General features: G+C 44.1%; 1 protein-coding gene and 1 long non-coding RNA gene across 3 annotated transcripts; one reads left to right on the top strand and one right to left on the bottom strand.

Moving 5' to 3' along the window:
• Positions 1–3138: 3138 nt before the first annotated feature.
• Positions 3139–16163, bottom strand: UBL7 (ubiquitin like 7). 2 transcript variants are annotated; one of them, XR_005529493.1, is made up of 12 exons: positions 16076–16163; positions 14303–14515; positions 13386–13505; positions 9684–9766; positions 8802–8886; positions 8205–8262; positions 7131–7264; positions 6821–6870; positions 6412–6579; positions 5749–5871; positions 5342–5454; positions 3303–3386 (listed from the first exon to the last, which is right to left on the bottom strand). XR_005529493.1 is itself a non-coding variant. In XM_039238211.1 (11 exons), exons 1-11 carry the CDS (start codon positions 16161–16163, stop codon positions 3249–3251), a joined length of 1260 nt encoding a protein of 419 aa, XP_039094142.1. In that variant the 3' UTR covers positions 3139–3248. The 2 variants fall into 2 exon arrangements, 1 of the variants encoding a protein (XP_039094142.1); XM_039238211.1 differs by lacking the exon at positions 5342–5454 and having other exon boundaries at positions 3139–3386.
• Positions 16164–16283: 120 nt separating this feature from the next.
• On the top strand, positions 16284–16709 carry LOC120235711. The gene is made up of 2 exons (XR_005529488.1): positions 16284–16364; positions 16595–16709. It is a non-coding gene; the product is annotated as an uncharacterized LOC120235711 (long non-coding RNA).
• Positions 16710–57889: the final 41180 nt, after the last annotated feature.

The raw sequence follows: 57889 nt of genomic DNA, 5'->3' as shown, positions 1-57889 counted from the left end.
CTGTCTCTCTCTCTCTCTCTCCTAGAAATAAATAAAACATTAAAAAACATTAAAAAAAAAAAAAAAAAAAAAAAGAAACACCCACTGTTCTACAAGACACCCCCACCTGGCTGTCCCATGGCACTGTGAGCCGGACGTGTCCCAAACCGGCCCTGCATTCCAAATCCAACCCCCAATCGCTTATTCTGGCCACCCCACCACTCACTGCCGCACTACCCACTCACGCCCCACCACCTCCTCTGTCTCCCTCGTCCCCACATCTAGTCTGTCTTTCACATCTCACGTCCCTCCACCCAGCCCCCCTACTGTGGGTGGCTCTAGTCCCCACGTGCATCCCATCTGCAGGCAGCGAGCCGCCTAGCTGGTCTCCCACTGCCAATCTCACTTCCCACAAATCCAGCCTCCACACAGCTGTCAGGTTACCACACACGAATCCGGCCCCCTCACTGCCCTGCCTAAACCCATCCAAGGGGGGCTCTCTGCCTTCAAGCTCCTCCACCTGGCCAGACCCCACACCACCTCCCACCCCTCCGCACCCACAAGCCGGGAGAAGCAGTGGGAAGTGCACCAGCTTTGGAAATAGATAGACCTGAGCTCCTAAGGCCGACTTGTCCAATGCCTAACTGGCTTGTGGACGGATGACCTCACCTCACAACCCGTGTCCTCACCTGAAAAACAGAGATGATTAAGTAACGCTCACCTTTCCCAAGAGGCCAGAGGGACACTAATTCCTCCAATGGATCTCCACCCGCCCTCCTCCCACACCACCACACTGCCAGGTGGACCCAGAGTCAGTGCTAAGTGGGTCACTGCTTCCTCACTGGCCTCCCTGCCTCAAGCCTGCCCCACTCCCGGCCTGTTCCCACAGAGCAGTCAGTGGTCTATCTAAAATGCAGACCTCGCTCTCCCTGGATTCAGAATCTCCTGTGACTCCCAGTGTTCTTAGGGGTAGTCCAAACTCTTGATGTGGCTTAAAACGATCCAGCCTCTGCCTATCTCAAAAATCCATCCTGCCACACAGGGCTATGAGAGCCGTATTCTCCCCACTCCTAGCTCGCTCGGCACATACACCTTCCTGCCCAACTCCTTCCCTCCCTCAGCTCTCCGTCAGACACCACTCTCTCCGAGAAGCTCTCCCTCACCCACACACCTCCACCCTAACCCAAGTGGGCTCCCCTTTCTATGGGACCTGCCTTGTCCGGCTCTCATCAGGCTTTCACGTAAACATTTGTTTTTCTGCCTTCCCAGTGACGTGGCTCCGTGACAGCAAGGACTCCATGAGGTTTACCTGGCACAGAGCAGGGGCTGAACGAATGTTTGTTGGAAGGGTGAAGCAAACAATGGTGAGGAAGGCGTCCTTGGCCGCTGGAAAGCCCCAGGCTCCGTGGGGGCACTTATCAGACTCAACATATATTATTTAAAACATGGCCACAGGAAGTAAAGCCAAATTGCCAAGACCTTGGAGGAAAGAGCTGACAAAGAAGGGAAGGGGAAATCGTGGAAACGGTTCAATTCTGGGAAGCAGTACAACTGGTATTTGGGGGTCAGTTCCAGGGACAGGGCAGGGTTACCCAAATGTCCCCCAGCGTAATGGAGTGGGAGAGTTACGGAGCCCCAGTGCTTGTGATGGCAGTCCCCAGGGGCAGGGTATGAGTGGCCAAAGAATGGAAACTAGCTCTAGGCAGTGTCGTGGGGAGAAGGGCTGTGTCAGCCCCATGTGACCAAGTGGTCCCATGTGGCTGGAACTGGCCTCTGTTCCTACCACAAACAAGCCAGAGTGGTTGTTGGGTGAAAAGACAGAGCTTCCTTCCCGGTCTGTGCTCCCACCCACAAGGAGGCAGCTGGGCTGCAGGTGGACCACTGAGGCACAAAAGAGACTCAGCACCAAGAAGCCCTTTCAGCCAATGCAAACCCTTCTCCACATTAATTCTAGGATGGAGAGGGAAATGTGGCAAGGCTTCACACTTTCTGGAGGAGGGACAGGACAATGTGCTACTCAGGCCAGATCTAGAACAAGGGGCCCTCCTGAGTGCCTCCCTTTAAGAGCATCACCGATAAACTGGAAGTCGTTCGTGGAGAACAGGATGTGTGAGGCACCAACACCAGCACAGGCCAAAGGGGGAAGTGCATTGTCACCCCTCTCCCTAACTAGAGCCAAGCTAACAGAGCAGAGTGGGCAGCAGGCTTGGCTGTGTGCTCCCTTGGGGCAGAAACGGGACCGAAGGACAGAACAGGCCATCCTTATAAGCAGTAGACCTCTCGTCCCAGGAAGTGACAAGCGGAGGCTGAATGACCAGGACCGTGGCTGCGGCAGAAGGGACAACTGCCTAAGGCACAGGGCAGGGGCAGACCTGAGCTCCTTTCCACTGAAACACCTTCTGAGGGGAAGGATCTCTTCCTGACAAAGTATTCCAAGCACACAAAACCCACTCGCTCAACTTGGACGTGTGCGCGACGCAGGAGGGAACACTGTGCCAAGGGGAACGAGAGCTCGGGCAGATGGAGCAGCAGCTTGGGGGTTGGTGCCCTCTCATCGAGAGGAAAGCTGAGCCCTGTTCGTGTTGGTGTTGTTGTTTAGTATTGTTATTTAACTGCTCTTGTATTTACGCCTTCAGGACAGAGAAGAGGGCCCTGCCTCCTGGCACAGTTCTGAGGCCCACAGTCTGGCAGCTTTACGGGATAGGCATCGAACACTCCCTGGCAAGAGGAGGCCAGGGGGGGAATAGGGAAGCTTGTGGAAGCCTGTGGAAAGGCGAGCCACCCTACCAGCTCACTATAAACGTGCATCTGGTCACTCCTCAGACCCGGGGTCCTTCCAGAGGCACAAGCCTCTTCTGGCCACAGCCACCACGTAGCAGCCACCCTGACACCAGTGGCGGCTCTGCTCCAGCCTTAGGCATGTCCCGAGGCTACCACACCCCAAAGTACCAAAAGGTCTGAGGCTATCACTGGAAACTTCTCCAAAAAAGAGAACGTGGGCATCACACAGCATCCCATGACGGGGTCTACAGTTCTCTACCCAGGGCTCGGAAGGAGGGCCAGGCCACAGTCCCCGACCCCACAGCACCAAGCCCCACGCTCGCCCCACTGCCTCCACCAGCTCAGATCGGCCAGGACGGCCAAGCAATGGACAAGGCAGAAGGTGGACCATCAGATGTATTGGGGAGAGGGGAGATGGGGCACCTTCAGGAGTGCCTCCCACGGGCAGCCGCCTTGGCAGTTTGCTGGGGGGTCAGGAGGAGTAGGAGTTACGGAGCTCCTCCAGCAAAGATGAGCTCCAGGGCCGCTTGGATGTCGCCGCCAGTGGCCTGCAGGGCCCGCAGGCTCAGCTCATCGTCCTGGATGCCCATGTCGCGCAGCTGCTGCAGCTGGGGCTGCCACTGGCTCTGCAGAGAGACAGGAGAAGGGAGGCCATTAGCTGGGGTCCCCAGGAGACCTGGTCGCGTCTGCTCTTTCACGGGGAGCAGAGGAGGCCGGGTCCTATGTCAAAGCCGCTGATGGTAGGTTCCGCAGAACACAGGGCCTCTAGGAAGCCTACCAGAGGGCCTTGAGAGTTTAGAGAACAACGAGAAGTTTTCCCAATTAAAAAAAGGAAAAATTTAACATAAGGATCAAAAAAGAAGGCACAGATTACTCACTATCTAAATTTTAAAAAATTAAATTACTTTCTTTCTCCTGCTCTATGTATAGACAGACACACACATACACACAGATGGGGGCAGGGGGTACGTTTTTAAATTAGTTTTGTTTTCGAGCGTGATGCAGAGTGAAAAGTCTCCCTCTATCCACTCCCTTTCCCACCCCAGATAACCTATTCTACTTATCTTTGAGAAAATGCAAATATATATTCCCATATCTACCCTTTTCTTAGTTAGACCTTTGTTCTACCCTCAGCACCTGCCTTTTTTCCAACATAACTAACGTATCCTGATGGTCTCTCTATGCCACTAGAGGACTTTTTAATAACTGTACGATATTCCAACTCATACATGTCCTGAAATGTACCGTAACTGAGCTGTTTCCAACCTTTTGCCACTATAAACAATGCCGTGGTGACTGCCTCTGTACAATGGCATTTTCTATGTGCACGCACACCTATCTCTAGGAGAAATTCCAGGAAATGGGCTGCATGGAATCACACGGCTTTAAGGCCATCAGCGCTTCCTTTCCATGAAGAGCCTGTTCCTGTCCTTTGCCCACTTTTCTATGGAGTGGTAGGTCCTAAATTACTAGAATTCTACACACCAGGAAGTTTTGCCTGGTATGTGTTACAGATTTTTCCACCTGTTTGTTGTTGGCCTTTGGCCTTTGCTTGTTTTTTTGTTTGGCTTGGTTTGTTCTTCAGAAATCTTCACTTTTACAAACTCAAAATGTATCACTTTTTATGTAATAGCTCCTGATTTTGACCCTCAGCTACAAAAGGCCCTCTTTACTAAGGGCTTAAAGAGATTAACCCACATTTTCTTTTAGTACTTTCAAAGCTTTATTAATATCTCTACTTCATGAAGGAGGAAAGGCACAACTCAGGGAAGATCACAGGCTCACTCATGGGGAGAAGGCAGTGGGGATAAAAAGCAAATTCAGAGAGGCAGGCAGGCAGGCAAGGGTGAAGTGTGGCGGGTTTTTCAAAAACCACACAAACCCAACTTGGCAGCTCAGGTGGAGCCAGCAAAAGCTCTTGAACTGGAGAGCAGTGTGAACAGGCTTCTAGCTGGGAAGACGGAGTGAAAAGATGAGCTGTCCATGGGTCCTGTTCCTGTTCCCCTCACCGTCCACCAAGGCCACACAGGTTTAGAGGAAGCCACATGAGCCTGAACCCTGTCCTTCCCACTTGATGGTGTTATGACCCTGGACAAATCCAGAAATGACACTCACCCCCAGGCTCAAGTGAGGAGCAAAGGAAACAGAATGAGGCAGATAGCTCATGCGCAGAGATACACAATACAACGTCGGCTCCTACGGTCTTCCACTTAGCTGGAGTGATCTTTCCATAAAGATAAAGAGTGATGGTGTAAAACCTTCCTTGGCTCCCTGGTGACTGCACAATCAAGTCTGAAATCCTTACTCAAGCACTCGAGGCTGTCACACTCAGGGTCCTGCTCCCCTGTTCTCTGGCTCCATCTGAGATCTTCTCAATGAGGACACTGCCTTCTGACCTTGCAGGCTTGGGGATGTCACATGTACCTCCATACATTTGCTCCAACGGGAGGCTGCCTCTGCCTGGACACCATCCTCCTGCCTGAATACCCCCTTCCCTGTCTGGCTAATCTCTACCCAATTCTCTGATAATCAGTTCAAACACCCTTTCCTCAGAAAAGTTCTGCCTGACCCAGGCCCTCACCTCAAGCCCAGGCTGGGCTTCTCACTCTACTGCTCCACTGCTTCAGTCTCCTGGTACCCCTCCACGGCAGAGATGGTGATGGCTCACCCCTGTCCCAGCAGCTGGACCGGGACCTGGTACATCAGTGCTCAACACTCAGTCAGTGCTCACGGAATGAATGAATGACTCCTTGACTAAAACTGCCATTAAGTGTCCCAGCCACACAGTCAGTGGAGTCAGGTCATGGCCACAGGGTGTAGGAATGGAAGCCACGGGGACAACTGCCCTTGCTGAAAGCACCCTCTCCTGTCACACTGCCATGCCCCAGCTATTCCCCGGAGCAAATAAGGCCCTCTAGAGAGCAGAAAGAAGCACAGGATTCACAGTACTAAGGAAGCTGCACGGATCCCGGAGTGGGGAAAACCGACCTGAAGGCTGGGCTGCCCAGAAGCCTGCAGGGCGTGCTGTAGGGCCTGGCTGAAGAGATCGTTGGTGATGGGTGTCCCTGACTGGACACCGGATGACATTGGTGAGGTCCCTGAGGAATGACCCTAGAGACAAATCAGTGGTCAGTCCCACCCTCAGAGAAACCCCAATCTTCCAGCATATACACGAGGCTGTCACAGCACCCCCTCGTGGGTCCCTGGGGTACCCAACTACTACCTCCCAATAGAGACCTATGTGGGACAACCACACAGGGGTGCCTGAAAGCTCACTGAGGCCAGGAAAGGTTCCATCCTCTTCCATTCCAGGGAAATGGAACTGAGCCTCGGACATAGCCTAGGACCCCAGCGCTGGGAGAGACGGCCTTGGCAGCTACAGTGATCATTACCAGGAATGCTCAAGCCAGTGACAGCTGAGCCCTGTCGGGGATGAAGGGCACAGCACACGAGGGGAGGGGTTCTGGACTCTACTGCAGCCCGGACGCTGAGCCCTAAAGGCAAGTCAAGGGGATGGGGACTGAGCTGCAGTGACAACCCCACCAGCAATCCAGGAAGACTTCAGCTCAAACCAGATCTCGCAGCAGGGTCAGCAAAGGTAAACCCACTGTACGACTGAGGAGCTTCTCCCCTGGGGCCCTGCCCCCATACCTGGGTGCCAGGAGTTGGCGTGTGAGAGCTGCTCTCCGGGGTGCTGGCCAGGGCCAGGGCGGTAGCCAGCTCGCTCTGGGTGATAGGCCGAGGACCAGCAGCTCCACTGTACCCCAGGGAGGCTGGGCGGGAGCTGGGAGTGCTACTAGAGGGCGTGGACCTGGAGGTCTGGAGAAGAGAGGCACCCAGGATCAGGGAAGTGGCACTGTGACATTCCCAGACGAACCCCGCCCCCGCGGCAGGAACAGAAGGAGCCTCTCCAAGCTGCCAGGCCCAGAAAGGAATAGTATGACATAGATTGGCCACCAGAGGGGTTAAGACCACCCCCCAGTTTGGGTGTGCCAAGTCCCAGGGAGAGGCGCATCCCTGGCACCATCTCCTCTAACTGGCAGGCAGCCAGGCCACTTACTGGGTGAAAGTCGTCCTCGTCGTCAGAGAGCCCTTCAAACAGGAAGCCACCTGGAGGAGGGGAGAACAGATTTCGGGAGGAAGAACAGAGAGGCACAGGCGGAGCTCCAGAATCTCGGCTCAGATACTCTCCAAATTCACATTTTCATCTCTCCCCTTGGAAAATTACAGGACAGATGCACTCCCTGACTCAAACTGAGAGTTCCCAAGGAACGCCCTCTGCCAGCGCTATACATAGCTGCTGAGTAAAGCGAATCCCTGGGCCACTGCCGGCTCCCGAGGGGGCCTCTGTTACACTCTCGGGAGCCTACCTGGCATGTCCCGGTACGAGCTGGAGGGCATGCTCCTTGAAGACGAGTCCGCTCCCGGCAGTGGGGTGCTACCCGCCACCGAGTGCAGAACCAGGACGATGGCGTTGACCAGGGCTGGGTGAGCAGGCACCAACCTGGGACAGAGGCAGGAAGAAATACAAGGGTAACTGAAGTCCTGGGTGTGCCTCAAAACAGCTGCACTCCCCTGCCGGACTTGAAATTCCTCACCACGTGCCACCAGTGGGCTCTGGTCTCCTGCTATGCCCTCAGTAGCAGCAGCAAGGCCCCCAGCCCTAGGGTCCACTGCCAATGCTTCACCTTGCCCTCTGGCAAGGCATGATGGGACATGCACAGCCCAGGAGGCTCAGGGGTCCCTGTCTGGTCTCATCTCCGTCACTACTTTCCCAGACTCTGTCAGGTCCCTTCTGTTCCCAGGATAGAGCTGTTTTCTTCACTTGCAAAATAAGGTCTATAACTTTTATTGTCCCTTCCAGCTCTAAAATTTTAGGGACCAATGCACCTGTAACCTTCCACATCTTAAAATATTTTAAAGGCTCAGGGCACCTGGGTGGCTCCGCTGGTTAAGTGTCCAACTTCGGCTCAGGTCATGATCTCATGGCTTGTGAGTTCGAGCCCCTCATTGGGCTCTCTGCTGTCAGCATGGAGCCTGCCTTGGATCCTCTCTCTCTCTCTCTCTCTCTCTCTGCCCCTCCCCTGCTCACGCATGTGCATGCTCGCTCTCTCACTCTCTCTCAAAAAAAAAAAAAAATGTATATATATGTATATATTTCAAAGGCTCTCCAATATCCACCAAATGAGATCTGAATGGAGCCCAGCCACAAAGCCACCTCCCTCAGAACCCTGCTTCAACTCCGCATCTCTAAGTGTCCCTGCCCTTGGGCTTTGTCAGTCTACTGGAAGCCCCTGCTCTTTCTCAACTCCTGACATACTTAAAAGGTGGACTTGGGGAGAGATGGGGTAAGGCTCTAAGAGCAGAATCTAGGGTGACGATTAGGTTTCTGGTCCAACCATGAGGAGAGATAGGGTCCCCTTTAATAAGATGGGTAGACTTACGTATCAAGCATGCTGGGGTCGGCGAAGACAGAGAAGAGGTCCTTGTCCTGGAGAACGCCTAAAGGAGAACGGGGTCACCTCAGACACTGGGAATCTAGCCAGATCCAGGAGGGTGTGGAGAGGCTTCAGGCCTCAGAGCAATCGGCTCAATAGGGACACAGGACCACAGAGTGGCTCTCGTGACAAGGGGAGGAAACAAAGCACCAAGAAGCACAACCCAAGTGTCCTCCATCGTGTTCCCCACTCACCACCTCCCTCGGCACTTAGGTCACATGCTCCATATCGACACATCAGCCTCTCTTCCCCATATGTCTAGGTTCCTCCCTTGGTCACCAACGTGTGTAGGAAGTCTTCCCTCCTGGGGGCTAAATGCTGCCCCCATCTGGCATCCTGCAGTCTGGGCCATGATGTCAGGTAGGCCATGATTTCTCGGTGGCACTGACCGCACTTGGAGGGGTGGGTATATGTAACACATCTTGGTTACCCCTCTTCCCCCAACAAGACTAGTGATTCTTCACAAGATGGTAATTGAATTGCCTCTCTCTGTTTCTCCTTCTCCAACAACTCTCGTTTCCTCAAGCTCAGTCCCGTGCTTACCAAGAGCAATGGGGTCACTGCTGAGACCTGGGGTGGCCACAATGATCTGATCCAGAGATTCCTTATTGCTGAGCATCTTAAAGACCTGCAGGAGAAATGGGGGGGGGGGGGGCAGGGGGTGCTGAGCACTCAACCAGCTCAATCCACTCAGCACGCCGCTGAAGTCCTTCCCCCCTCTGTGTGCTTGTCCACAATGCAAGAACAGCCCCAGGAAACAGATGAACTTCTTTTTTCTCTAAGATTGTAGCTTACTGGAGGGGAAACAAACAATTTAAAAAAAAAAGAAAAAGCAAGACCCGGGTAAACCTTCCATCTCTAGTGCTTTCCCTCATCTGTGGTTCTAATGCTTCCAAAATAAAAGCTCTCTTTCAAGCCCAATAGCAAACGTTCTTCTAGGTCCCCAAAGTCCTTTCCAATCTCTCTAAAATTATCATTTCATATGCATATAGGTCAGGAAGTTTGCAGTTCTATTAATTTTGCTTATCAACTCTCCCACAGAAAGACATCAGCGTGTTTGCCCAGCAAGGAAGCCCGGGTTAAGGAGCAGTGGGCAGGCAGTTTAGCAAGTCAAAGAATGACGCCCAGCGGAAACAGCATGTGGATCCATTGGCTGTAACTATATTCATTCCTTGAGGCCGACCCAGGATCAGGAGAGGTGGTATCATTATCACGAGAGGAAATCAACAAGACCAAGCTAAGAGGCCGTTTGGGGGATGATAGGGCTCTACTGAGACCCACAGACTTGACAAAAACTCCCCAAGGAACTCTTAGTAGCCATGGCAACGGGTTTCCAGCTCCCACTCGACACCACTCACCAGCGTTCACACCCTCTCCTGCCATCCTGCCAAGAGTCTCGGGCAAGGGGCCTTGGCACACACTCACCGCCTCCCTGTAGGAGGAGCTGCTGTGCAGGGCAGTGTGCAGCACCCGGAACTCCCTCAGGGCAGCCACTCTGTCCACAGGTTCTGGGGACAAGACACTCAGTTACCTACAACCCGGCCCTGACCCTGTGCCAGATGCAGAGCACCATTCCGGCATGTTCCCTCAGCACCTCGCAAAGATCACGAGCGCCCATTCAGAAAAACCCACTGATGCCACCGGTGATGTGAGAGCTGCACCCTCTTTCGAGCATCTGCAGTACACAAGGCAGACAAATGCAAGTGCCGGCCGAGGTGGATCTCAGCACCTGAAAGAGACCACTCTGATCAATATCCCACCGCGGGACTTCTAGACATCGTACATTTGAGGAATGTAGAGCCAACTCAGTAGACTTTTGGACGGTGATTTAAAATAAGCACCAAAAGCCATCTGAACAATATGGAGCGATGCTGACACAATATGTTAAGAGAAAGAAATAGAACGCAGAGTTGTACATATGTTCTCTAGTAAAACTCCGTAAAATGTGTCAGCGTGCACGTGGTCCGAGGCTGGAAGGGGACAGAGGGGAGAAGAGAACTTAGGCAGGGTGACAGGCTCAAGGCTAATTGTTTTCTCTGTGATATATTCTGAGGCTTCTGTAAAATTATTTTTAATCTTAAGTATATGTATACATACACACACATATATATACAAGGGCCAAGAAAACACACTGTACCTCTAAGGTTCTTAACCTTGTATCACATGTGTCCAACAGCAAGCGTTTCACCGGGACTCAAAGCTCCTTTCTGGTCTTTGGACACTATGATTTGTGTATATGGGAAAGTTTAGCAGTTGGCTTAGTTTTAATTGGTTACTTCACCATTTAGGAGATCAGCCCATTTCACAGGTGAAGAAATTTGGGTAAAAGGAGGGGGAATAGGTAGAAGGTCACACTTTTAAGTGTGCTTACCCTCACCAAGGACAGCTGCTTGTGACTGTACAGACACAGTGTGCTGCCTAACTCCAGGGGCACCAGTCCCAAAACAAGGTGACTGGCACCCCGCAGAGGTCAGGGCACCAACTACGTCCTATACTTCTAATCAGGGGGATGATAGCTTTCAAAAATTATTCCTCTTAAGTAAACTACCTGATTTACTCATTCAGCAAACATGTACCAAGCATCTCCTCCAGGCCTGGTTTTGGGAAAAGCACAGGAAGGCAAAAAATAAGAGTCCTTGCCACCAAGGAACTCACGGGACAGTAGAAGAAACAAGACTGGATCAAACACACAATCACAATTACACTGCCGTGGACCTCAGCAGAGGTGTGGCCCCCAGTTAGGGCACTAGGGACTGGAGGCAGACAGCCATCACGGAGAGGGAAGGGTAGAGCATAGAGCTATCTCCCAGGGGAGACCATCCGAGAGGACATTTAAGGTAAAGCGGATGCTTTCTAGGAGGAGAAGGCATTCTAAGCTTAAGGGAGAACACAGGCAAAGACACGGATGAATAAAAGAATGAAGTGCTTTGATGGAATAGCAAGTCGTTTTTTTGTGGCTAGAGCTCAGGGAACACATCCCTGCTCAAAGAGCAGGCTAAGTAGATCCTGAAGAGATGTGTAACTTGCCACAGAGAACCATCAAAGGGATCCAGGTGGGAAGGGAGGGACTGACAGTTCTCCTAAAGGCCCTTATCCAGTGGGAGACCCAGAACTGTGCTTCCTTTTATAAGAGCATTAAAATATATCCAAAATGCCACCGTGAAACCATTTCTTTTCAGATCTAAGTTTGTTTTCACCCCCAATAAAACATGCACGTGTTCCAAAGATAAATCTGCAGGCCAAAGGGAGGAGGAAAAGGACTCTACCTATCTCAAGCCAGTAATCAGCTAAGAGCTATGGCTGTCTCTAACATATCTGAGCTAATCTCCATCTCTCTTTGGAAGTAAGCAGCAGCCAGCCCAGTGGAAAGAATGTGGGCTCCAGAGCCAGGAAAACCTGATTCACATCCCAGCTCTTGCATTAATTTTCTAAGTAGGTGACCTTGAATAAATAGCTTTTCTAACGTTCCTTTTCTTCATCTATCAAATGCTAATGCTGTTACCTGGCCTGCAGGTCTAATGAGTAAATGGGGTATCAAAGAGAAACAATCTGGCTTGAAGAAGGAACAAATGTTACTTTCCTTCTGTCAGTGCCCTCCAGCCAAAGACCAGAGGGGCACACCTGCAGTGGACCAAGTTGGGTTCACGGCTCTGTACCGAGAGGATGCACAGCACGAGAAGTAGGGGGGTGGGGTGGGGATTTCAAAAAGATGATGTTAGAGAAGATTTATAAGATTTGGGCTTTGGCTGGGGGATTTGGGGTTGGGGGGGCTGGTTTCAAGAAGTAGGGTGTTGCTGTGAATTGAATGTTGTCAGGAAGTGGGGGTGATTCTATTATTGGATAGCTAGTAATTCTCACCTAGCAGGAAAGGAAACTAGAGCGAGGCCAAAGCTTAACTAGTAAAGAAGCAACAGCTGCTCATAATAGCCAGGATGGAGGGCTATTTGGTCACTTGTGTGATGTGAACCATGTTCAGGGTTTTGTCTTTGTTCCGAAATGAGAGGGATCTTTTTTTTTTCTCTCGGTCTGTGATAGCCTCAGAGTGAGTGGCCTTATAGGTATTGGCGATCTGTTGAAATTGTTCATGTTTCAAGGGGTAGCCAAGGGCCAGGCCAACCCCTGAATGTCAGAATCTGCCTTTCTCTTTCTCACTTCCCATCAGTGGACAAAAGATCTTTTTGTCCTTTATGTGTAGAATTGAAAAAAGGGGATATTTCACACTGATAACCAATCACAAGCAGTCATGAACATTTCAAAAATATGTCAGAGGGGCAGTTTAACAAATCTCTTTTCACAGCTTAGCTTTATCCCCAGGGAAGCTTTTAAAACACAGACGTAAAACTGAAATTGTGAATTCCAAGCAGCACTTTTTATTAAGAAGTGAAAACGGCATTAGAGGTTTTGTATATTTTCTCCAAGAGCTACTTTAGTACTGATCAAATATTTTCAAGCTTCGGGAGAATAAACTACCAGTACAGCACAAGTGAGCTGTCTGGGGCTGCTTGTGGGGAGATTTGCTACAGCATTAGGAGAACATACAGAGTTTCAGCTTTTTTCTAGCAAGAACAAAGAGACCCAAAGTTCACGAAGAAATAAACTGTTAACCTAAAGTTTAAATAGACACACACTCCCTACCCACTAGAATACAATGGGTAATGAACTTAAAAAGTAGAGAAACAAGCCCCCTTCTGTTAGTAATGTTGGCAGCAAGTAAATCAAAATTGCACTCTATTGAGGTGCCTGGGCAGCTCAGTCGGTTAAGCATCTGACTTCGGCTCAGGGCATGATCTCACAGTCCGTGGGTTCGAGCCCCGCGTCAGGCTCTGTGCTGACAGCTCCGACACTGGACCCTGCTTCGGATTCTGTCTCTCTCTCTCTCTGCCCTTCCCCGCTCGTACTCTCTCTCTCTCTCAAAAATAAAGAAACATTTAAAAAAAAATCAAAATTGCACTCTATTATCAATAGGACTAATCCAATACATAATATAGATTTCCTCTATCACCATCTCAGTAAATCACTGCTTTGTTCCACCCAGGCCAGCCCTCAAGAGCACACAGACCCTTTCCTTGTCAGAAAGCTCTTGTCAGAGCTTACAGAAGCTCTGCTTGTCTAAGGGCCCTTCCTCACCTGGTTTCTGATCAGGCTCGGGCCAGGACTTGCGCAGAACATGCACTGTGGACCCAGGTTGGATGCCGTAGAAGTCAAGGGTCTGGTCATCTTTAAGCTTCCGGCCACAGTAGATCAGATCTAAGAAGAGAACTGTCCATTTATATTCTGCTCTTCAAAACAGTGTAGACAGTTTCTGCCCCTAACTTACCGTGATTGGACGGATAGCTGAAAAAGGATACATGCTTTAAAAAGTACTCTTAATGAATAAACACATTTTAGTAAATTATTAGCAAGTACAAACTCCTACAACACAGAATCTTTGCACAGGTAAGCTCTAGAGCTTAATATCATGCTGACTGATTGATTTAATGAATGGAAAAATGCAACAACAAAAAGGATGAAGCCAGTGTTTTTATAACTAAGAACATACTTTTTGCCAGCTGGACACCTCAGCTGTTAAAAATTATGCTTATAATATAATTTCATGTTATATTTTAATTCCTTCTTTCTCCACCTAGAATACCCTTGCCATCTTCCTTTCCTTTTTTTACTGCCTTCCCGCTACCCAAGCAACCAAGCAAACAAAACTTCTAATCATCCCTTAAAACCCATCTCAAATGCCAAATACTGAGGGCCTCCCCCAACGAGCTCCTCCTTCCCTAGCCTATCCCAAATTCTTGCTCTTTCAGAGAAAGAATTTAACAATGTCATGGTTAAGGAACCCTGTGACAAAGGAGTTCAGTATAATGCACACTGAAATGGCAACCGATAGTTTAATTTCATGGTTTGTGTTTCTATTCACGCAACCACACTCACTTCCCTGGAACATTAACATCATGAGGCAACGTATCCCAAACTCTTAATTTACCCCTGTAATTCCAGTGTCCTCCCCAGAAAGAGAGCAGAGCAGCAGCCCAGCCTGTTCGGAGACTCACCAATCAGCTCAGGGTCTGGAACAGACTCCTGGAGTTTTCCAGCAATGAGCTGCTTCAGAAATGAAATACTATAGCCCCCCAGTGAGTATTCACCCAGTTCTGACTCCGGCAGTTGAAGAATAGACTTTGGGGCAAGTGGCTGGTCAGCCAGCTTCACCGCCAGGTGCCAATCTGAGAGAGACATCCTCTCTCTTTCGCGCTCTCTCTTTCTCCCTGGAAAGGAACAAAGCCTTAGTGGTTAAAGGAGAGCCCACCACCCTACACCACACCCACCCCACCAAGGGGTTGAAGGAAAGATAATTCAGGGGGACCCGTTGGAAAAACACAGGGTGCAACATCAGGAAGCCAGAACTAGAATCTGGGGTCCTCTCTTTACTCATCCTATGATAAACAGCAAAAACACTTGAGCTCGCTAGACCTCAGTTTCCTCTTCTTTAAAGCGGACATAAAAATGGAACGTTGTGAGGTTCAAATGAGATCATTCAACCTTCTCCCTTACGTATACTCCTTATTTCCAATTTTCTTCATCAACTCTTGCTTGAACTGCCACAGCTTTATAACAAGCCCCTGCCTCTTGCCTCTCTCCCTATCAAACATCCATGCTGCCACCCAACACATCGCTTTATTTTTTTCAATTCAGTATAGTTAACAGTGTCACATAATTTTCAGGTGTACAGTATAGTGATTCAGTAATTCTGTACATTACTCAGTGCTCACCATGATAAGGGTACTCTTAATTTCCTTCACCTATTTCACCCATCCCCCCAGACACCTCACTGCTGGTAACCATCTATTTGTTCTCCAGAGTTAATCATCGCTTTAAAACACAGATCTTATTGAAACATGCCTCTGCTTAGGACACCTCCAACGACTACAAAAACCACTTCTATGAATAAGTCTATAACTCCACAGACTGGCTTAAGACATTTGTTTTGTTGATGACAACATTCTTTCTGTTCCCTCTGCCTGCCTTCCGCCCCAACAGAGCCCTGCCCTGCCCTAACCCTGCCAGCACTTAAGTCCACCCCTAGGAAGCCTCCTGGCTTAAAAAGATCTTGCACTTTATATCTCTGTTCATCTGCTAACTCTGCATGTAATTCCTCCTCCCTTTGGCCTCTTGGCAAACTACCAAGATCAACTCAAATACAACCTTCTCTGTCCCGTTCCTCCTTTGTTCCCACATTCCCTCAGGGCAAGGGTTACAACTATCTATTTACTTCTCCAACCTCAATCCCCAACCCATTCCCGAAGGCCCTTGATAGCAAAGACTAGAGTTTTTGCCTTTATTGTTCTCCAAGCTTGGCAGATGTGGGTCCCCAGAAAAATCAGAAACTCTGAGGGTGGAAAAAAACCCTAAGGACAAGCCTTCGTTATCATCATTATTGCTTCCAAAGAGGCCTCCAGTAAGGAAGCTTAGAAGAAAAAAAAAAAAAAAAGCTGTGTGGCTTTGAACCTGCACAGCGGACCCCAAGGCATCCTCAAGGTACCGATCTCCAGGCTTATGAGAAGGAAGGAAATAAATAGGTATCTTTATATACCATATCTCATTTAATCCTCACAACTGTTCCTTGAGGCAGGTATTACCAACTAAACATTAAACACGAGGGAACCGTGACTCAGAAAGGTGAAGTCACTGGCCCAAGGTTACAGACAGCTAGTAAAGGGGCAGGGACGCCATCTCTTAAGTGACGACCGCCCCCCCAATCCCACGGAACCAGCTAACTAATGGCCACATGTCGAGTCCCCGCGCGACCCGGGGTCCAGAGCCCTCACCCGTCCCGCGGAAGGAACCCGGCCGCCGAGCCGCCGGTGTAAACACACTCCGGTCCTCTCGCCGGAAACCGGAAACCCTGCGCTGCATTCTGGGAGTTGCAGTTTCTGCGGCGGCCCTGTCCCTTCTAAATCGCCGGCCTGCGGGCGGCGCTACTTGCAAAGCTTCCGGTTCTGGGGAGGGCGTGGCCTCTGAGCCCCTTGAAATTTCCCGCGCAAGAGCTTCGCGGCGGCTTTCGCCTGCGAGAGATTCGGCGCCCGTCGGCGTTCCGGGGCGCGCGGCTCGTGGCAGGTGGGTGGCTTGGTCCCCGAAAGCAGCAGAAGCCGCCGACAACGCCGGGTTGTTGCGACGCCGCAGGAGGGAAGGCCCACCCGGGTCCCCTCCTGCTCCGACCCTCGTTTTCCCCCTCCCCCCCGCTTTCCCTAGCGGTCACTTCAGGCAAGCCCAGCTGTACCTTGCGGTCCTCCCGTGGAAAACCGAGTGCTCTCCCTTGAAGGCATCCTCCTTTGTGCTTCCCGCAGCCCGTCTACCAATGGAGGCAAACCAGGAGCGGAAGGATGACTCCCTGTAAACGTGGGCTCGTGGATGGGGTGCTGTTAAGTCGGGATCCCGATACGCTTGCTTCAACCGGCTGCGGTGAGGTTTATAGAACAGTCTCGTGGCATCGATTTGGGGAAGGGAATTCCCACTGAACTGTAATAGAGAAACTGCGTGTTTTAGATGCATGGTTAGAAATGATTTGCGTTTGCACAGAAGTTAGAATTAGCGCTGAAATCTTAAAGAAGGCTATCTTTTTTTTTTTTTAATCTTAGAGCGAGACAGAGCAAGGGAGAGAGAGAGAATCTTGGGCTCAGCTCAGATCCTGTGGCCCTGGGATCACGACCTGCGCCGAAATCAAAGACTCGGACGCTCAATCGGCGTAGCCACCCGGGCGCTACAAGAGGGGCTACTTTTAATCTGAGTCTATTTAAGAATTCAGGGAGGAAGGAAAGCAAAAGAACCGGCGAATATAAGTGAATGAGGTTGATCATGGCAGCTGGAGGCTACTCTGGTGTGCGCAAACGTAAAAGCCTAATTCCAGAACGTCCCAATGCAGTTCTGGTACTGGGGCAGGAAGTGAGCAGGATGGCGTGGCTGAGGACAGCAGACAAACCGCAGGGTCTGGAAGGGCCTAACACTGCAGGCAAGGACTCCTCTGCTGTTCTGATATGTTATGTGGGAGATTTCCGAAAGTCCGTCCGTCTTAAGGCTGAAGGCCACATCCCTTATGTCTGTTGTCCCCAAAGTCCCCCTACCCATCTTTAGGTATAACGTCTCAGAAATCCTAACTCTCCAGCTCTCATTAGGCTCCCACCTCTCCTGTCTACTAACGTATTTGCGCCTGAATCACATAATTTAGTGTTTTATTAAATTTTGTTCGATACTGTGTTATAACTGCCTGCAGAAGACGGGAACTGTGTCTTCATTTTGTTTTCCTCAAAGTGGAGCTGCATATACTAGGTGCTCATGAATTTGTTTTGACTGATTTCATTATCATCTCCATAGAGAAAGGAGCAATGACTCTCCTACCCTACACTTCATCTTCAGCAGTTGACCAGGGCCTGGCACGTAGTAGGTGATAATAAATAGATATCAAATGAATAATTCAGGCCAAAGCTCTTTACCAAAGGTGGTCACCTTGCTGTGGTTTTGTTGCTCCCAGGAAAGGAGATAATCCTGAGTTCTGAATCGTTAACAATGTTCAGAAACACTGTAATGTTAAAAAAAATTTTTTTTTAGTTTTTTAACGTTTATTCATTTTTGAGAGACAGAATGTGAGTGGGGGAGGAGCAGAGACAGAGGGAGACAACAGACTCCCAAGCAGGCTCCAGGCTTGGAGCTGGCAGGCAGCACAGAGCCCGACGCAGGGCTCGAACTCAAGAACTGTGAGATCATGACCTGAGCCGAAGTCAGACACTTAACCAACTGAGCCACCTAGGCGCCCCTGTAATAAATTATTAAATGAACAAATGAAGGAAGGAATAACCTAGGACCAAACAGGTTCTTTCAGAACCGGTTTAGCAAGTAGGTGCTGTGCTCAGAAGTGAGGGTCAGATTCTAGATAAAATTAGAAGCCTGGACACAAGATAAAGATGGAAGACCAGACATATAGTAAAACGGAAGTGTCCTGACCCAGTCCTTCAGCCAATTGATATTTGAAGACATTAATACCCTCACTAGTTTTCTGTAGGTAATTGATGAACAAGTGTTCATTTAAACCTTCAAGGAATTGTTTGGCCCAAATATTAACTATTGGAAAACAAATTATCAGTATGCACATTTGCATTTTTTAAAACTAATTATTAACTTATTTTTTAAGAAAGGGAGAAAGAATCTTTAAATTTCTTTTTAATGTCTATTTATTCTCAAGGGAGAGAGAGAGTACGCGTGAAAGGGATAGGAGCAGACAGAGAGGGAGACACAGAATCCGAAGCAGGCTCTGGGCTCTGAGCTGTCGCCACAGAGCCTGATGCAGGGCTTGAACTCAATGAACAGTGAGATTGTGACTTGAGCCAAAAGTCAAATGCTTAACCGACTGAGCCACTCAGGCACCCCATAGGGAGAGAGACTCTTAAGCGAGCTCAAGGTCCACACCTAGCACAGAGCCTGATGTGGGGCTGTCTCATAACTGTGAGATCATGACCTGGATTGAAGTCAAGAGTCGGACTTGACTGACTCAGCCACCCAGGCACCTCAGCGTTTGAATTATTTTGTATTTATTTATTTTGAGAGAGAGAATGAGAGCTGAGGAGGGACAGAGGGAGAGAGAGAGAATCCCAAGCAGGCTCCATGCATTTTTAAATGGGGCTGCATTTTTAAAACAACTTTTTTGTTTCTAAAATTCATATGAGGATTTCCAGCAAGATAGCAAGAGAAAATCGTCTGTAGATACTCCCACTACAAACAAATGTGTAAAATAATACACTTCTTAAAAATCACATAGCTGTGGTCACAGGAGAAATGGGAAATCCTCAGACACCAGGAATGAAGGGGCAACTGGAAAGAAGGCAATGGTCCTGGAAACCTTGCTTGGAGGGTTTTAACATCAAAAGGCTGAGCCCCTCAGACATAGAAACTGACATCACTACATGAAATTGAAGCCTTTAAAAATTTTGCACCCTGTGTCAAAGAGCAAACGAAAAAACCAAAACAAAAAACCATGCGTCAGCCCTAAGAGAAGACCGGAAAAGTTCTCTCTGCTTGGCTTGGAGGGCAGGATAGTAAAAGGAGAGCTGATGTGTGAAAGAATAGTCTTACCTTAGAATTTGAAACCCCAGGTCTATAATTTGTGAGAGTTCATGGTCAACCTTTCCCAGAAACATCAAAAATGGGTCATAGGATCTTCATTTTAACATACAGTAATAGTAGTATATGATGTCCAGTGAATATATAATTTAAGAGACTCAAGATTCTGGTGTCAAAGAGAAACTTTGTAGCTGGGTGGCTGACTTAAGTTGATGAGGCTGAACTCTGCTATGTAATGAGGAGGGGAAAGGCAAATAACAGGTTATTTGAGTGTCTTCAATTAAAACATTTTCATCTAGTTTATTCTTTTACAAAAAGTAGTATGGGGCGCCTGGGTGGCTCAGTTGGTCAAGTGTCCAACTTCAGCTCAGGTCATGGTCTCACAGTTTGTGAGTTCGCGCTGATAGCTCAGAGGCTGGAGCCTGCTTCAGATTCTGTGGCTCCCTCTCTCTCTGTCCTTCCCCCACTCACTCTCTGTCTCTCAAAAATAAACATTAAATTTTTTTTAAAAAGCAAAGCCCAGATCTATTGCATTAAAAAATGTAGACTACAGAAATGAAAATAAAATCAGGTTGCTCAGAGTGTTCTCTTGATTAAGTATTACCTCAAGTTTTGTTAAGTCCACTTTATTTAGAAAGAATTTATATACAATGGTTCTGGGGCTCTTGGTAGAGCAAATACGAATCCTCTTCAGAGCAACATTACCAAAACCCATGCCATCCAACAAGAAAGAAGAAAGCTAAGCTGAAGATTTCACAGAAAGAATTAGCAAATATTCATGGAAATAAGCTGTTGTAAGAAAGAGCAGAAGAACGAAAAAGAGTCACACCACCAAAAATTTCAGGTATTAGGAAGTCAATTTTTTTTTTTAATATTTTTTTATTTTTATTTCAAGGAGAGAGAGAGACAGCGCGAGCAGGGGAGGGTCAGAGAGAGAGGGAGTGACAGACTCTGAAATAGGGTCCAGGCTCTGAGCTGGCAGTCAGCACAGAGCCCGACGCGGGGCTCAAACTCACGAACCACGAGATCATGACCTAAGCAAAAGTCGGACGCTCAACTGACTAAGCCACCCAGGCGCCCCAGGAAGTCAATTTTTTTTAATTTTTAAAAATATTTTATTTATTTCTGAGAGAGAAACAGCATGAGCGGGGGAGGGTCAGAGAGAGAGGGAGACACAGAGTCTGAAGCAGGCTTCAGGCTCCAAGCTGTCAGTACAGAGCCTGATGCAGGGCTCGAACCCACAAACCGTGAGATCATGACCTGAGCCAAAGTTGGACGCTTAACCGACTGAGCCACCAGGCTTCCCAGGAAGTCAATTCTAAAAAGGGAAATAAGGAGCGCCTGGATGGCTCAGTTGGTTGAGTGTCCGACTGTTAGTCTTGGCTCAAGTCATGATCCTGGAGTTATGGGATCAAGCCCCACATCGAGCTCTGCACTGAGCATGGAGTCTGCTTGGGATTCTCTCTCTCTCTCTCTCTCTCTCTCTCTCTCTCTCTCTGTCTTTCTTTCTCTCTCTCTCTCTCTCCCCCCCGCCCCCTCCCCTGCTTGCTCTTTCTCTCTAAAATAAATTTTAAAAAATAAAAATAAAAAGGGAAATAAAATGAGCAAGATAACCCACAACTATATTGTCAACTAACTTTTGACAAAGGGAAAGACTATCCAATGGAAAAAAAGACAGTCTCTTCAAGAAATAGTGTTGGGAAGGGGCGCCTGGGTGGCTTAGTCGGTTAAGCGTCCGACTTTCGCTTAGGTCATGATCTCGCGGTTCGTGGGTTCGAGCCCCTCGTCGGGCTCTGTGCTGACTGCCAGCTCAGAGCCTGGAGCCTGTTTCAGTCTGTGACTCCCTCTCTCTCTGACCCTCCCCTGCTCACGCTGTCTCTCTCTCTCCTAGAAATAAAATAAAACATAAAAAAAAAAAAAAGAAATAGTGTTGGGAAAACGAGGCAGCAACCTGCAAAAGAATGAAACTGGACCACTTTCTTACACCATACACAAAAATAAGTTCAAAACAGATGAAAGACCTAAATGTAAGAAGGAAATCATCAAAATCATAGAGGAGAACATAGGCAACAACATCTTTGACTTCAGCTGTACCAACACTGTCAGAAGGAAATGAGCAGAAATGAACTATTGGGACTTCAAGGTAAAAAGCTTCTGCACAGCAAAGGAAACAACCAACAAAACTAAAGGGCAGCCTACAGAATGGGAGAAGATAATTGCAAATGATGTATGAGATAAAAGGTTAGTATCTAAAATCTATAAAGAACTTATTGATGCCCAAAAAACAAACAATCCATTTAAGAAATGGACAGAAGACACAAAATAAGCAAGATACAATTTATTAAAGATATTAAGGCTTTAGGAAAGAGTAAGATGTGATGAAAAAAGAACAGCCATATTTGGGAAGAACCAAAAACTTTTAAAAATATCTTTCACATTAAGTCTGATTAATTTCAAATTCATTTTTATGTGGGAAGTGAGCTAAGAATCAAGGTTTTTATTTTCCATGTGAGTATCAATTGATCCAGCACTACTTTTTTTTTTTTTTTTTAATCCTGTCCCCACTGAATTTCAGTGGCAGCTTTGTCATAAATAAGGTGACTGTTTTCTGTGGGCCAATTTCTGACTATTCTGTCTCAGTGGTGTATTTTCCTATCCCTATGCCAATAGCATATGACTTGATTTCTTCAGTTTCTGAGTAAGTCTTGATATCTGGTAGCATATACCCTCCAAATTTGTTGTGTTTTAAGATGAACCTATCATTAATAGATGACAACTGTAAACTTGTTTTATGCTTCTAAAAATGTGATCATATTGAATAAATACGCATATTCAACAAAATTTGGATTATTCTACACGCATTTAGTAAGCTGTATATTTCACTGAATTTGAATATTTCCCTGTATGCTCAACTTGTCTTTGAGAACATAGCTTTTTCTTTTCTTTTCTTTTTTTTTTCTTTGAGAGAGATTGGCAGGGGTAGAAGGAAGGGAAATAAAGAATCTTAAGTAGGCTTTGTGCCCGGCATGAAGCCCAGCGCAGGACTTGATCTCTCACAACCATGTTAAGATCATGACCTAAGCTGAAATCAAGAATCAGACACTTAACTGACTGAGCCACCCAGGTGCCCCAGGAGGGTATATGTTTCTAAGAATGTATTTATTCTAGGTTACCCAGTTTGTCATATAATTTTTCATAATAGTCTCCTATAATCCTTCGTGGTTTTGTGGTGCCTGTTGTTATATCTCCTCTTTTACTTCTGATTTTGTTTGCACCCTCTCTTTGGGGTGTGTGTATGTGTGTGTATCTAAAAGCTTATAAATTTTGTTGATCCTGGTTTCATTGATCTGTTCAATTTGGGGTTGTTTTTAGTTTGTATTTATTTCTGTTCTAATTTTTATCATCTCCTTCCTTCTGCTGGATTTGGGTTCTGTTTGTTCTTCTTTTTCTACTTCTTTTAGGTGAAAGGTAAGGTGGTTTACTTAAGAATTTTCTTGCTTCTTGAGGTAGGCCTATATTGCTATAAACTTCCCTTTTATAACAGCTTTTGCTGCTTCCCAAAGATTTTGGACCATTCTGTTTTCATTTTCATTTGTCTCCATGTATTTTTTTAATTTCATCTTTGATTTCTTGGTATTTGTTCATTGTTTAGTAGCACGTTATTTAATCTCCATGTATTGTGTTCTTTTCAGATTTTTTTCTTGTGGTCAATGCCTAGCTTCATAGCATAATGGCCCAAAAAGATGCATGGAATGGCTTCAGTCTTTTTGAATTTGTTGAGACTTGTTTTGTGGCCTAACATGTAATCTATTCTAGAGAGTGTTACATGTACACTTGAAAAGAATGTGTATTCCCCTGTATTCAGAACAATAGAATGTTCTAAATATATCTGTTAGATCCATCTGGTCCAGTGTGTCATTCACTGTTCCCTTGTTGAATTTTGTTTGGATGATCTATCCATTGATCTAAGTAAGGTGTTAAAAGTCCCTTACTATTATTGTATTGCTATCGATTACTTCCTTTATGTCCGTTATTAGCTGCTTTATGTATTCACGTGTTTCCACGTTGGGTGCATAAATATTTATAATTGTTATGTCTTGTTGGATTGTTCCCTTTATGATTATGTAGTGTTCTTCTTTGTCTCTTATTACAATCCCTGTTTTAAAGTTTATTTTGTCTAAGTATTGCTACCCTGGCTTTCACTTCCACTTGCATGATAAATGCTTTTCCATCCCTTCACTTTCAGTCTGTGTGTGTCTTTAGGTGCGAAATGAGTCTCTTGTAGGCAGCATACTGATGGGTCTTGCTTTTTTATACATTCCACCACCTATATCTTTTGATTGGAGCATTTGGTCCATTTACATTCAAATTATTGATGGGTATATACTTACTGCCATTTTGGTACTTGTATATGGTTGTTTTTGTAGTTCTCTGTTCCTTTCTTCTCATGCTCTCTTCTCATGGTTTGCTGGCTTTCTTCAGTGATATAGTTGGATTCCTTTCTCTTTATTTTTTGCATATTTGTTACCAGTTTCTGATTTGTGGTTACCATTAGGTTTATATATAGCATCTTATGCATATAGCTGTCTATATTAAGTTGATGGTTGCTTAAGTATGAACCCATTCTGAAAGCACTAAAATTGTACTCCTGTTCTCACCATGTTTTAGGTATATAGTGTCATACTTTACATCTTTTTATTTTGTGAATTACTTGACCGATTTTTATGGATACTTAATTTTTACTGCTTTTGTGCTTCCTACTTTTCATACTCCTGCTTCTTGTCTCTCCTTTCCAGTCAAAGAACCTTCTTTAACATGTCTTGCAAGGGTGGCTTAATGGTAATTAATTCTTTTAACTTTTGTTTGTCTGGGAAATTCTCTATCTCCCCTTCTATTCTGAATGATAGTCTTGCTGGGTAGAGTATTCTTGGTTGCAGGTTTTTTCTTTTAGCACTTTGAATATATCTGCCACTCCCTTCTGACCTACAGTTTCTGTTGAAATACCAGCTGATAGCCTTATGGAAGTTTCCTTCTATGTAACTGTCTTCTTTTTTCCTTGCTGCTTTTAAAATTCTCTTTATCAGTGCTTTTGCTATTTTAATTACTATGTGTCTTGGTATGGACCTCCTTGTGTTGATTTTGTTGGGGACTCTCTGTGCCTCCTAGATCTGGATTTCTGCTTCCTTCCCCAGATTCCGGAAGTTTTCAGCTATAATTTCTTCACATACATTTTCTGTCACCTTTTCTGTCTTTAATCCTTCTGGGATCTCTACAATGCAAATGTCATTGTGCTTGATGGTATCACTGTGTTCCCTTAATCTGTTTTCATTTTTTATTATACTTTTTTCTCTCTCCCCTTCAGCTTGATTCCTTTCCATTACTCTCCTCCAGATTGCTGATCTGTTCTTCTGCTTCCTCTAGTCTACTATTTATTCCATCTTGTATACTTTTAATATCAGTTATTCAATTCTTCATCTCTGATTGGTTCTTTTTTATGTTTGTTTTCTCTCTCTTTGTTGAGGGTCTCACTGAGGTCCTCCATTCTTTTCTCAAGTCCACTGAGTGTGTTTATGACTACTACTTTAAATTTTATATCAGGCATATTACTTAACTCTGTTTCATTTAGTTCTCTTATTGTGATTTTGTCCTGTTCTTTCATTCGGGACATATTCATCTACTCATTCTGTCTAACTCTCTGTGTCTGTTTCTAAGTGTTGGGAAAGTCATCTAAATCTCCTCTTGCAAGTAGTGACCTTATGAAGAAGAGGTTCTGTGGTACCCCATAGTGCAGTGGCCCCTATTTACCAGAACCTGGCACTTCTAAGATGTCTCCTACATGTGTTGCATACGCCCTACTGTTGTGGCTGAGCCATCTTTGCCTTTAGTCCAGTTGCCTGCAATTGCTCTCTTTGCTTGTTGTGAACAGGTTTTGGTCCCTGTATTGTTAGTGGGCAAATCTGGGGTTACCTTCTTGGGCTTGAGTGAGTCAGACCAAGTGTTTGCCAGAAATGCAGTAGCACCAAACTTCAGGGCATTTTCCCTGTATTGTCCCCTGAAAAATCTTTCATTAATGGGTAGGGCCTGCAGTCAGACCAGATGTCTGCCCCACCCCACTGCTATGTGTGGTGTGTGGTTATCATTCCCCCACCCCTGCTGTGGTGCTGACCTATTGAGGCTGCTTGCACACTGCCCAGCTTATGGTTCTGCTTTGGATGGACTCCTGTTGAGGGCATGGTGGTTGGGGCCGGTCTACAGGAGAACATGGGGACAGGGCATGCTGTTAGCAAGCTAGTTATAGAGTGTTTACACAGTGCTGGTTCCCATACCTAGGTAGAAGTTGTAAAAGGAGCACATCACTTTATAATAGCCAAAAGGTAAACCCAAGTGTTCATCAACAGGTGAATGGCTAAACAAAATGTAGTATGTATATACAATGGAATATTATTCAGCCTTAAAAAGGAAGGAAATTCTGACATATACTACAACATGGATGATTCTTGAGGACATTATGCTATTGAAATAATTCAGTCACAAAGAGACTGTCTCACTATTTCAGGTACCTGAAATAGTCACATGCATAAAGACAGAAAGTACACTCTGTACAGTGTGGAGGTTCCTCAAAAAATTAAAAATAGAGCTACCCTAGGACCCAGCAATAGCAATAGCAATACTAGGAATTTGCCCAAGGGATACAGAAGTGCTGATGCATAGGGTCACATGTACCGCAATGTTCATAGCAGTGCTTTCCACAATAACCAAATTATGGAAAGCCTAAATGTCCATCAACTGATGAATGGATAAAGAAGATGTGATTTATATATTCAATGGAATACTACTTAGCAATGAGAAGAATGAAATCATGCTATTTGCAGCAATGTGCATGGAACTGGAAGGTATTATCTGAGTGAAATAAGTCAGTCAGAGAAGGACAGATATCATATGTTTTCACTCATATGTGGATCTTGAGAAACTAAACAGAAAACCAGAGGGGAAGGGAAGGGGGAAAAATAGATACAAACAGAGGGAGGCAAACCACAAATACAGAGAACCAACTAAGGGTGGATGAGGAGTGGGGGAGAGGGAAAATGGGTGATGGACATTGAGGAGGGCACTTGTTGAGATGAGCACTGGGTGTTGTATATAAGCCACTTTGATGATAAATTATATTCATAAAAAAATTTTTTTAATAAAAGAGAAAGTAAAATGGTGGCTTCCAGGGTGTGGGGGGCAGGGAGAGTGGAGAGTTATTGTTTAATGTGTAGAGTTTCAGTTTGGGAATGTTACTTTCTAGAGATGAATGGTGGTGGTAGTTGTGCAGTAATATGAATGTACTTAATGCACTGACTGCACCCTTAAAAAAAGTTAAGATGGTAAATTTCATGTTACATCTATTTTACCACAATTTAAAAAAAGAAGAAGACCCCCATCACCATGAACCCGCCCAAAAAAGGAACACATCAAAATTTGAATGATCCCAGCCATCAGTCATTGGGCTGGAACTTCTCCAACCCTTCACTTAACAGGAGACTATTCTATGAATGGAGATTATGAGCTCACTGAAAAGACTATAAATTATAAAGACAGGTATTACCGGATATGTGGGGTTCTTTTTTCCTCTGGAGCTTGAAATAAATAGGACTACCTTTATGGCTGAACATTAATTTCACAAATGTTCAAGTGCCTATTTTATGCAAGGCATTATGCCAGGAGCTGTGGAAAATGTGAAAATGAAGCATATTCAAGAAGTTCATAGTCTGGAAAGGATATATCCATGCATAAATTTTTTCATGAATAATATGAATATGAGATAAAACATGACACATTCCCTTTTCTGTGCCCTTAAAGCACCCTGTACTTCTCTCAATTATTGTTTGTGTTTCACTGTATTGTCATTAACTTCAAGCTTCTTTTTCTTGCACCGTGGAAGATTGTGTTCATGGCCCAATTCTTCATCCCTGTATCCGTGCCCTTTACCATGTAACTGTGCAATGCCTGCCCACCATCAGTAGAGTAAGCTGCCTGCCCCTTGATTCCAGTTTCCACCATTGACTTGCTTTGGCCAGTGGAATGCTAACAGCTCTGATGGAAGCAGAGGCTTTATATGGACTTGAAATTGGGAGCTACCCTTTTTGCACCTTGCCATCACCATGAGAACATGCCTGGACTGTCCTGAGGAGGATGACAGGCACATGTTGCAGAGCTGATTTTCCTGAACTGCCCTAGGAGAGGCCTAGCAGACAGACTAGGTAGCTGTCTGTCAGATGAACCTCCAGATACCAACCAAGAAAAGGGTACAGATTAGAGTTGTACAACTTGATAAATTTTCACTAAGTGAACATATCCATATAACCACCACCCAGATCAAAAACCAGAACACTGGAAGCATCTTGCCTGCTTCTTTCTAGTCATTACTCACCTCTTCCCCCAAAGATAACCATTTTCTTGATTTTTAACACCGTAGATTAGTTTTTGCTTACTCTTGAACTTCTACTAAATGGAAACATACCATATATGGTCTTTTGTGTCTGACTTCTTTCATTTAACCACGTGTTGGGGCGCCTGGGTGGCTTAGTTGGTTAAGTGTCCGACTTTCGCTTAGGTCATGATCTCGCGGTTCGTGGGTTCGGGCCCCGCGTCGGGCTCTGTGCTGTCTGCCTGCTCGGAGCCTGGAGCCTGTTTCAGTCTGTGACTCCCTCTCTCTCTGACCCTCCCCTGCTCACGCTGTCTCTCTCTCTCTCCTAGAAATAAATAAAACATTTAAAAAAAAATAAATAAATAACCACGTGTTAACAAGATTTTCTCCTGTTGCTATGAATAGAAGTAGTTTCTTGATTTGCAGTTCTTAATTGTATAGATGATATGAATCTCATACAATGTATTTACTAATTCAACTATTTGGGGTATTTCCCAGTCAGAACTATTAAGAATGGTACTGCAGTGAATATTCCTATGCATCATTCTTTGGATGAACATACGTATGCATTTCTCTCATACACATAGTTATGGTAAGTGTGTATAAGATATATAGGATACATAGGAAAAGTGGATATAGATATAGGATAAGTTTATGTTCAGCTTCATACGTGTTGCCAAACAGACTTCCCAAGTAGATATACCAATTTACACTCCCAGGAGAAATGTATGAATCCCACTTTCTCTACTTTCTTGTAAACACTTGGTATTGTCAGACTTTTTAATTTTAGTCATTCCAGTGGGTAGGTAGTAGTATCTCATTTTGGTTTTTTAAATATTTTAATGTTTATTTTTGAGAGAGGCAGACAGATTATTAGTGAAGGGAAAGAGAAAGGGAGACTCAGAAGCAGGCTCCAGGCTCTGAGCTCTCAGCACAGATCCCGATGCAGGGCTCAAACTCGAACTGCGAGATCATGACCTGAGCTGCGGCTAAATGCTTAACCGACTGAGCCACCCAGGCACCCCACATTTTGGCTTTAATTTATATATCCCTCATGACTAATGAACGTGAATACGTTTTCCTATGAATATTTGAATATCCTCTTTTCTGAACTGTCTGTTCATGTAAGATTTAAGTTTGTGCCTCATAGGGTTCTTCTGTTGGATCAGACGGGCAGCTAGGCAGGTCATGAAGCTCCCAGCAAGAGATCCTGAAAATAAAAAAGAATTTTGCATCAGCTCAAACCCAGCCTTAGTAACATCAGGAATAATACAGTAGGATTCCAGCATAAGACACTGAATCCAATGAAGCCTCAAATAAATACCCTGAGCAGGTGAAGGACTAGACACATGACAGTGACTGGTTGCTGATAGACTCCCACGTTTTCAGATATCTTGGAAACACCAGGACTTCGGGGTCGGATTCTCAGCCACATAGGCTCAGAAAGGAGCTTTTGCAGGTACAGTGAGTGAGAAATTACTATAAAACCCAGAATGCTGATGTGTTAGTTCACGCTGTGAACCAGAATTCCCATGCATTCCAGTCTCTGATTAGGGTATCTCCCTCTAAGAATAGAGTTTGGGAAGTCAAACACAATCAGAAGGCTGCATGGTGAGCTGGAATTAGAGCACCAGAGTGAGAGATGGGGACTGGGAATAACAAGAGTGTGCTTTCAAGACCTTCACAGTAAAAACAGATCTGCCATTGGAACTGGACAAGATATGACCTTGGGCCAAGCCTCCCTCTTCTCCACCAGTGCTTAGACAAATGAATGCTGTCATTGTTACTTCAGAGACTTGCCTTTTCTCCCCCCATACAGCTCCTGGGATGATTCCACCCCAAATCTAGGTTCGGAGCTTTCCACCCAGGCAGAGCAATCAGCACACTCCGTCCCCTGAGCCCAGTGATGGGTTGAGCATGTTAGTTGCAAGTGCTGGGATCCTGATACTCTCCATTTCCTAGTGGGCATGAATGAGAAAGCCTGTAGCCCTGGGAGCCATCTGAGGACCACAAGAGGAGTCAACCTCAGATTATTCTGAGACGGAAGAAGACAGACTGGAAAGCTAAAGAGAAACTGGATTCTTGGTGATTTCTCTAAGGTATTGGATCAAGCAAGCACAACCTGTGGACTTTTCAGTTACTTGAGCCAAGGTATTCCTTTTCTTGTACATTTTGCATTGGTCCAGCAGACTCCGTTGACTATCCAATATCTATTCTCCTTCCTTACTTACAGAACCTCCAGTTTACTCATAGTTTAAGAATATTCATCTCCCCATTTTCCCCTGGACCTAAGGGTGGCATGTGGCCACTAAGATGCAAATGAAACTCACTAAGAATATTGATTCTGGAAAAGTGATCAATTTCCTGATTAAAAAAAAAGAAGGCAGACTCAACTGGCACATACATTCTGCCTTCCTCTACCCCTCTCTTCCTGCCTGCAGAGCAGATACAATATCCAGAAGAATGACCGCCAATTTGTGATTATAAAGCCAAAAGATACTAAGGATAGCAAAAGAAGCAGCAGCAGCCTGGGGCACCTGGGTGCCTCAATCAGTTAAGAGTCTGACTTTGATTTCAGCTCAGGTCATGATCCCATAGTCATGGGATTGAGCCCCACATCGAGCTCTGTGCTAAGTGTGGAGCCTGCTTTAGATTCTCTCTCTCTCTCTCTCTCTCTCTCTCTCTCTCTCTCTCCCCCCCCCTCCCCCTCCTCCTCTCTCTCCCTCCCCCTTCTCCTCCCCCCCCACTCTCTCAGTCTCTAAAATTAAAAAATAATAAATAAAAAGATAGGGGCACCTGGGTGGCTCAGTCGGTTAAGCATCTGACTTCAGCTCAGGTCATGATCTCGTGGTCCGTGGGTTCAAGCCCCCACATCAGGCTCTGTGCTGACAGCTCAGAGCCTGGAGCCTGTTTCAGATTCTGAGTCTTCCTCTCTCTCTGCCCCTCCTCAGCTTATGCTCTGTCTCGAAAATAAATAAACGTTAAAAAAAAAAAAATAAGAAGATAGAATGAGCCTGATTCTTTGAGCAGCTGTACCAGCTCTGGACTACATACCCCAGACTCTTCATAACTTGAAAAAAGCGAACCCCTTATTGAGTTAGCCACTGTGTTAGGTTTCTGTAAAATGCAGCCAAATGCAGTCACTTAGAGAATTCTGTCCATGAAATATGGACTCAGTAGTGTGGTAGAGATAGGGCCTTGGGCTGTGAGAATACAGATATTGCAGATTGGAATGCTCATGACCTCATGATGCAGTGGTGAAACATTTGGTCAATTTGCTTTTCTGTGGAAGATACCCCACATGCCAACCAAGTCTGTTGTGTTAGGGGAAATAGCTGGAATAATTCAGAATGTTAGCACTTGAAGGTGATTTCATTCCACTTTCAACAAAGTCCTGAAAGAGACCAATGTACTAGTTTTCCAGGCTAAAGGAAAAAGGGAAGGAAATTCTTGTTTACAGAGCTCCTCCACTAAGGAAAAACACTATGCCTAAGGCCTGCAAATCTTTGAAGGAGCCTCTCATAATTTGGAGATTTGCAGGGCTGAACGAGCTTGTTCTTTCTGTTCTCTAAATAGGTGGGCTGCCAAGCAATAGCTTAGAAGAAGATGAGATTGGTATTCTGGATCTTTCCTAAGTACCGTCCTTTAAGAAAAACCATTCAACAGAAGAAGTGAGGGCTGTGAAGTGTCTCTTCCCACTAGAGCCTTTTGTTTTCAGTGGTCTCAAATTAGTACACATTAAGTTGAAGGTTAGAGGGATAGGACAGAACACAGAGGCCAGATGGTCATAGAGGAGGCCTTTCAGATTTAAAGACCATGGCTATAATGGATAAAGAAGATGTAGTATGTATATACAATGGAATATTACTTGGTGATCAAAAAGAATGAAATCTTGCCATTTGCAGCAACATGGAACTAAAAGGTATTATGCTAAGTGAAATTTGTCAGTCAGAGGAAGACAAATAACCTATGGCTTCACTGATGTGGAATTTGAGATACAAAACAGATGAACATAACAGAAGGGAAGCAAAAATAAAAACGGAAGAGGACAAAACATAAGAGACTCTTTTTTTTTTTTTTTTTTTTAACAAATAGTTTATTGTCAAGTTAGTTAAGAGACTCTTAAATACAGAGAAAAAACTGAGGGTTGCCGGAGGGTTTGGGGTGGGAAGGATGGGATAAATGGGCAAGGGGCATTAAGGAGGACACTTGTTGGGATGAGCACTGGATTCTTCTCCTGAAATCATTATTGTACTATATGCTAACTAACTTGGATGTAACTAGATAGATAGATGATAGATGATAGATAGATAGATAGATAGATAGATAGATAGATAGATAGATGGATGTGATGGCTGTATAGGTGTTTTGGCTGTGGCTACTCTCACACATAGAACTGAATAAGAGATAAATAGAAAGCTTACAACATTTTTGAGGGAAGCATATCACCAAAAATGAGACTCTAAGAATCTGGCCAGCAACACCTTATCGTTTTACGGCCCACACCCCTGAACACACATAATAGAACAGGGCTCCTCCCCAAAGTTCACCTCACATACGATTGAGAGAGGATAATGAGCAAGAAGTCATCTGCAAAGAAGATGGAACTTAGACCATAGACCACAAGCAAAGGAGGATATCCTCTCAGAGAGTCAGTTGGTTGAGTAAGGAAATTACTGTCTGGGAGGGAGTCCTGGCCACTCCTCTCTAGTAGCATCTGGTATTTGCTGTAGATGTACTTCCCATCCTTCCCTTTCCTGTGTGGGAGTTGTATTTCATTCCTTCTCCACTATTATATATGGAATATGTTGGGGAAAGATAACTTGCCTTTTAGTTTGTAGATTATTGGACTCAGGATCCACATCAGGGTTACATGGAGAAAACTATTGACTGGCTACAGATCTGGGCTTTTGAGATGGATGCAATGTCTGGATGAGACGTTGGCACCATCCCCATTAGGGCGGGTGTATATTCTACCTATAGGAGGATGGATAGCCAGCAGGGTGGACCTTAGCAGTGACTGCTTTTTCCTGCCTAAGGACTATTCTCCTTTTCTTCTTTATTAACCTTGAATTTGTTTGGGAAGGCAACATGCCCAGCTAAAAACAACACCAAAGTTTTCTGGCCAGTGAGACATAGGAAAATTCTGCCAAAGATATCTAGAAAAAGCTTTGCTTTCTCTCCTTTTCATTTCCTCTTTTCTTGCCTGGAACCAGATGGAAACTTGAATCTTCAGAGCATCGGAAATGATAAATATGTCAATAAATGTCACAGACTGTTTATTCCTCTTGGTTTCTTTACATGCATGTGACTACTTAAATACAATGTGGGAGTTTCCCTTTTCCACACTCTGGAACATTCTAAGTAACTTGGAAGGTTTAGGAAATCCTCCTATGAATCCATCTGGGTCTTGTGTCTTTTGAGCAGTAATCCTTTCATTTGTTTAAAATTTTATGTTTACCAGGGTCAATTTTGGTGAATGATATTCTCCTAGGAAATCATCTTTGGTTTTCAAGGGTGTTGGTCTAGACTTAGGAAAAGTAGTAGCTTAAGATTTTTAATTTTTCTTCTGTTTCAGTGGCTATTTCCTCTCTGTCAGTTCTTATCTTCTCTATTTATGCCTTTTCTTTTTTGTTCCTGATTCAAGGTTAGCTGATGGTTTGACTTTTTGATTGTTTGGATTGATTAGATTTTTTTAAGAACATATGGTTGAATTTATTTATTCTTTTTACATATTTTTCTGTTCATATTTTTCTAACTCATTAATTTCTGCTTCTATCTGTATCTTTGTTCTGCTTTCTTTTGGCTTTCGTATTTTTAGCTTCTTTTAATGTTTGTTTTTGAATGGAGAGGAGGGAGGGGCAGAGAGAAAGGGAGACAGAGGAAGCAAAGCGGGCTCTGTGCTGAGGGCAGAGCCCAAAGCAGGGCTCCATGCAGGGCTTAATATAAGGCTCCATGTGGGGCTCAAACTCACCAATCATGAGATCATGAACTGAGCCAAAGTCAGATGCTAAACTGACTGAGGCACTCAGGTGCCCCTTTAATTGATGTGTAATTTTACTGATACAGGTATTTCATGTAATATATTTCCTTCTAACAACTTCTTTTGCAGTATCTTATAGCTTCAGATAAGCTGCTTTCATTATTACTATTTCATAAAATTCTGCAATTTTAGCTTATATTGCCTTATTGGCCCATGAGTTGCTTAATACACAGTTCTTTAAATTGGCAGGGGTTTTTGCCATTTAAAAATAATTGTTTTTAGCAGTGCCTAGGTGGCTTAGTCAATTAAGTGTCTGACTTCAGCTCAGGTCATGCATGATCTTACAGTCTGTGAGTTCGAGCCCTGCATCAGGCTCTGTGCTGACAGCTCAGAGCCTGGAGCCTGCTTCAGATTCTGAGTCTCCCTCTTTCTGCCCCTCCCTGGTTAGCATTCAGTCTCTCTCTCTTAAAAATAAATAAACATTAAAAAAAAAAAAAAAGAGGTGCTTGGGTAGCTAAGTTGGTTAAGCATCTGACTTTGGCTCAGGTCAAGATCTCATGGCTCAGGGATTGAAGCCCCACGTCAGGCTCTGTGCTGACAGCTCAGAGCCTGGAGCCTGTGTTGGATTCTGTGTCTCCCTGTCTCTCTCCCCCTCCCCTACTCAAGCGCTCGCTCGCGCGCTCTCTCTCTCTCTCTCTCTCTCTCCCTCTCTCTGCCCCTCTCTCAAAACTAAATAAACATTAAAAAAAAAAAAAGTCGGATGCTTGACTGACTGAGCCACCCAGGAGCCCCCTTTTTGCTTTTGATTTGCTATTAATTTATAATTTTATTGATTTGTGATCAGAGAATGTTGCTCGTGCTATTGCTGTTTTTAAAGTTACTGAAATTCTTTTGTGTGACCCAATGAATCATCCGTTTTCATGAATATTCCTTTCAATTACCCAGTAGCCCGTGTTCTGATCCACCAGGTCTCAGATCTGTCCTCAGTATCTCCTTTCACAGGATCGAAGCCTCTCCTAGCTGATATTGTTGGTATTGGCCTCCTCTAGGACAAGCTGGACTCCTCTCTTCCACATACTATCCCTGCCCCCCACGCCTCATTTCTGATGTGAGCTCTGGAGCTGACTCTGTGAGTTCTAGATATTTATCTGCCCATTTACATGTAAATTGAAAGTTGAGATATTCTCTGTCTGCTAGAATGCTATGGGTGAGAGCTGGGGTGATTTAATTTGCTCTCATTGTTGATCTGTGTGGTTTCCAGAGGATTGCGAAAGGATTTAGGCATCTACCATTATTGTACAGGAATCAGGGAGCTCTGTGCTTTCCTTTTCTCATATTGACTTTGCTGGGTTTTTTTTTTCTCCCAATCTTGCCTTCCATTGGTTTAAATATTCTCTTTTGCCCATCCCTTTTCCCTCAACATTGAAGTCACTTTTTTTTTAAGATTTATTTATTTTTGGGAGAGAGCATAAGTGGGGGAGGAAGGGGACAGAGGATCCGAAGCAGGCTCCACACTAACAGTAACCAGCCAATGCAGGACTCAAACCCACAAACCATGAAATCATGACCTGGGCTGAAGTTGGACACTCAACCAATTGAGCCACTCAACCTCCCCCTTGAAGTCACGGTTCTACTTCCATTCTCTCTCTCTTCTTTTTTTTTTTTTTTAATGTTTATTCATTTTTGAGAGACAGAGAGAAAGAGCATGAGTGGGGGAGGGGTAGAGAGAGAGGGAAACACATAATGTGAGTCAGGCTCCAGGCTCTAAACTCCAATGCAGAGCCCGATGCGTAGCTCGAACTCACGAACCGCGAGGTAACGACCTGAGCCAAAGTCAGGGGCTTAACCAACTGAGCCACCCAGGCGCCCCTCTACTTCCATTCTCTTAATGGTAACTGTGAAAAGTGTAGCATGCACATAGCAAAGTCTAACGATAACATCACTGCCTTCCTTCCAAACAAGGTAAGGACCTTAGGATGTATGAACTCATGTCATCTCTCTCTCATATTGCAGTTCATTTACCAAACAATTTTAAGTGCTTACTGTGTGCCAGGTTGATACAATAATGAACAAAAGTTTGGTGAGGGAGGGGTAGAATCCCTATTCTAAAGGATTTACATTTTAGTAGGGGAGAGAAACAAGACACAAATTTAAAATATGTAATATGTTACATAATAGTAAGTACTGAGGAGCAAAAAAAAAAGTTAAGCAAGGTAGGGGACTGTGAAATCTCCCCTGTGCATGTGTGCCTGTGTGTCTAGCTAGCCATGCAGGTATCTTGGGAAAGAACATTCTAGCCAAAGAGAACGTCAGGTGCAAAAAAACCTTAAAGGACTTTTTTTTTAAATTTTAATGTTTATTTATTTTTTGAGAGACAGACAAAGTGTGAGTAGGGGAGGGGCAGAGAGAGAGAGGGAGACACAGAATCCAAAGCAGGCTCCAGGCTCTGAGCTGTCAGCACAGAGCCCAATACGAGGCTCAAACTCACAAATGGTGAGATCATGATTTGAGCCGAAGCCAGATGCTTAACTGACTTAGCCACGCAGGTGCCCCAAAACCTTCAAGGACTTCTTGACAAGGAGGCCTGGGAAGCTCAGTGGAGTGAAAGGGAGAAGAATGGTAGGGTTTGAGGTCATGGAGCGAACAAGGAGACCAGAGTGGGACCTCATGAGGATTACAGTCTAGATTACATTGCACATTAGGGATTTTGGCTTTTATTCCAAGATGGACAGAGGAATGACATGGTCTGGCATATGTCGTAGCAGGACCACTCTGGTTATTGAGGCCAACCTAGTTAGGAGGTTACCACTGCACATGAGAGATGATGATGGCTGGCCCAAGACAGGACACCAGGAAGTGATGTGGAATTGTTTTTTTGAAAACATATTCTGTTTATTTTGAAAGTTGAGCTGACAGAATTTGATAACTGACCAGTGTTAAAAATAAGGCAACAGGCTGAAAATGGAGTCACTTATGCTAAGCCCCAAGTCACCAAACTGAGACTTAATTATAGTTTTGGCCTTTCCCATGAGTAGACTCTTAAGTCAATTGATCAGGAATCACCTGGTCAGCACTAGCAAGGTAATCTGCCTGCTAGACCCCTGCCATCCCCTAAAGTGACCTTGTCACAGCACTCCACTTTTTGCTTGTATTAGCTTCCTTGTTCCCTTCTGCCTGTAACAGTCTTTCATTTTGTAGGAAAGCAATTTGGAGCTCCTTTCTCCCTGCTAGATGGGATGCTGCCTGGTTCATGAATAAAGCCAATAAGATCTATAAGATTTACTCAACTGAGTTTTGTTTTTTAACTGCAGTGAGGTACAAGGAAAAGCAAGAGGACAAGGATGACACCAAAAACATTGCCCCGAGCAACTGAAGGGTAGAGTTGTCATTAGCTTCCTATTGCCTGGCATTTAGTCACTGTAGGAGGCTGAATTCTAGGAATGTCAGCCCTCAATGTCCTGTGAAGTCCCTCCCCTTTGAGTGTGGGTGTGATCTCATCCTGGGATCATGTTTTGTTACATGGCTCTCCAAGTGGGCCTACTTTAATCCCAGGCCCTTTAAAAGCACAGCTTTTTCCTGCTGGTGGGCAGAAAGGGAAGTCAGAGATTCAAAGCCAGAGAAGACTTGCTCAGTTTTAGAGATGGAGAAGGCCACATGAGGAGGGGTCAGAGGAGCAGGAAATGGGACCTCAGATCTATGGCCACAAGGATCTGGCTTCTGCCAACAGCCTGAGTGAGTTTGGAAGCAGGTTCTTCTCCAGAGCCTCCGGACAAGAGCCTCACCCAGCTGACACCTTGATTTTGGCCTTGTGGGACCCCAAGCAGAAAATAGCCAAGCCCAGACTTCTGACCTACAGAACTCTGAGACAGTAAGTCATGTTGGTGTAAGCTACTAAGTTTGTGGCAGAGCTTAGTACACTGCAATAGAAAATGAATTCTCAAGGCCACACACAACTCTTAGAGGGGCTGGGAGATGGTGTCCCCAGCTGGGCATTCATGTGCACTGTTAAATTTGAGGGTGGGAGGATGTGCGTATAATAAAAGAAATTGAAGAATGAGCACTAGTGGGATGATACGATGTTCTGGCGTGGAATGTAACCCTGCAGGATCCAATACAGCGGACACTAGCCACATGTGGACATTGAGCACTTGAAATGTGGCCGGTCCAAACTGAGATGGGCCATAAGTGTAAAATATCCACTAGATTTTGAAGACTTCATATGAAAAAAAAGGAATGTAAACTATCTCATTAAGTATATTTTGTATCGTTTATATTTTGAAATATTTTTCATATATTTGCTTAAATAAAATACATTGTTAAACTTAATTTCAACCTGTTTCTTTTTACTTTAAAAAAATTTGGAGGGGGGCACCTGAGTGGGGGCAACTGAGGCACCTCTGTTAAGCCTCAGACCCTTGGTTTCAGCTCAGGTCATGGTCTCAGTTTCGTGAATTCGATCCCCACATTGGGCTCTGCGCTGATAGTGCAAAGCCTGCTTGGGATTTCTCTCTCTCTCTCTCTCTTTCTCTTTCTCCCCCCCCCCCCACTCTCTGCCCCTTCCCTACTCACTCTGTCTCTGTCTCTCAAAATAAATAAGCTCTAAATATTTTTATTTTATATTTTATTTTATTTTGTAATGTTTTTATTATTTATTTTTATTATTTTGAGAGAGAGAGAGTACAAACAGGGGAGGGGCAGAGAGAGAGAGGGAGACACACAATCCAAAGCAGGCTCCAGACTCTGAGCTGTCAGCACAGAGCACAACACGGGGCTCGAACTCCTGAAAAGTGAGATCATGACCTGAGCCGATGTGGGCCACTTAACCGACTGAACCACCCAGGTGCCCCTAAAAACAATTTTTAAAAATTTGGTCACATGTGTAACTGAAAATTTTAAATTATATCTGTGGCTCCCATTATAGCTTATTGGGCAGTAAACATCTTACATTTTCTTCACATGCCCATGAATTTAATTTTTTAAACATTGTTTTTTTTTCTTTTCAACATTAAAGATTTAAAAAGGCAATGCTCCCAGAAGAAATAATGGCAACGAAAAGAGTTCCTAGTCACACTCAGCAAACTTGTTTTCCCAGACTACACAAATACACTAGTTGATGCTGGTACATGTGTAGGAGGTGAGGTTGATGAAGGTTATGATATTCAGTGACTGCCATCTTGGTGATGGAAATATTGCTTATACCATCATGATTCATCCCTTAAGGCTGGGCACACACACCACAGCCCCAAATAAAATGTAAGTTCTAGCAGCAAAAGGGGAGGGGTGACTGTTACATAGGCAGGTAATCACAACCTATCATGATGGGAGGAAGAAAGGATCGTCTCTTCAAGATACATGTGTACTGCCCCCTGGTGGACTATGGTGGCACTTCAGACCAATCAGAATCCCTTCTTAACCACCTCCACCCTTGTCCAAACCATCACCTTAGGCAAGCATTATCCTGAGAGATTCCTAATGGGTCTCCTTCCTTCCCCTCCTGTCCTCCAGAACGATTCTTTAAGACCTCATCAGATCATGTTACTCTCCTGCTCAAAACTGAGGAGCAACTTTCTTTCTCAGAGTTAAAGCTAATGTCTTCACTTCCCCCTCCTACCCAGCCACCCCCAACATGCTAGCCGTGTGGGCTGCTTGCTCTTCCTCTGTTAGTGTAACACAGCGCATGCACCTGCCCTGGCAGTTGCTATCTCTTCTACCAGGAATCCACGGGTTACTCTTTCACACCTGTGCTCAAACATCACCCTATCACCTTATTGCCCTAAAAAACAAAAACAAAAACAAAAAAAAGTTACTCCACCGTTCTATATCCCTCCCCTCAGCCCCACCACTGGATTTTTTTTTCTGTAGCATGTAACACCATGTGACATATTGCATATTTTTTTGTTTTGTATTCTATGTATTTGTTTGTTACCCGTCTCCCCTGCTGGAATGTAAACTTGAAAAAGGCAGGAAATTTATATGTTTTGTTCACAGTTGCATCTCCAGCATTTAGGATTGGGCTTAGCAGGTAGTAGGTGCTCAAAAATATTTGTTAGATGGGCACCTGGGTGGCTCAGTTGGTTAAGCGTTTGGCTTCGGCTCAGGTCATGATCTCGCGGTTTGTGGGTTCAAGCCCCACGTCGAGCTCTGTGCTGATAGCTAGGTCAGAGCCTGGAGCCTGTCTTCGGATTCTGTGTCTCCCTCTCTTTCTGTCCCTTTCCTGCTCATGCTGTCTCTCTCTCAAAAATAAATAAAAACATTAAAAAACCTTTTTAATATATTTGTTAGATAAATAAGTGAAACAAGATCTAAACAATGAATAGGCATTGTATGGCCTTCATTGTTTTATCCTAGGATATGAAGACTTCATGTCACAAAAAAGGCAACTCCATACATTTACATAAAATTAATAAAATTCCAGGGGCACCTGACTGGCTCAGTCAGAAGAGCATGTGACTCTTGATCTTGGGGTCATGAGTTCAAGCCCCATGTTGAGTGCAGAAATTACTTAAATAAAAAACTTAAAAATTTTTTTAAATAAAAATAAATTGATAAAATTCCAATTACAATCCCCACAGATTTCTTTTTAATTGGATTAGATTATCTTAAAATTCATTTGGAAAGAATAAATGACCATGAATAGCCAATAATGCAAGAAGAAGTACACTAAGGGTAACTTGGCTCGGCAGATATTGGAAGACCCTGTAAACCTACCATAAGAAAACCCATATGATATTGGCATAAGAATAGACAAATGAGCCAGTGTAACGAACTGGAAAAATCCAGGAATGGATATCTGTTTATAAGAACAGGACATATTAAGGTGAAATTCAGTAATAAAAGAGGACTATATAGTAAATGGTGTTGATGTTATATACCAGGGAAAAAAACTAGACCCCCATTTTATACATTTACAAAGAACAAGTGCCAAGTAGATTAAATGCTGAAATGTAACTGGGACTTTAAGAACTCTAACATAAATACAGAATTTTTTAAATTTTGTCCTCATGCCAAATGAAGACATATGGCTGATTTCATCACAGTCAGAATTTATAGTGCACATTTTTTTACTTTTTTAAATGTTTTTTTTATTTATTTCTGAGAGAGAGAGACAACGTGAGCAGAGGAGGGTCAGAGAGAGAGGGAGACACAGAATCCGAAGCAGGCTCTAAGCTCTGAGCTAGCTGTCAGCACAGAGCCCGATGCAGGGCTCAAACCCACAAACCATGAGATCATGACCTAAGCCGAAGTCAGACGCTTAACCGACTGAGCCACCCAGGCGCCCCTATAATGCACATTTTTAACCCCTTTGCTTTAACAAAAAATTCTGTTTCATGACTGGGCACAGAGTATCAAAGCCCAAGCAGAATGAGGAGGGAGTCTGGTGGGGAGAGGTGGGTTGGTGATGGCCAAGAATGAGGTGCTGGAACTCAAGGACAAGAAGAGGGACATGGTAGTAGCCACCCAGCTGGGATGTCAGCATCTAAGCCAGGTAAGGAGAGGGTTTGCAGAGGGACAGGAAAGTGGTGACACGATACAAAGGGATTGATCAAATAACTAAATATTTCAAGGATAATTGGATAAGATGAACCACGTTTCTCACTATCAAAAATGAAAGGATGGGTCACCTATGTGGCTCAGTCAATTAAGCATCCGACTCTTGGTTTCAGCTCGGGTCATGATCTCATGGTTTCGTGAATTTGAGCCCCTCCCCAACTCATGCAGTCTCTCTCAAAATAAATAAATAAAACTTTAAAAAAAAATGACAGGACAAATATAATAATGGAGAAACTAGAAAAACACTGTGGTGTTGGATTAGAATTGGAATGGTTTTCATTTTATATAAATAGGTAATAATAATGTGTGTATAAGTGTATTTGTCTATATCTAAAACATATGTTTCCTTGATCTGTCCACTGAGAAAGACTGAGAACAACAACATCCTGAAGCAAGGAGCCTTCTTAGCACTGAGATCTTAGATTCTGAGTGCTGAGAAGCCTGGAAGAGGGCATCTTAACCAAGTAAATCAGAGAGTCAAAGCTAGCATCACAATTAATGCAGTTAATACTCCAGGTATCCAGTGTCAATGTCAACATAGACCCTGTCTCAAACCTTGATATGTCAGGGTATTCTCCCAGTGCAGTTGCCCAAGTAAATGGCTATAGATCTCTTTGGGAAAGGGCTGGGGGAATCATTAGCATATATTCTTGCTAGTGTTTAGGGTCCTTCCTCCTACAGACCCAGCCACTTCTTCAGTCATGGTTTGAAAACTGCCTCAAGTCTGGACTCTGGGAAGGGATTGTGACTTTTGAGGAGAGCTAGTGCCTTCCGTCTTCCAGTCACCTACACAATTTTTTTCTGCTGGCACAAGCTAAGTAGTACCCTTGACAGTCGCCCATCTATTTTGCCTCTCGGGATATTTTGCTCTATTAACCATCTCCATAACTCCCTGTGCACCAGGTCCCCCTCACTGCCACTCCAGCCTTACCAGCCATTATGATAATTGTCATTCCCTTGCTTCTGGAAGTTAGGCACTGCCACTTGGCCTTTGTTGTTTCAGGGTCCAGTTGTCTCCATTACTATCAGTGAGCCAAATTCTGTAACAGTCTCTTCCATTGTCAGTCCTGGTCTTTGGAGGAGAGCCACCATTTAACCTTTTTAGAGATGCTGGTGGTCTGTCACCAGCAGATTCTCATGGTCTTGGTAAATAGTGTGTCGTTTGGTTCTTTCCATGGAACATAATTATCCATTGGGTTTTCTGGTTATCCTTAGTCTATTATCATTATCTTGTGGGTCTTCTGGTTATCCATAGTCTATTCTGGCATACCCACTTCCCTGAGTCTTGTAATCACACTGCATCATCTTCCAGAGCAATTCTAACACTTAAGCTCTTTAGCGTGGGTCATCACTTTTTCCAGGCTTTTTCTACCCTAGTAGTGAGTTTGCACCATCTCCTTGTCCTTGCCAGGATATTGATCGCATAACTCAAGAGATGGATCTCAAATTTATTCCTGGGTTGCAAGTGTGGTTCAATATTTTCAAATCAATCAGTGTGTTACATCACATTAATAAAAAATGTTAAGAACCATACGATCATTTCAATAGATGCAGAAAAAGCATTCGACAAAGTACAACATCCATTCATGGTAAAAACTCTCAACAACATAGGTTTAGAGGGAACATACTCAACATAATAAAGTCCATATATGAAAAACCCACAGTTAATTTCACCCTAAATGTGGAAAAACTGAGAGCTTTTCCTCTATGGTCAGGAGCAAGACAGAGATGTCCACTCTCACCAATTTTATTCAACATAGCACACAGCAATCAGCCAATGACAAAAATAAATAAATAAAAGGCATCCAAATTGGCAAGGAAGAAGTAAAACTTGTACTATTTGCAGATGACATGATACTATATATATAAACCCAAAAGGCTCCACTGAAAAACTGCTAGAACTGATAAATGAATTCAGTAAAGTTGCAGGAAACAAAATCAACATACAGAAATCTGTTCCATTTTATACACCAATAATGAAGCAGTAAAAACAGAAATTAAGGAATCAATCCCATTTATAACTACACCAAATGTAATAAGATACCTAGGAATAAACCTAAGAGGTGAAAGACCTATTCTTTGAAAACTATAAAACACTGATGAAAGAAATTGAAAATGACACAAATGGAAAGGTATTCCATGCTCATTGATTGCAAGAACAAATATTGTTAAAATGTCTATACTACCCAAAGCAATCTACACATTTAATGCCATCCCTATCAAAATAGCAACAGCATTTTTCACAGAGCTAAAACAAACAATCCTAAAATTTGTATGGTACCACAGAAGACCCAATATAGCCAAATAATCTTGAAAAGAGAAGCAAAGCTGGAGGTATCACAATTCCAGACTTCGGGTTATATTACAAAGCTGTAGCAATCAAAACAGTATGGCACTGGCACAAAAATAGACATAAAGATCAATGGAACAAATAGAAAACCCAGAAATGAACCCACAACTATATGATCAATTAATCTTCAACAAAGGAGGCAAGAAAATCAAATGGGAAAGAGACAGTCTCTTCAACAAATGGTGCTGGGAGAACTGGACAGCAACATGCAAAAGAATGAAACTGGACCACTTTATTAATGATACACAAAAATAAACTCGAAATGGATTAAAGACCTAAGTGTGAGACCTGAAACCATGAAAATCCTAGAAGAGAACACATGCAATAACTTCTTTGATATTGGCCATAGCAACTTCTTTCTAGATATGTCTCCTGAAGTAAGAGAAACAAAAGCAAAAAATAAACTATTGGGACTACATCGAAATAAAAAACTCCTATACAGTGAAGGAAACAATCAACAAAACTAAAAGACAACTACAGAATGGGAGAAGATATTTGCAAATGACATATCTGATAAACAGTACCTGAAATACATAAAGAACTTATAAAACTCAACACCCAAAATATGAATAATCCAATTTAAAATTAGGTAGAAGACATGAATAGATAGTTTTCCAAAGAAGACATCCAGATGACCAAAGACACATGAAAAGATGCTCAGTATCACTCATCATCAGAGAAATGCATGTCAAAACTAAAATGAGTTATCACCTCACACGTGTCAGAATGGCTAAAATCAACAACGCAAGAAACAACAGGTGTAGAGAAAAAGGAACCCTCTTGTACAGTTGGTGGGAATGCAAACTGGTGCAGCCACTGTGGGAGACAGTATGGAGGTTCCTCAGAAAGTTAAAAATAGGAGAACCTGGGTGGCTCAGTTGTTAAGCGTATGACCCTGGATCTCAGCCCAGGTTTTGCTTTCAGGGTTGTGTAAGCCCTATGTTGGCCTCCATGCTGGGTGTGGAGCCTACTTTAAAAAAAAAAAAAAAAAAAAAAGAAAGAAAGTTAAAAATAGAACTACCCTTTTATCCAGCAATCGCACTACTAGGTATTTAATCGAAGAACATAAAAATACTAATTCAAAGGAATACATGCATCCCAATATTTATAGCAGCATTATCTACAATAGTCTAATTATAAAAACAATCCATGTGTCCCTCTATTAATGAAGGAATAAAAAAAGTAATATATATACGTATATATAGATATTCATTCAATTGTGTGTATATATATACATACATACATAATGGAATATCACTCAGCCATAAAAAAGAAGGAAATCTTGCCATTTGCAATGACTTGGATGGAGCTAGAGAGTATAATGCTAAGCAAAGTAAGTCAGTCAGAGAACGACAGATACCATATGATTTCACTCATGTGGAATTTAAGAAAGAAATGAGCAAAGGGAAAGAGAGAGAGAAACCAAGAAACAGACTCTTAACTATGGAGAACAAACTGATGGTTACCAGAAGGGAGGTGGGTGGAGGGATGGGTTCAATGAGTGATGGGGACTAAGGAGGGCACTTGTGATGAGCACCAGGTGATGTACGGAAGTGTTGAATCACTACATTGTACACCTGAAACTAATATTACACTGTATGTTAACTAACCAGACTTTTAAATAAAAACTTCTCCCCCAAAATAAGTAGTTGGTCCAAAATTGGGTACATGTAAAAAAAGGGGGGGTGAGGGTAAGAAAAAGAGAGATCCCAAGTCAATAAACTCTTCCTTTCTTGATTTTATGTTCCTTCCCCCTCCAGCAAGCACTCTCAGAATTCCATTCCCCATACACCCCTTCTGGCTCCTCCCATTCATACTGGCTAGGCCTTGTCACTCCTACGGGGCAGAGTCCCTTTCTTCTCTTACTAGGCCCAATACTTGCATGCTGGGTTATGCCACAGCTAACCTAATATAGGCCTCGTGGCTAGGAGGAGATGTGGGGGTAGATCCTGAAGGGGTACCTGTTGCCTTATGAGGGAGAGCTGCCTGCACTGCCTCCCAGCGGAGAGGGAGTGCTGGCTCTCAGTAGGGAAGGGTGGGCTACTTCTGCAGGCTCACAAGATACAGAGGAATTTGTGGAGTTAAAATCTTCAGAAACATCCACCCAGATATCTCCATTCCATGTGTCAGAGTCTCAGGTTTTTCCAACTAGGACCCTGACTTTAGCCTAAGAGATCTGCCTTATTTGGCCACTTAACTGTCTTGAAGTCAGTTATTCAGACTAAGTCCTGGGCTTAGTTTCTCTGCTCCTCAGTTTCTCTGCTCTTCCACTGCAGGAAATGTGGGCTTCATTGTATGAACCAAAATGTTCATACCCTCTGGTATTCATACCCGACTTTTCCTGGCTAATTGCTCATTATCCTGTAGCACATCCATGGAACTTATAACTAGCCATTCAATTCCATCATCCTTATAGCTACTATGTCCTCCATACGTCTCAACCATCTGCTAGTGTGCCCTCTAGAGCATTCCATTGTATTGGTTCACTCTCCCAATTCACCACCAGGTGTGCTCCACCTACTGCTAGTAATGGGGTTCTCTTTGTCAGGTGGGTGGTGATCCAGTTCCAAAACCTCATCTTATCTAAACCAGCTTTCTCTTCTGCTTCTGGTACCAGCTGTCAGAAGGTCAGGCTCTCAAGCGTTGAGGCTGAGATAGAGTTTAGGATATAAAATGCTTGTTAGAGATCCATACCTATGAAAGAAAGGGAGCAAAAGCAGGATTGGGCTGAAGGAAGTCTGTGCTGCGGAGTCACCAAAGTCTCAGCCAATCAGCAGGTCACCTTGGAGTGAGAAGTCCCATCAACATCAAGTCTAAATGGCTAGACCTTTATATCCCTGCTTTGTTCAGTCCCCAGATGCAGCCTGCACCAGGAAGGGCATGACCTTAGACAAGACAGCCCCCTGCAGGCTCTGAAGGAACTGACACTGGAGACTGTCCGCTAACCACTATCCTGCAGCCGGGCAGCAGGCCCTTCCTTGAAGGGGGATCTGGGCAATGCATCGCCGTGTGTTCCACAGTAACATGCTAGTGCACAAATCCTGAGTGTACAGCCTCACAAACTCACCCAGGTGCAATCACCCAGCTCAAGAAACAATTTGCCAAAACCACACACACACACACAATTTATGCCTCTTAGTGTTTCTCCCTCAAAGTAACTATCCTTCCATCACCATAGACTCATTTCCCCAAGGTGTTTTTTTTTTAACTGTAGCCAAATACATATCACATAAAATTTACCATCTTAATTATTTTTTAATGTTTATTTATTTATTTTGAGAGAGAGAGAGAGAGAAAATGCAAGCAGGGGAGGGGCAGGGAGAGAGAGTATCCCAAGCAGGCTTTGGACTATCAGTGCAGAGACGGACGTGGGGCTCAGTCTCACAAGCTGCGAGATAATGACCTGAGCCAAAATCAAGAGTTGGTCCCTTAACCAACTGAGCCACCCAGGTGTCCCTTAAATATTTTTAAGGGTACAATTCAGTAGTGTTAAGTATATTCACATTGTTGTGCAACCAATCTCCAGAATTCTTTTCTTCTTGCAAAGCTGACCCTCTCTCTAATACATATGTACCCACTAAACAACTTCCCATTCTCTCCTTTTCTCACCCCCTGGCAGCCGCCGTTCTACTTTCTGTTTCTATGATTTTGACCTCTCTAGAATCCTCATATAAATGGGATCATACAGTATTTGTCTATTGGTGGCTGGCTTGTTTTACTGAGGTTCCATGTTTTAGCATGTGTCAAACTCCATCCTTTTTAAGGCTGAATGATATTCCATTGTATGGGTATACCTTTTTTGTTTATCTATTCATAAAAACCATACTTTGTTTATCCATTCATCCATCAACAGACACTTAGGTTACTTTCACCTTTAGACTACTGTGGATAATACTGCTATGAATGAGTGTACTCCTTTACCTGCGCTTTTGAACTTTATACAACAGAATAAATTATATCGTGTATTCTTTTGTAGCTTCTTTCCTTCAACATTGATATTTGTGAAATTCATCCATCTTATCACATATAACAACATTCTTTCTCATTGATATATATTATTCCATTATATGATTGCATCTTAATTTGCTTATCCATTCTACCATTGATGGATATTGAGGTGGTTCCTGGGTTTTAGGATTTATTTATAAATAGTACCGCTATGCATATTCTTCTTCATGTCTTCTAGTATACACATGTGTATACACATGTGTGCATTTCTGAGGGTATATACCTAGGAGTTAAAACTGCTGAGTCATAGGTTATGTATGTTCAGTGTTACTACATTCTGCCTCATAGTTGTCCAGTAGGCTGTACTAATCTCCCCTCTCAGGAGCACTGAATGAGAGTTCTAGTTATTTCACAGCCTTAGCAGCACTTACTATCATCAGTCATTGTAATTTTAGCCAATCTCATCAGTATAAAGCATATCTCATTGTGGTTTTAATTTGCCTTTCCCTGATGACTAATGAGGTTCAAACACTTTCATGCTTATCAGTCAATTGCATATCCTCTTTTGTGAAGTGCTTATTCATGTCTTTTACCCTTTTCTTAATTGAGTTGCCTTTTTTCTCATCAATTTTTAGTTTTGTAGTACTTGTATCTATTTTCCAAGGCGTGTTTAATTCTTCATTGCAGATGGCTTGGTCTTGTTCCAGAACCCCAGGCATCTCTCTGGGGCTTGTCACAAGTTATGCACACCATCTTCTCCCATTTCCCACCACCATGTGTGCGTGTGTTCTTAATAAGTGTCGATTGTTGGATATGTGCGTTTCAAATATATTCTCCCTCTTTCTGGTTTGCCTTTTTGCTCTCTTAATAGTGTCTTTGATGGACAATGGTTCTTCATCTTAATAAGTTTGAATTATCAATCTTTTATTCTTATGGTTAGTACTTTTTATGTTCCACTTACTAGTTATTTTTTTAAGTTTATTTTTGAGAATGAGAGAGAGAGAGAGTGCAAGCAGGGGAGGAGCAGAGAGAGGAAGAGAGAGAATCCCAAGCAGGCTCAATACTGTCAGTGCAGAGCCCAACATGGGGCTCAATTCCATGAACAGTGAGATCACCACCTGAGCCAAAATCAAGAGCCAGACACTTGGGGCACCTGGGTGGCTCAGTCGGTTAAGCATCAGCTCAGGTCATGATCTCACAGTTTGTGAGTTAGAGCCCTGCATCAAGCCCGGCTGACAGTACAGAGCCTGCTTGGGTTTCTCCGTCTCCCTCTCTCTCCCCCGCTCACTTTCTATCTCTCTCTCTCTCTCTCAAAATAAATAAGCGTTAAAAAAAAAAAAAGTCAGATGCTTAGCTAACTGAACCACCCAGGCACCCCTAATTATTTTTTTAAATGAAATATAAATGTAATGAGTTAATTGTAATGAAGTAATATTTTAACAGGATAAAATTGAAAAGTAAACCCTATTAAATTTCTCCTGGTAGCATTCTTTTTTTTATTTTTTTTTTTTACAAATAGTTTATTGTCAAGTTGGCTTCCATATAACACCCAGTGCTCATCCCCGCAAGTGCCCTCCTCCATACCCATCACCCCGCTCCCCCCCACACCCATCAGTCCTCAGTTTGTTCTCAGCATTCAAGAGTCTCTCATGGTTTGCCTCTCTCCCTTTCCCCCACTATCTAACCCTAAGCCCTAATTATTTTTAAATTATGTGTAAGAATACATATGTATCTACTGAAATAAGAATCTCCTTTTGTGGCCTGCTTAAGGTTATGTTGTGTAACACCAGTGGTCCTCAATGGCCCACTGGATGAAACTCAGATTGGCCAGCACAAATCACATTACCACAGTCCTGGCCAAGCTCCCCAGGCTCCTCTTAATGCTCTGTTCTCAACTATTTGCTAACCAACCTGCACTTGTATCAGCAATTCTGGAAACAGTGTGTCAAGAACTGTAGCAAACACTCCTCTTTCCCACCAGGACCATGACTTTTGATTTATTTATCATTTTTTTAAAGTAATTTCTACATCCAATGTGGGGCCCAAACTCACAACCCCAAGACCGAGAGTCGCATGCTCCACTGCCTGAGCCAGCCAGACCCCCCCAAGACCCTGATTGTGTTCAGACATCCACCCTCCTCCAAGTGGCCCTGTACATCGGAGGCCCTGAGCTTCAGGAGGGGGCATCCCGATTGCCTAATCCAATCATGGCTATACATTCCCCCTGCCATGGACTTGGGACCCGAATCTGGTTAAGGAAATGTGCACAGCTCCTGGGAAAATCATCCTTGCTCCTCCTAAAGAGGAAGAGGTGCCTCTTCCTAGGAAAAGGTGCCCTATTTCTCACGTTGGAGGTTATGGGGACTCAGGGCAAATTCCATACAACAGAGATTTGCCTGAAGGAATCCTGGGCCTTTGATGAAGGTGGGTACCTGTGACCATCCTATGCCTGAAGAACAAGCTTCTGCCAGTCTGCGTTCCCTTCTGACTTAAGCCAGTTTGCATCAGGGTTTCAGTCCCTTTCAACAGAAAGCACCCAGCGGCATTGAGTGAATGTGGACATCTTTGGTGGATTGTGATGTGCAGGGCCAGCCTCACCGCTGTGTGACTTGCTGCCACGTGAGGCCTCGTGCTTGGTAGTGCCCCCAACCACGCTTGGTTTACTGTTCTGTTGTTCCTGTTTTGAAATTCTTAATAATTTATGATCAAGGGGCCCTACCTTTTCATTTTGCACTAGGCCCCCCAGATCCTGTAGCAGGTCTTAGTGACATGACATTTCTTATCTCCTTGTTTTTCTTCATCTGGCTTCTTAAACTGAATCTTCACAGCTCCATCTTTAAGACCCTAGTCTAGCTGCCTCATCTGTAAAACCCACCAACTTAACTATAAAAAGAGGTTGAACCATTCATCAGCTCATCCTTTGGAATACTTTCCAGCACTGTTAAGAATTCAGCTTTCCCCTAACCCATTTTGGCGAGTAATGACGTTTCTTTTTTTTTTTTAAGTTTTTTTTTAAATGTTTATTTAATTTTGAGACAGAGACAGAGCGCGAGCAGGGGAGGGGCAGAGAGAGACAGGGAGACACAGAATCCAAAGCAGGCTCCAGGCTCTGAGCTGTCAGCACAGAACCTGACGCAGGGCTCGAACCATGAAAAGTGAGATCATGACCTGAGCCAAAGTCGGACGTTTAACCAACTTTTCAGCACCCCTAGTGTCCTCTACAGGCAAAATCCAAGCCCCCTGGCGTAGCACTCATCTTCTGATTTGATAAGTTGTTCATGTCGCTGTTTGTTTGTTTTTGAATTTTTTAAAATGTTTATTTACTTTTTGAGAGTGAGAGAGACAGCATGAGCAGGGGAGGAGCAGAGTGAGAGGGAGACACAGAATCTGAAACAGGCTCCAGGGTCTGAGCTAGCTGTCAGCACAGAGCCTGACACAGGGCTCGAACTCAGGAGCTGTGAGATCATGAGCAGAGCCAAAGTTAGACACTCAGTTGACTGAGCCACCCAGGTGGCCCATATGTGGCTATTTCACTCTCAACCTCCATTACTCTCCAGTGGGAATCATCTTCTTCAGTCAAAATGAAAACAACAGGAGGTGCCTGGCTGGATCAGTTGGAGAGCATGTGACTCTTGATCTCAGGTCGTGAGTGTGAGCCCCAAATTGGATGTAGAGACTACTAAAAAACCCAAAACTTAAAAAAAAAAAAAAGAAAGAAAGAAAGAAAAGAACAATAATGAAAACAAGGCATGTGATAGTGGTTTACAGACTACATTAACATATATGATAATATTTGATCCTTGCAATAATTCTGTGAGACATAATTTTAAAATTACCTTGGGAGCACCCTAGGTGGCTCAGTCAGTTGAGCATTTGACTTTAGTTCATGTCATGATCTCATGGTTTGTAAGTTCGAGCCCCATATCAGGCTCTGTGCTGACAGTGTGGAGCCTGCTTTGAATCCTTGGTTTCTCTGTCCCCCTCTCTCTGCCCCTTCCCCACTCAAGTTCTTGTTCTCTCTAAAATAAATAAACATTTTAAAAATAAAAATGAAAATTAAATTACCCAGTGCCTTCATTTTGCTAGAATCTGCTGATCAGGATTACTTATAGTGCAAAAGTCCACAAATTTAATTAGTATACTTAGTTACTAGTTGCTTTTTTTTATTTTTAAAATTTTTTGGGGGGTGTGTGGGTGGCTCAGCCAGTCAAGAGTCCAATTTCAACTCAGATCATGATCTCGTGGTTGGTGGGTTCAAGCCCTGCCTCAGGCTCTGTGCTGACAGCTCAGAGCCTAGAGCCTGCTTCGGATTCTGTGTCTCCCTCTCTCTCTGCCCCTCCCCCACTCATTCTCTGTCTCTCTGTCTTTCTGTCTCTGTCTCTCTCTACCAAATATAAACAAACATTTAAACATTTTTTTTTTTATATTTTAGAGAGAAAGAGAGCATGCACTCAAATGGGAGAGAGGGGCAGGGGGAAAGAGAGAGAGAAGGCTCTATGCCCAGCACAGAGCCTGCCATAGGGCTCAATCGCACAACTCTGGAATCATGACCTGAGCTCAAATATAGAGTCAGATGCTCACTGAGCCACCCAGGCACCCCAGTTACCAGCCACTTTTAGTGACTTTTTATTTTGAGAGAATTTCAGACTTACAGAATGGTTGCATGAAGCGTACAAAGACCTACCATATACCTTTTATTCAGATTCCCAAAATGTCACCATTTTATCACATTCTTCACCCCAATATATATATGTGTGTATTTACATATATACATATATAAATATGTAAATATACATATATATTCATTTAGGGGTAAAAAGGCTACCTGCAATTTACTCCCAAATGGTCAAATGGTTCAGGAAATAATTATATAATTACATATATTATTAGTTATATTTTTATATTTATATGTTTAAAGCTATATATTATACATTTGTATGTTAATATATAAAAATGTATTCGTCTTATTATCTATATATTTCCTGAGCCATTTGAGAGTAAATTGCAGGCATGATACCTTTTTACCCCTAAATACTTGAATATTTCCTGAAACAAGGGCATTCTTTTTTTTTTTTTTTATTTTTTTTTTTTTTTTTCTAGGAGAGAGAGAGAGACAGCGTGAGCAGGGGAGGGTCAGAGAGAGAGGGAGTCACAGACTGAAACAGGCTCCAGGCTCTGAGCTGGCAGTCAGCACAGAGCCCGACGCGGGGCTCGAACCCACGAACCGCGAGATCACGACCCAAGCGAAAGTCGGACGCTTAACCGACTAAGCCACCCAGGCGCCCCAACACGGGCATTCTTGATGTAACAATAGAACAATTATAAAATTCAAAATATGATATTGATGAAATAATGCTGTCTAACCTACTGATCTTATTCAGATATCATCAATTGTCTCAATGATGATTTTTTGTTCTTTTAGAGCAAAGAGGGAAAAATTTTTTTCTGGTTCAGGACACCATCCAGGATCACATATTGTGCAGAATCAATGTAGAATAACTCCTCAGTCTCTCTTTACTGCCATTACCTTGTCACTTGCCATTACCTTGTACAAGCCAGATATTCTTTACAAAAATCATTCCATTAGGTTTTTTCCTCATGATTAAGTTCAGGCTATTCTTTTTTTTTTAATTTTTAATGTTTATTTTTGAGAGAGAGACAGAGCATGAGTGGAGGAGGGGCAGAGAGAGAAGGAGACACAGAATCCAAAGCAGGCTGAGCTGTCAGCACAGAGCCTGACATGGGGCTCAAACCCACCAACCGTGAGATGATGACCTGAGCTGAAGCTGGATGCTTAACCGACTGAGCCACCCAAGCGCCCCCAGGCTGTTCATTTTTGGCAAGAATACCACACAAAAAAATGATTATGTGCTCTTCTCAGTTCATTAAATCAGGAGGCATATGAGGTCTATTTATCCCATTCCTGATGATGTTAATTAACTGATCACTTGGCTAAGATGGTCAGGGTTTCCTCCGTAAAGTTATTCTTATTCCATTTGTACTTAATAAGTATCATGTGAGGAGGTATTTTTATCCTTCATCCTATTCCTCATAAAACTCTCACCCATCAGGGGCAGCTCAGTTGGTTAAATGTCCAACTCTCAGTTTCAGCTCAGGTCATGGTCTCACCGTTTCATGGGTTTGAGCCCCACATCAGACTCTGCTGACAGTGCAGAACCTGCTTGGGATTCTCTCTCTCCCTCTCTATTTGCCCCTCCCCGATGCATGCTCTCTCTCTCTCTCAAAATAAATAAATAAACTATTAAAAAAAAGATTTAGCCATTAGATTTTTAAAAAACTTTCACCCATTAATTTTAGTATCTATTGATGCTACAGCTGCTGCTGCTGCTGCTGCTGCTGCTGCTTCTAGGATTTTATTTTTAAATGATCTCTACACCCAACACAGGGCTCAAACCCATAACCCCAAGATCAGGAGTCACCTGCTAAGTACCAGTCACCAACCGGGCACCCCAAATTACTAATTATTTTAACTGAAAAAGTATCCAGGATCCAATGGTTCAAAACCCCCTAATAACATTGTGAACACAGTGAGTTTTACAGTGAAGAGTAAGTCTTCTGAGATCAGATCCTGACTCCTCCCTCCTCCTAGGTCCTTGTGGCAGAGACGATGTTGCAGGATACTGAAAACCCATTTCATTTTCATCTTTATGGGCCTGCAAGAGGACAGCACTTCCTACCTCTCCTTGCAGTGAGGCTGCACCCAGGAGTCTAGTTCTGGCTCAAGGGCTCTACACAGAAGTGATATGTGCGCTGCTGGGCCCTGAATATGTATTTCTGGTGGATGAGACGCCAGCTCTTCCTTCCCTTGCAACAATCGCTGTGGAAGCCATGTGTTTAGATGGTGGAGTTACCCGATAGAAACAGCCTGGATCCGCAGGGAGAAGGCCTGCCGTCCAGAATTGCCCATCTTGTGTTGAACATGTGTATATGTAAGAATTATAAGCCTTTCCTCTGCTGAGTAGCTGATATTTCAAGTTTAGTATGTTACTACAACATGATTTAGTTTATCCTAGTAACAGTTTCCTTAAAATGTTCCTTGTGCATGAAAAATATGTATTGATGCATCGTTTTATTGTATGTAAGTAGGTATATTATGAAATATTCTATTTCTTCCTTTTCTTACCTAAAAACATCTTTGAGATGTTTCTGCATCAGAATGGATAGCTCATTCTTTTTTTTTTCTGTATCTTTTTTCCTTTCACAGTTTATTGTCAAGTTGGTTTCCATATAACACCCAGTGCTCACCCCAACAAGTGCCCTCTCCATGCCTCCATGCCCATCACCCCCCTTCCCCTCCCCCCACCCCCATCAGTTCTTAGCTTGTTCTCAGTATTTAAGAGTCCCTCATGGTTTGCCTCCTTCCCTCTCCCCAACTATTTTTTCCCCTTCTCCTCCCCCATGGTCCTCTGTTAAGTTTCTCCTGTTCCATTTATAAGTGAAAGCATACGGTGTCTGTCCTTCTCTACCTGACTTATTTCACTCAGTATAACACCCTTGAGTTCCATCCACGTTGCTATAAATGGCCAGATTTCATCCTTTCTCATTGCCATGTAGTATTCCATTGTATAGATAAACCACATCTTCTTGATCCATTCATCAGTTGATGGACACTTAGGCTCTTTCCATGATTTGGCTATTGTTGAGAGTGCTGCTATGAACACTGGGGTACATGTGCCCCTATGCATCAGCACTCCTGTATCCCTTGGGTAAATTCCTATCAGTTCTATTGCTGGGTCATAGGGGAGTTCTATTGTTAGTTTTTTGAGGAACCTCCACACTGTTTTCCAGAAGGGCTGCACCAGTTTACATTCCCACCAACAGTGAAGGAAAGTGCCCGTTTCTCCACATCTTCGCCAGCATCTAGAGTCTCCTGATTTGTTCATTTTAGCCACTCTGACTGGCGTGAGGTGGTATCTCAGTGTGGTTTTGATTTGTATTTCCCTGAGGATGAGGGACACTGTAGCTCATTCTTTAAAAGAGTTAGGAAGTGCTCTATTCTGTGAACGTACTTAAATATATTTGCAAGGTAACTTTCTTTAATTTAAATTTCTTAAATAGTTACTACATACATATAATTTAAAAGCAGTTCAAAGAGTATATGTGAAAAATTCTCCCTCCCACGGCTTCCCTGAGCCAACACATTTCCCACCAGAAGTAACCAGTATTTCCTGTTCCACATGTATACTTCCAAAGATACATCATACATAGGATGTTGAAATGAAGCCCACTTAAGTCTCTGGTTTGTCTCAGATCCCAAAACAATTAGATCATATTCAAAGTTAGATGCAAAGCCATCACCGCAGGATTTACAGTGGAAGATTGTAGAAAACCAGTTTTTCACTCCTAGTTCACCAACATCTCCAGACTATAAAAGATGTTGGAGAGGTTTCTAGAGAAAGCTGTTGGTATTCTGACTCATTGCCACAACCCTAACCTCATCATAAGGAACATGTGCCCATCACCTCACACTAATGGAAGGAGTTTTACTGGGAGCACACAGCAATATACAATGTGTGTTCCTTCCAATCTGAGAGACCCAGTGACCAGTGTCTGAGTTATGCCTGGAGTGTGTAAAAGGTGAAGGGCTGGCTCAGGCATCCTGTGGGGTAGAGATGAGGCCATGGTTTGGGATAGCAGCACTCCCAACAGTGGGTCAAATGAACATGTTTTGGCTAGTGTAGGTATGGTGCATTCGTGTAGGGGGTCTGGAGTTGCACTGTCTTAGATCCTGTTCAAAAACACTGCCCAGGGGCACCTGGGTGGCTCAGTCAGTTAAGTGTCCAACTTTGGTTCAGGTCATGATCTCACAGTTCATGGGTTCAAACCCCACGTCGGGCTCTGTGCTGACAGCTAGCTTAGAGCCTGGAGCCTGTCTTCAGATTCTGTGTCTTCTTCTCTCTCTGCCCCTCCCCTGCTCATGCTGTCTCTATCTCTCTCTCTCTCAAAAATAAATAAAACATTAAAAAAATTCAAAAACACTGCCCAAAGAAGGGACTGGAATTCAGCAGGAGAAAGGTAGAGGCACATCACCGAAGGCCCAGAGTCTTGAGAAATATTATAAACAAACACCTGTAAAAGCAATGCACTCATCTACACTAGAGAAACTGCAGAGATGAGATCCCCATTGATGGAATGAGGGAGCTTTCAAGAACTAAGGAAGGCAGTCTCTTCCCCAAAAAGAGTAACCTTAAGGGTCTGTGAACCCCAGAGAATGTAGATGCCACTCATGATCGCACTAGTCAAAGATGAACTTGACTGCCTAGCCTATTACTTCCTCCATATGCTCCAACTTCAATAGGCCTTATGGTTGTGCAAGTCATTCACCAAAAAGGGTGTGAACAGGGGCTGCAACCTAGCCTGCTTTCCATGCTCCAAACCGTATGCCCTGGTGGGGGCCATGTTCTCTGGGAGGAAGAATTGCCTTTTTCTTCTTTACACAGAGGCACAGTTCTCTCCCCACAGGGTTGCATCCATCCACAAGGGGAACCTCTTTCTGATCTATACCGAGACAGCACCTGAACTGGCAGCCAACAGCTTGGAGGGCTCAGAGGCGATTGCTAGCAAGACGAGGAAGGGAATGGAAGCATCGAGTGAGGAAGGCCTGGTTACACAGTCCTTTTCCACAGGAGGTAACCCACCTCACAGAGGTCCAAGCTGGAAGGGAGGGAGAAGCCTCAGTTTTAAATCATTTTTTTAAATGTATTTATTGATTTTGAGTGAGAGAGAACATGCACATGATTGGGGGAGGGACAGAGAGAGAGAGGAGAGAGAGAATCCTAAGCAGGCTCTGCACTGTCAGTACAAGTGTCAGATCCCATGAACTGTGAGATCCTGACCTGAGCTGAAACCAAGAGTCAAATGCTCAACTGAGTGAGCCACCCAGGCATCCCTAAATCACAAGGAGTTGGGCATTTTTGTTGCTTAACTGATATGTTTGGGAGACTAGCATGATATGAGGACTTGTGACATGTAAGAGTGACCAGCAAAGTTGAGGGACCTGACCAAGAGTTCATCTAAGGGGGCAAGAGAAAACTAGAGCCCCAGGGAATAGATTAAAGGGTTGGTGGAAAAGTTGCCCCCTGTAGTGGAGACCTCTAGCTCCTTACCGGTTCACATTGTCTCCTTTGGGCACAAAACGAGGCAATGTCTCCCAGTGTCCCTTGCAATCAGGTAGACTCTATAGACTAAATTCTCTCCAATGGAACATGAGACGGGTTAGAGTTAATCTGATGGGTGCCACTTCCAGGACTGGCCTAGCAACAACC

This window comes from Hyaena hyaena, unplaced genomic scaffold (genome assembly GCF_003009895.1).
Source record: "Hyaena hyaena isolate Hyena2069 unplaced genomic scaffold, ASM300989v1 scaffold_137, whole genome shotgun sequence".
In the NCBI taxonomy this organism is placed as follows: Eukaryota; Metazoa; Chordata; class Mammalia; order Carnivora; family Hyaenidae; genus Hyaena; species Hyaena hyaena.
This window is presented reverse-complemented; position numbering and strand designations above follow the sequence as displayed.

Coding starts and splice junctions, on each gene's coding strand:
- UBL7 (XM_039238211.1), bottom strand. CDS start 16,163: ATGCAGCGCAGGGTTTCCGGTTTCCGGCGAGAGGACCGGAGTGTGTTT. Junction 14,516..16,075: donor GGGTTCCTTCCGCGGGACGG/GTGAGGGCTCTG, acceptor GTTCCTTTCCAG/GGAGAAAGAGAGAGCGCGAA. Junction 7,265..8,204: donor GACCCCAGCATGCTTGATAC/GTAAGTCTACCC, acceptor CCTCTGTCCCAG/GTTGGTGCCTGCTCACCCAG.